The following is a 72,089-nucleotide window of genomic DNA, read 5'->3' as shown; positions in this document are numbered from 1 at the left end:
GTATGGGTTGAAGGATGCTGAGTCCAGGTACTCAGTAATTGAGAGGGATGCCTTGGTGGTGTTTTGGGCTGTGAGAAAATTGAAGACATTTCTGTGGGAATCAAACTTTGTTGTGCGGACTGACTATAAGCCACTCATTGAGGTGTTCACAAAGAAAGGTGTGGATCTACTGTCTTGCAGAATACCCAAGTGAGTTATTGCGCTGCAAGAATTCAATTAGACCCTATCTTCCTTAGAGTGGATAGTACGTAACGATTTTGACGATGAAGTTAGACTTAATTACAGTCCAACTATGTTTGGAATAGGAGATTCATGGAGAGGGGTTTATACTATAATCTTTAATGAGGGGTAAGATTCAGATTGATTGATTAATTTATTTATTCAATATTGTTTTAAAGTGCAACTGAACCATAGCAGGTATTTGTAGTCATAAGCATGGTTGCCAATACAAACAAAAAAAACATTTCTTTTGGAAGCAATATTAGAAAAAGAGGGATGATGGAAACGCTATGTAGTTGTATTATGCAGGGATGGATATTTTTCTAGAATTAGACAAAAAATATATGTTTAACCACTTCTGTGAAGGAGACACATTTTAGGAATCTTTCGAGGAAGGGAGTTTTGCAGCACTAGAGAAAAAAAAGCTTAATGGCTAGTGCTATTTTAAATGTACTGGTTTCCATATACAGTGACTCTTTGTTCCTTATGTTCAACTCACTCACAGAGAGGAGCTTTGGCTGATAAAGTGGATTTTCCAATTGTAGACCCTTGTGGATGATGAAGTTGGTTTTAAATTCTATTCTGCCCTCTTTAAGTAGCCATGGTAATTCTCTCACGAATGATGTGATACTTTCAAATTTCCTCTAGCAAGTGATGAGCCCATCAGTGGAGGAAAGACCATCCTTGAATGAGGAAATCCATGACTGAGGAAGGCCAGCTAGGAGGGAATTGGTTAGGTTGATGTGATTGTTTTATGAATCGAGCGTGGGCTGTGTTTTTCAGTTGATTTAGGACAAGAGGTTTTTTGACTTTGTTTTACCAAGTAAGAAGAGGCAAAAGTTGGCAGATAGGGCTACTTTATTGGTGTTAAGTGTTAGGGAGAAGAGTGTATTCAATTGTAAGTAATCACATAGGTTTCACTGTTGTTGAGATGGATTGGAAAAGATTCAGAATGATTTAACTGAGAAGTGCTTCGCCAAATGTGTTCTTGCTTGGATAAGATGATAATGGAAGTTCAGCAAGAGGAAGCAGGATTGGAGACTGCTCTATAGTAGCATCTGAGCCAGTGGCATAGCAAGGGGGGAGTGGTCTGCCCCAGGCGGCATGAGTTTTGGGAGCCGCCCCCCACTCTTACGCGCAGGGCGGCAAACGCAGGATTCGTTCACCAGCACCCCCCCTTACGGCCGACAGTGAGGCAAAAGGCCTAGCTATGCCACTGAGTTGTTCTTTCTAATAAAAACCATAATGGCTCGAGGTACAGATTAAATTATGTTGGTGATAATATAGCACCTTAGGGGTCCCATATTTAACTCATAAGCTGCTACTGTTTAATCAGTAACACCACTGGATCCTCAAGAAGTGCTGGTGCACAGCATATGATTTGAGTAATTTGTGAATTTGTTTTCTCAGTTGTCATGGAGAGAGTCTACGGCAACAGGAGAGGAGACTTTCAGGTACAGCACGGTGCCACGAGCATACTTTTGGTGGTACCATGGATTATGTCATCAAAGTCACAAGGTAAAAACGGAAGAGCGTGTTGGGCAGAAATGTGGCTTTATTGTATGCCATGTCTTTTTAATAATAATTTTTATTACCATTACCGAATATGACATTGTACAATAAATGTACGAGAATTTTATGACCACACAGAGTTTGCAACAGCGTATTACAGAGTAATTTCATGGGACTATACAATTTACAGCAGCTACGGTAAAGTTGGTTCATCATGGGCAGGTGGATCAGGAAGGGTACAGATGTTTCCTCGGAATGTATTCCATTTGTCCCAAATCGCAGTCCATTTTGTTGGGCAACCCCGTGCTATATATATAGTTTTTTCTCTCATCATGCACCAGTCCATGTCTGTTTTCCAAGCCACTAGCTTGGGAGACAGTTCCGCCCCCATAACTGTGCAATATTTCTTTTTGCTACCATTATTCCCAGAGTGACCCATAGTTTCTCCTTACTGGTGAGGTCTGTGGGTTTCCATACATTTAGAAGACATGTTTTTGCTTCAGGTCTCATCACAGTATCCAACACTTCACTCATGCAGTCATGTATCTTCTTCCAGTATTGCTGTATATACCCACATTTCCATATGATGTGCATGAATGTGCCTACCTGGCCAAATTGTCTTCTACAGTCACCATTATTCAACCTTCCAATCTACACTAGCATGGGGCCAGAGACATACACTCGGTGCAAAATGTTTAGTTGAACCAGCCATAGTCTGGATAATATTGCCATTCCTCATTGTCCAGCTCCAACCCATCTCCCTCCCAATGCTCTTGTATCGGTCCCAGAGTGTAAGTTGTGTTATTAACTAACTTTTTATATGTCAAGGATATTGCTTTGTCAGGCAAGTAACCGTAACCGTCTAGTAGTCTGTCCTCTAATGGAGAGGATTCTGGAGGGGAAGTCCCTTCTGGTAGGTTTGTCTGGAGGGCATGTCTGACCTGTACATATTCAAAAAATTCTGTGTCGGCTTGTTCATGTTCCTGTTGAAGCGATGTGAATGGGACCACCTTTCCCTTTTCCTATAGGTCCCCAACCTTTGAGATCCCGATGAGGTCCCATTTATCAAATCCTTTACAGGTGCCTAACATTCCCAATCGCTCCGAGACCCATATGGGAGTGGCTAGTGTGAGTTTTTGGCTCCACCCCAGGCTTCTGTTTGCATTGTGCCATACCTGAACCGATTGTTTGGTTGGTCCCGTGAGATGATAACATTGGCCCTGTTGTGGTTTCCACAGGATGTAGCCATCTCTCCATTCTATATCCTGGGTCATCCCCAGGACGATATGTGCAGTGGTTTATAGCAGCCAGATGTGCTGCCCAGTCATATTTTTTGATGTCTGGAAGTCCTATTCCTCCATCATACCTCCCGAGTACTAGTTTGTGTAATGCTATTCTGGGTCTACTATCCCACAGCAATTCTCTCAGCAGGCCCTCTATCTCCTTGAAATACCTCGCCGGGACCAAGTTTGGCGAGTTCTGCAAGATACATAGAAAGCGCGGCAACAACATCATTTTGAAGAGCACTGCCCGTCCCAGCAACAAGAGTGGCAGTGTCTTCTAATTTGCGACATCTCGCTTCAGTCTCTGCAATGGGGGGAGTAGGTTGCGTTCATATCAGAGTTTGGGGTCTCATGTAATGAAGACGCCCAGATATTGGAAGCTCACTTTTGTTGTTTGTATGTGGCAGCCCCTGGGTTGGGAGGGTGGGTCGCCATGAAGTACATATATTAGGGACTTGTTCCAATTGATCGTGTATCCTGAGTTTTTCCCAAAGTTTCTGAAGATATTGAGCACACTATGGAGCGACTTTGTCGGATGGGCTAAGTATAGTAAAATATCATCTGCATATAGCGAAATGCGATCTTCCCAACCCTCCGTCCACTTCAGCCCCCTGATCATTGGATCTCTCCGAATCCATGTCGCTAGTGGCTCCAAAGAGAGGGCGAAAGTGGACAGTCCTGACGGGTCCCACAGCCCAAAGCAAATACCTCTGATTTCTTGTTATTGACCACAACCTGTGCCAGTGGGTCAGAATAAAGAAGCCGCACCCACCTGATGAAGCCGGTTCCGAACCCCATTTTGACTAGGGCTACAAAGAGATATGGCCATTCGATGGTCTTGAATGCCATTTTGGTGTCGAGAGAGATCACTGCTGCATCTTCCTGGATAGTATCCAGTCTTCCCAGCACGCCATGCAGCCTTCGCAGATTTAGTGCATTATTACGGTGTGGCATAAAGCCTGATTGGTCGAGGTGTACCAGTTTGCAAACCACCTGGACTAAACGGCTGGCCAGCAATTTCGCAAGTATTTTGGGCTCCGCATTCAGGAGGGAGATGGGCCTGTAGGATGAGCATTGTCTCTTCGGTTTCCCTTCTTTATAGATAGTGACAAGTGTCGCCACCCTCTGGTCCTCAGGGAGTTGACCCTTCTCCTTGCTCTCCTCAAACATGGCCCTTAGTTGCTTGGCTATCGCGTCCGGTTTAAGCTTGTATAGCTCGATGGGGAGGCCATTGGGGCCCAAAGCTTTGCCCGATTGAAGCATTCTTATTGCCTGCGCATTTTCATCATTGGTAAGGGCACTATCTAATGTGTTTCTTTCCTCATACAATAGAACGGGCAGGTTAAAGTCTGACAATAGAGCTCATGAGTCTTCTTCTGGTGGGTCTGAACTTCTTTGGTATACCCCCTCATAGTAATCAGCAAACTTATTAACAATGGACTAAGGTTCCGTTATTGTTTCTCCTGCATCACCTATCAATTCAGGTACCAATCTACTCGCCATCTCCTTCTTGTCCAGCCAGGAAATTAATTTCCTGCCTTGTCCCCCTGATCATAGAGTCTTCCATCCCTATCCCTGCCTGGTATTTTAGCCATGTCTGTTGCAATGGCTTATAACTCGTCTCTGTAGAGGGATAGAGCTAGTCCTAATATTTCTGGGAATAGACAAGTCACAGTCTTGAGAGAAGAAGAGATGAATGAGGAAAGTATATAATGTAATCAGCGGGTGGTGTTGAGAGCAAGGGGGTGGGGAAGAGATGGGATAGAGGAGGAGGGAGAACTATAAATAATAGAAGTTCTAGTAGAACTGTAAAGGATGAGGTCATGGAGAAGTAAGGACATTTTCATAGGAGAATTGACTGGGGGTTGACAACTTTGTTCTCATTAGCATAGCAGGAAACAGTGAACATAGTGTGTTCAGGATATCATCTGAAACATCAATCACTATTTTCTCATTATCAAAAAAATGAGATGACACATCAAAATGGGAGAGAGAAGGAGCAGAAATTGTATGTGTGTGGTCTTAATGGATTTTATAGAATTGTGGTAGATATACCGCATGGGAGAAAGTGGCTGACCTTTGCAGTTTTGTTGTATAGGAAGACTGTCATTAATGATGGCCTTGAGTGATGTCTGAGATATTAATGTTTTCAATGTGGTAGGTTATTTTGAGAGTATATGAGTATTTTCTAGAGGTGGTTAGTGTTGTAGGAGAGATTCTAAGGGGTAGTCACATGGTAGCCACATAATTGATGTACAAAGAAATTGTTGTAGGAACCCGAACTGGTAAGCAAGACTACACAATGTTGAATGTTTTCAGCCACAATGAATCACATAAAAATAAAATGCATTAATAATAGCTAGAATTTGAGAGGTAGATTTTGAGAAATTATAACACGGGCAATTATCAGTTTGAGAAATTACACAACCTATGAGTAAAGAGTTAACATTGGGTTCATGCAGTCGAAACATGTTAAGTGTATGGAAACAGGAATAGACCTAGACCCTGACATAGCCTTAACATGTCCTAACAGAGTGGTCCTACACAAATTGTCATTGATGAAAGCTGTCCATAGATGGTAGTCGCTAACTTGGAACACCCTGGAAGACCAGGAGAAATAAATGAGCAGTACAGCATGTCATCAATGATTCAAACTGCAAGCAAGTGAGAATTAAAAAAAAATGTCTGCCTGATACAGTAGTAGAGAAGATGAGTCTTTAATCACAATTCAAAGATGAAAAGTCTTTCAACCCACCTCAGACCTGTACCAGATTATCAATCTCCATAGTGTCAGTTAGGACATTCAATGCCCCTTCAGAAGAAATGCAAAGGTGTTCCTAACCTCAATCAAGAGGCTTTTCAATCCAACTAGGATCTTCAGCTATATGCACTGTCATAATTGATCAGTCAAAGCAGTCCACCAACATGTTTTACTGTTCCTCATTTAGTATAGGTGTTTTGCACTGTGATCATAGTGGTAAGATTTGCCTGAGAGAAACCACCATGCCTCCTCCTTCTTAAAGAGTGTCCATTAAAATGACAGGCAGGTCACTTTAGATCACCTGTCACAGCTGATGGTTTAAGTGTAGCACATATCTACGAGCCATCAATTACCTTCCCATGTGATCAAAAGTGTAAGTGGAAACCAGTAATATGCCTTCAATAATCCCTAAACCCGAACGAAGGGATGGATAATAAAGTAAAAACCCTGTCAATAGCTCAGTGGTTGGTTTAACCATTGTAAACTTTCTATGAAGAATTATGACTTGATGCAGTATAAAAAGAGTTCACAATGTAGACTTTTCAGATAGATCAGAGTTTGTCACAACGGATGAATAATTTGCACTGACTTTAAAATATTGTTTTATGGGTTATTTTATAAGCATCAAGCTTAAAAGTACTACTTGATGTTCTATTCTAATATGTAAAAAAATCACATAAGTACATCGCACAGGTTATTGCTATAGTACTGGTTATATAAGTAAATCATGTCATTGGAAATTATTATAAATAAACTGAGTCTGAACAACAACATCTACTTGGTTAATGGAAAATGTGCTCTTCAACAATGTTCCACACTAGCATAAACTGCATGCATATAGCTTCCATTTCACCAGAGGGATCCTGGCACCAATGGGTTTAGCTTTCATAGTGTTGATAGTATACAGTTTCCAAGGACGAGCCTTGTCACAGCGCTTTATGAGTAGGCGTCCACCTTAGTATGCTCTGCATTCTTTTTCTTCAACAACCAGAGAAATAAATGTCCTTCAGCAGGCCTACTAAAGAGTTGGAACTGACAAAAGTGGCTTTTGGGCTTACTGAACCCATCGAAGTGCTAACGTTTGACAGTTTAAATTTTCTGAAAATGGTACAACAGCACATAAGAAATATCCATTGCCTAATTTGAACATACCAGGACTCATTTTTGGGGCCCGTCACATATTTTTTATCACCAGACTTTGACCCACGGCAAGAGAGAAAAAAACACAAAAGGTACAAAGGAAGAGGAAGACGGAAAGAAAGCAACAAGATAGCAACAAATGCAGAGATCAGGGATGGTAAAGAAAATTCAACAGTGAATTAAGGGGACAGGGAGTGTATGATGGTGGAATAAAGAGGCATGAGACTACAGAACAATAATGTTCGACGATCTCAACATTTGTCAGCACTATCTGGCAGCTTCTGAGAAACACTTTGGACATCGGCAATTAATATTTTACAAATTAAGCACTGAAAATGTATAATAGTTTTTTCTATTTTGACTTTATCTCAACTGCACTTAGACAATCTATTGCTCCACTTTGCCTGTCAAGAGAGGATTACAACCATGTTGTGTTGAGTTAGTATAGTTTGCTTTGACTCATATGGCTTTGCACTATTTTTCTAACAGAAAAGATTGAACAGATTTTTTTTAAATTTAGTTTGATGCATGTTCTCAATTTGGTTGTGCCTCCATATCAGTTCTGAAGTCTTACAGTACATTAGTTTCATTGTTTGGGTCCATTTGTCTCTCTCTGTCTCCTGAGCATAATAAATGTTCTTGATGCGAGATATGATTTGTCACCTATTTACTGATTATGCCTCTGACTGAGGCTCAAAATCATTTGCAGCTAAAACTTACATTCCTGTAGTTTGGGATACATTGTGTCATACATTACAATGAATATTGAATTGCACTTATTTTGACTCTGTTCATTGACCCCAGTAATATCAAACGGAATTCATCCTCTGCCTTAAAATGGCATCAATAGATTCCATTGTGAATATTCCTATGAGCCCTAATTAAAAATGCAATGTAGACATGAAAGAACCCATTAAATGTGCTGTCAGTGCATCAAAGAGACAATTCTTGATCATTGCAAACCTCAGAAGACATTTTGACTGGGTAAGAATCGACTGGTAAGATGCCTAGTGCTATTAATTATTTGAGTTTAGGTATGATAATAATTAGGCCATGTCTGATGCCTTTTCCCATCTGCAATCTTGAATTCTACACCAGTTGTTCTGTTATGGTCCATGTTTAACTTACATTTGAGCTCTTCCATCTTGGATTTACCTTGTCTCTTTTCACTAGTTATCCCTTCATTGCTGAAGAAGGGCTGTGTTACCAATATTCTAGAGCTTGGAGATATTGGTGGAGAAATGGTTGGTGGTCGAGTGCCACTGTCAGAGAGTGCATACCAAGCAAGAAAGCCATATTATTATCCAACAGAGGAAGTTTCAATGTCTTGACTCATATCTCCATGCAATAGGTCTGCTGATCTTGGCATGTTGATAATGTCAATGACACAGAATTGTGATGTATACTTTTGATGATACGTCTAAAGATGTTGTGAATAATCTATTGAACAAATCTTTGTTGTTTTTTTAGCTCCATTCTAGGTTCAGAATGAAGTTGCAGGATCAGCTGGATAAAGACATACCATACAAGGCAAGCTCAAATAATTTGTATCTCTTAGAGGTTTGAGAGTCAGTATAACTCCTATTGAGAATTTCTGCTCAGCCCATAGGATTTCAAGGGGCAATGCTCAATTTCCCATTTGAGACAACTACCAACTGATCTGGCCTAGCGTTTTTGTCGTGGATATTCAAGAACTGACTTGAAAAAATTACCTCAGTGTTTCATTAACCTATAATCAATTATCTGCTATGATGGGCCCCCGACTTTTTCATGCTAAAGTACAGATAACCTATCCAATGCACAATTCCCAAAAATATCAGATTCCACTCAAACCACACTTACAATCTGATGCTGTTTCATATTTTGTACCACTTGTAGGATGAAAGCTTAAATCAACTTTCTCTACACCCATAACATACTTGGGCCATTCTAATCTGGATCCTGGAAATTACACTTCACGGAAACAGTTTTTTCTCACAATTACCTGTATAATCTCTGATCACCATAACCACCTGTCTTCTATTGTCATGCTACTGTACAGCTCAGCTGCAATATATTCTGTTAATCATCCTACTTACCACCAATCTTTAGATCAGGGAATCAGCTCTGAACTAGTAATCATCCTATAGGTTGCACAACACTGCTACAATGTCATTACCACACATGATTTTACCATGCATGTAATGCCATGCATTGACCATTTCAAAGTGTTGATTCCCATAGGCGCTTTAGACTCGCCTGTAGCCCATACTGCTGGATGGAAAACAAAAATATATATATATATATATAAACTGAGAAAGGCTGCTGAGCCAGCCGAAACGTGTCTCTCCTGTGCGAATATTAATGTTTTGAACTAAAAAAACAGAGAAATTAACCAGTTATAGTTATCAACTTTAACGATAACTTGCTCCCCCACAATGCACTGCTTATGACCTTACGTATTTCATCACTTATGACATGTTCTATGGCATCATTCATGACATCACTGACAACATCTCAAATTAGATCATTTGTGACATTACTGATGACATCATCCAAACTTCACTTTCAAACATGTTGCTCTATAAATTAGTATAACATTAGAGGCCTGACAGAAAGTACAAAATAGCTCAGGAGAAAGTCACCCATTACTACTGCCAACACACAAACAACTTACTTAGTAGTTGAAAACAAGTTTTATATGCAACATTGAGCCTATATCATACACTTTGGTGATAGCATAGATCAAATTAACAATCAACAACAGATATACGAGAAAACTCATTGACTGCAGTGTTCAATATCTATACAATTGTTGACAGAAAGCCAAAATAGTGAATGCCAGATAAAAAATGAATGCCCTACCATGGACAGCTTTTATCTGTATAAACCCTTGGCACTCACCAAACCTACATTGAGAAATGAAGTTGATATGAGCTGAAAAGTCGTACGGAAACTGTTAGACCTGGCACCATTGGCGTGGGTCTCCCTTCCATTTTTTGCCTTTACCTCCTGTGTTTTGCTGTATGTTGGACTCCATTTTTGCTGGTCTACATGCTTTTGGCACTTTGCCACTGCTGTTTAGTGCCAAAGTGCAAGTGCTCCCTTTGTAAAGTGTTGTTATGGATTAGTGATTCCATGATTGGCTCATTTGATTTACTTGTCAGACCTTAGTACATTGCACTATGTGTGCCCAGGGCCTGTAAATCAAATGCTGCTGGTGGAATGGCAGCACTGATCGTGCCACCCACAAAATCAGATTATAAAATGTGACTCAGGCCTGCCATTTCAGCGCCTGTGTGCAGTCTGGGACTGCCATGTCGACTTTGCAAGTGCACACACTTACCAGTCCCTAAAACATCCCTTTTCTACATATTAGTCACCCCTAAGGAAGGCCCAAGATACCCCTGTGGGCAGGGTGTGTTGAATGTGAAAGGTAGTACACGACCTGATGTGTGTGGCATATCCTGATAGTGAAATACTGCCAATTTTGTTTTTCACTATTGCAAGACTGTTTGTTCCCATAGGCCAGAATGGGGAGTTTGTTTATAACATCTTATAAACATAACTGACCCTGAGAAAACAATTGGAAAATAAAGTTTAGTATGCCTGAACTCAGAATGATAAAGTGCATCTTTTAGTGAGGGTGATTTTAACATCCTGTGTTCGAAAATACCACTTTTAGAAAGTAGGTATTTTGTTGCCTAACCATACAGTGTGCCTCTGCTAGGTTTGTGTATTGCATGTCTGGCTTTTGGATGACAGGGGCTGGAGAAGGGCAGCGGTTCCAGTAGTCTGATGTGTCAGGGCTGGGCTGAATAGGCTTCGTCTGCATTGGGAGTGGTGGGAGGAGTAGCACCTTCACCTGAATAGGGCTGTGTCTGCCTTCCAAGATGACGGCTCCACCCCCCTGTGATGTGTCTGGAGCCAGGACTCATACTGACAAAGGAGGTTCTTGTGCACTTGCAAAGTGCCCCACAGAACTGGTTTTGGCTGTGTACAGACACTCTCTACATTCAGAGAACAAAGGATTTTGGTGTATAAAAAGAGGAGCTCAGACCCCAGAGTTTTAGATCACTCCCGGGAAATCAAGAGGAACCTTTGCCAAGGAGAAGAGCCAGATAAGCTGAGGAGGGATACTGCCCCTGTGCTGGTTGCTGTCTGGGGTTGGCCTGCAGTGGCTGCTTGCTGCCAAGGAAAGGAGAAAAGGACTTTGCTGTTTGCTTTGTCATCTTAAGGAAGATCTCCAACGACTTGAAACTGAGCTTGCCTCCTCTTCTGAAGTCTCAGAGACACAAAGCCTTCACCACCAGCTCCCCTGAATTTCCCTGCTGGGAATTCAAACCTGCAAAGACGTGCCCGCTGCTGTTTAGGGACTCTGGAGACTGTTTGTCGCTGGGAGCTGGAAAATCGCCGCAACATTAAAGAAGCATGTCGCATCCGCACTTGTGTTCTGACGCATCACCGAAGAAACCGTCACAGTGCCTGCCACAGCTTGAGAAATTGCCGCATAGCGCATCGTATGTAGCGATCTCCGAAATCCGAGATCGCGGTACCGATTCCAAAGCAAGTCTGCTGTGAAGCTGCATGAAACCACGCATCATACCGGATCGACACATCGCATTGAGGTAACAAGACTGTCGCATCATAGGGGGCTGCAGGAAGAAACAGATGCATCAACTCCCCACGCAGTAAGGAATCGACACATCACCTCCCCTGCGCTGAAGTAAGGAACAGACGCATCTCCTCTCCTGAGTGTAAGGAACAGACGCATCACCTTCCCTGTGGTCATTTTGTTTGCTTTGCGTGACACATCTAAGGTACTTTTGAGAAAAATGTTGCATTTACAACTTGCATTGAACTTAACTATTTCTACCATTTAAAAGCCTTATTTTTAATACCGTATTGTGGATTTTTGTAATTTGGTCTTGTTTTGGTTTAGATAAAGATTACTTATTTTTCTAATCTGGTGTGGTGTTCATTTGCAGCACTTTCACTGTGTTACTGTATGTGTTCACAAATGATTTACACACTGCCTCTGAGATAAGCCTGTCTGCTCGTGCCAAGCCAGCAAGCAGGTGAGCAGGGGTTATTTTGGGAGCTTATCCCCCTTACCCTGACTAGAAGCAAGGGTCCCTATTTGGACAAAGGTACCTACCCCTGCCAACTAGAGACACCCATTTTTAACAGAAACACTGTGTATCTCTCTGAGACTGAGTGAGCATGAGTGACTGAGCGAAAAGTAGTACACTGTTTCCACGGTCCTAAGGAATCAGGGTTGTCATGTTCGATAGTTGCCAAGAACTATTCTCTCCTTAGTAAGAGGAGTTTTTAGTGGCACTGTAAGCTAGCTGGTATACAGGCCAACATAACCGGTGGGGGTGTCTGGAATCATTCTGGACACCAAGGCCACAGTATATGTTGTCCAAACATGCAGATCCTGTATAGGTTTTATAGGAATTACAAGACAGAGACCGAAACTTCAACTATTGAATAAATGGCTAATACTCTGAATTATGTTTTCTGGCAGTCTCAATACCTGTGTAATCTATCCATTTCCCCCCAGGCAACAGGACCCCTGCAGCCTCTGCAAGAAACCTATTGGCACATTTCAGATCAGTTAGAACTGGGATTCCTGGTAGGCTGAATTGTGCACCCAGACCAGACAGGAACCATCACTCGAGTCACAGTAATCTACGCACACGCTACAAGATAGCCTGTGCTCACCCTCTGGTAGCTTGGCACAGACCAATCAGGCTTATCTAAAGAGGCAATGTGTAAAGTATTTGTGTCACACACACCCACCCACACACACACAAACACATATACACACAAAGTAACACAATGAATAGACTACAAAGAGACTCCACACAGGTTTAGAAAAATAGATTGTCATATTCTGAATGAAACAAGAACTAGATGGCAAAAATCGAATGTATACAAGTAGAGATATTTAATTTCAAAAGAATAAGCGAAAAATAGCACTTAGAAGCAACCAGCGCTTTAGTGGTTACTTGAGGTCGGCTGGACCGGGGCAAAGTCACAATTTGAGCAGACCTTGAGGAAACACGGGCCTGCTACAGGGCTCACGCAGGTCCCGCTGAACAAGGTATATTTTCTGGTCGCAACATTGAGATGCGTTGTGGGATGTGTTGATGCAGGTCCTGCAAATGGAGGATGTATTGATGTCCTCCACACGCTGATGGTGATATGTCGGTTACGTAGACGGGTGCCAGAGTCGAGAGGCGTTCAGCGATGCGCCCGGTTTCTCCATGCCATCAAAGGGATGCGTCAATCTCTCCAAGCTGCAGAGGTGGCAATACGCTGTCCGATTCATCATCCTTGAATGGCAAAGCTCTGGTTCCGATGAAATGTGCCAATTTGACTTCCGCAACCAGGTTGAAGCACTAATTTTGCTATGCGCAGACAGAAGATGCATTGAAGTCCATGTTACAAGTATTTGGGGCACTTCCAGTGAGCCAGACACAGGGGTAGAGACTAAGATATCCCTGAGTCTGAAGCAATAGGAGGCAAGCCAACAAGCCCTTGAAGCACAATTAGAGAGAAGGCATAGCACAGCAGAAAAGCAGGCCTTTCAGATCAGCAGTCCAGTTGAGTCCTTTGAGCAGCACAGCAGATCTTCTGGCAGAACTTCAGTTACAAGTCCAGTAGTGTCTGATTTCACGAGGTCAGAGACCCAGTGCTTTCAACAGTGCTTTTGATGTAAGGGTGACTTTAAAGCAGCTCCTTAAAGTGCACTGGTCCTCCTTTAAATCCAGCCCTGTCTGCCAGGCTATCTAAGGGAGATAATCAGCCCTTTTTGTGGATACGGGACACCACTTATTCAGTGCAGTGTGAGCCCCACCCTTCCATCCTGCCCTGGCTGGGCCATTAGAACGCAGATGTATGTAGATGGGTACTCAGACACACTTATCCTTCCTGTATTTGTGACTGTCTTGAGGGACTGCACGTAGTGTAGCTGTCACCCACCCCAGACATGTATTGGAGACACACTGCAAGGCACACAGAGCAGTACGTGCAGAGAAATGTCCACTTTATAAAAGAGGATTTTCTAAAACAGTAAGGTGAAATCCAACTCCACCAGTAAGGAGGATTTATCATTGTCATTTCATAGATATAAAACATGAAGTTACTAGTCATTTCTGATCAGGAAATGCCACTTAAAAGTGTATAAGGGAATTCCCAATGCTAACCTATGATAGGAGTGGGCCTCAAAGTAGTGAAAATAAATGTAGCTGTTTGTCACTACCAGGACATGCAGATTTTAAATGTGCATGTCCTACCTTTTAATTAGATAGCACCCTGCCCTTAGGACTATCTTGGGCCTACCATAGGGGAGACATATATGTTGTACAAGGGGAGTTTAAGGCTTGTCAAGTAGTTTTAAATGACAAGTCAAAGTAGCAGTAATCTGCACACACAGGCCCAGCAATGGCAGGCCTGAGACACTTTTGAAGATTTACTTGTGTGGAAGGCACAATTAGTTCTGCTTGCCCACTAGTATTATTTCGCTGGCAGGACCTGGGTATATGATAAACCTCTTCACAAGGGACTTACAGGTGAATTAAATATGGCAATCATATATACACCAATTATGCTCATGTTTAGGAATGAAGCACATGCTCTTTGGCACTGGTCAGCAGTGGTTAAGTGCTCAGAGTCCAAAGGCCAACAAAGAAATTCAGCAAAATGTGGAGGCAAAAAACAAAACATTTGGGGGAAGACCACCCTAGGGATGACAGGTCTAACAAGCCCTTCATTGAATACCAGCCAGATTACATTTTTTGAATATATAAAAATCAGCTAACACTTTCCCTCCCATACAGCCGAGACCCTAATCTTCTCATTTGCCCTTAAAACATCCAGCTTTTGTACTACCTTACTATTTGATTTCCACCGACCTTTCACTGCACTTGATAATGGTTTGCATTTCAATGCAAGGAACTCTGTTAAGTCTATGCACACACACTTCTACCCTCATGTCACCACAATGCTAGCTTGCTGACTGCCAAACCAGAAATCTAAAGCTATTGATCCTGGTTTTCAAAGCCACAAATGAATTCTCTTTGTAATCCTGTGTGGATATATGTCAAAGTCCCAATAAGGTAAAAAAATCTATCTAGCTACAACCAAACATCCACCCAATACAATGCTGTAATACCACCCTGGCTGAAATTCAATCATGTCCCACTGCTAGCACAATTCCAAACTACCTTGAAGACACACCTGTTCTGATACGAATGACCTTAACTACTTCTCCATTTAAATCTGTAATTATAACTCTAAATATGTATATTTGATAATACATATATATATCAGTAAATGTAAGCTGTGATAAACGATAAATGTAATACTGTCTTGTTTGTACTGACCTTCAAATATGTATATATGATGATAAATGTTGGTAATGATAAGCTTTAGCTATGTCATGAGAAATAATCGTATGTCACGTTGGCTTTTCATCCAGCATCCATCATCAACTACTACATGAATAAGTAGTCACCCAAAATCACTTGATGTACCATGTACTGACCAACTACTGCAATGTGCAGTATTTATTGTTGAGGTGGCTTGAGTGTTCTGTCACTGTGTATAAATATGCAAATAAGATACATCTTATTTCCACTTATCTTGCCTTAAACATTTATGGTCACCAAATACTTCCATATCAGCAAAGATTCCCTTTGATTTTGATGTGGAACAATTGTCAAACACTATTTAAGTTATGTCCATTCCTGAGGCCATCATTACAGGTGGGAAGAATTGGCAAACCTTGAGCAAAGTAGTATTTGTATAGGGTTTACAATTCTTAGTTTTAATTTGTGTCTGGTGGATGTCACTTTGCAAATGTCTCTGAATGTTAGTACACTCTTTTCTTTTTAGGAATCATCTAATTAACTTAAGAATAAGTGTGCAGCAGAGTAGGTGTAACCATGAAATAGAATCAGCACTGTCCCTGAGCTGGGACAGTGTCTAACCACTGCACTACGAATTGTTGCCAGTGGGATTCCTCTTTGTGTAAATCCTCTGTCTGCAAAATTTTAATTTGTTTTCTTGAAAATCTTTAACATTCACACTCAGTAGTGAATATTTATACTCAAGAAGGATTCTTGCAATGATTTTTTATTATTGTCCAAATATTTTAGCTCATAATAAAGAACATACATATTTCAGGTCGTATCTGTTCCTTTTGACTGTAATGCATTTCCAACCCTGTTTAGTCCTTCGTCAGGTGGATTATTTCTGAAAATAAATTCAATGAATATGCTTAACTATCAATAATAGAAACAATGGGCCCGATTCACAGAACTAATTTAACACAAAATCCTAAACTTATGACCATTTTGGTATTCACAGAAGGCACTTACTCATTTTGGCATTCATAGAAGGCACTCACTCATTTCGGTATTCACAGAAGTTAGGAGTCCTAACTTTAGGACTCCAAAATGCCTTCTGTGAATACCGAAAGTCTTAAAGTTAGGATTTTTCTCAGTTTAGGAGCAGTAAAGTTAGGACTCCTAATTTTAGGACTCCTTAACTGAGAAAAATCCTAACTTTAAGACTTTCGGTATTCACAGAAGGCATTTAGGAGTCCTAAAGTTAGGAGTCCTAACTTTACTACTCCTAAACTGAGAAAAATCGTAACTTTAAGACTTTTGGTATTCACAGAAGGCATTTAGGAGTCCAAAAGTTAGGAGTCCTAACTTTACTACTCCTAAAATGAGAAAAATCCTAACTTTAAGACTTTTGGCATTCACAGAAGGCATTTAGGAGTCCTAAAGTTAGGACTCCTAACTTCTGTGAATACCGAAATGAGTAAGTGCCTTCTGTGAATACCAAAATGAGTAAGTGCCTTCTGTGAATACCAAAATGGTAGTAAGTTTAGGGTTTTGTCTTAAGCTAGTTCTGTGAATCGGGCCCATAGTAACTGGTAGAAAGCATATGTTCTACAAAGTTCAAATTGATACAACTAAACAATGGTTTCTTAACCAAATAAACTTCTTAATTAGTGAAAACGTGAGATCAAAGATAGAAGGTAATGTCCCATACAGTTCACCTTATATAATTTGGATAGGTGTCTATAAATACACTCTTTGAAGCATTAAGATAATCAGTCATCATGAGCATACTGAATCAGTCTGATACATTCCACACTCATAAGCTAAATTGAATCTTAGCTTAGCGATGTATATTATTGTGGAAATAACACCATACCTTTGAACACCTACTGTTATGTGGTCACAATAAGCCCGGACGCGATCACCACCATTTTAAATGCTTATGTTTAAAGTTGACATCTTTTCTTGAATGTTGATACTTGAGACACATTTGCTTGTGTGACTGTATGTCATAATTGTTGGACTGGGTACATATAATGTCAATGAATACCATGATATGTGCCGGCCTGAAAATCGCGATACCAATAAATCCAACATCAATGTATACCGTAATCTGTGCCTGTACAACAGCGATGATACTGAGAGTAGCAATGTCAGTGTATGCCACAATCTATGGACAAATGACCATGTTGTTACCAGTAAAGACATAGTTATGCATACTATAATTTAGGTATGGGTAACTATGTCACTATTAGGAAAGACAATATCAATGTCTGCTATGACAACTGTACACACAATGTTGAGAATGTCAATAAGAATGATACCAGTGACTGACATATTATTTTTAGGAGTTCAAGTGAACTTGCCTCTTTGCTATCAGATTTGACCAATGTGACCTCTCCATCAACCCGAGCCAGAGATATGTGGTCAGGCAGGTCTTACAACTCACTCCCACACCAATGGAATACCAGATCACAGGTGGGGGTCTCTCTTAACCTAAAGACAAATGCACTCCGAGGGAAAATCCTGATCAATCCCACAGACAGAAAGTTGCACCACAAAAATTTCTGAGGCAAAGAGCTCCAGTAAAACACGTTTGATCAAAAGCTTGCATTCCCCAAAAACACCACAAAGCTAGCTAACACATGTAGATAGAAACACTCAGCCAATCAGAACACAACATGCACACCAAACTTAGTGATCCAGCGCTCCTCATGCCGGACATCTGGACACATACACACTGGCCCACACCAGGTCTCCACTAGGTAGAGAGCCATCTGTGTCCATATCAGATGCCTGAGCTTGTTAATATAATTTATAACTGAGATGCTTTTCAGGAATGCAGAAATTGTTTTATTGTACCTCATAAAATGTATATAATACCAGATAAAACTTATACACTGAGAGACCTTCCTCAGGCGCATTCTGTTTAGACTCTCCTGGCCACTGTGTTCAATTAAACCAACTTGTTCCTGTTTATCCAAATGCCTCTTGCCATTTCATTTCTTTAAGGTAAATTCATATCTGAGCGACATTTCCGTGAGCCATATAGGAGAAATTGGTTTATTAAGCTCGACTGCTGTCGAAGGAAGGACCCAGTCCCAAAAGCATTCACATCTGCGCAAAAAGATCAGTGAGCAGATGCCATAATTGATTTAAAGTTCTGCTGAATCCACTGGGAGGAAGTGTGTCCAGAGACAGCTGTCACAGGGTAAGAGACTGTATCTGTTCCTTAGTCGCAGCATGTGGTATATGGCAAACTAGGTCAACCACATAGATCACGTTTGTTTTTCCCCTAGTCAGGGTGATTGATGAAGGCGAAGTTAGTTACAGTTTTTGGTATTTGACTCTGGACATGGAGCACAGGGTATGTCCCATCCCTGGGTGTCAGTGAGGGATCGCTTGGACCAATGGGCATGGAACAGGGTTCGCCTCATCCCTCGGTGTTAGTAAGAGATCGCTTGGACCGCTGGGCATGGAAGCAGTTGGTATGCACAGGTTTTGGGTGTGATATGGAGATAATATTTAAATCTTATTTTTTATGCAAAAAAAGATTTTCTTAGAGCTATCGGTCTCAAAGCTGGCAGTATGTAAAAGAAGTAAGAGATGTTCCCCTTTTTCTCTCCTCTTGGACTGCTGGGATTAAGGCAGTCGTTGCTCACAACCCCTGGTATAATTCAGAAGTTATGGAGAATTTGGACCTTGGTAAATCAGGTGTACCTTGTGTCTGGCCACGGAAGGCTGATTGTTATCAGTTTATTCCTTTTTCTCTGCACAAATTGCTGCTATTTTTGTCTGCCGAGCAGATATTGACGACCATCATGCTCGCACTGCTCTGCATACCACACAGATTATATCCTCTTCTCAGGCTATAGTCACTAATTGGGAGCCAAGTGGACAAAATAATTTTTTTTACTGTTAAACCTTTTTTCTTTTTGTCTCTTCTAGATTTGTCCATTTCTGCATTTATAGATGTTCTGGTACTGGTGAAATTTTGTAAATCATGATGTATGTTTAAATATGATGTCATGTTAGTGAATTTATGCTTTATGAATTAACAACAATTTTTTCGAAATCAGAAGTTCATGTTTGCTAGTTTACTGCTCCAAATCAACTTATACTGCTCTGAACTAACAATTGTGTTCTGTTTCACGTGTTACTATTTCATTGCATTCAACTTTTGTTTAGTATTAAATATCCATTTTTCAATGCATTGATTTCTTTTTTAGAAAAGCCTGAAACCAGTTTTTGGTATCACCTTGTGGCGGCGGATTGCTGAGCTCCGCTCGACCGCGGAGGTCTTTTGTTATTTTCAGCCTCTTTTTCCCGTCATGGACACTGCTTGCAGCTGGCTTGTGGGGGATGAAGGGTCGGTGCGATGATTTCGCCCGTTCCGACCGTATAATTTCCTCTCGCGGACCCGATGGCTGTAGCGGTACTATTTCCTCAGCGCTGGGACTGTAGCGGCCGCCATTTTGAGATGGCTCTTACGGCGTTGCTGCATAATGTGAGGTAATCCGGCGCTTTGATGCTTCAGCGCGCGGCAACGTTTTTTCATCGTTTTTATTCCTCTGCTCTTTGTTTATTTTTTGGCCACACTGCCTCATAAACTGTTTCTTCACTTTCTACCATGTTTTCCCATGGTTAAGTTTATGCTCCTCAAATATCGCAGGCCTCACGCGCAGCATACTATTCCCAGTTGAATTCTCTTGGATGGCTGTGACAGATGTGCTCACCTCATCGCTGTCCTTTTCCTGGCCCCGTGGTGACTTATTTGGTTTATTTGCGAGACTGCTCTGCACATAAGTGTTAATTGCCTCTAGTGTGCTGACAGAAGGTGACGTCTTCTTCTTGGTGTATTTTTTTGAAGGATGGGCAGACAGAAGTCGTTGTTGAAGATCACCTGTCGTCCACCTTATCGTCTCATGATGGCCAGTGAGGCCATCTACTTCGGCCAGAGCAGTATCTTCGGGTACTAAGCCCAAAAGAGCCAAGAATGACCCTCCATCTCCCATTTTCTCCTCTCAACATCCTGTCCTGGATACTATTTTAGATGAGGTGAGGGGTCTTAAATCTTTTATGGCCACTACTAATGAGAAGCTACAATTAATTGAAGACAGATGGATTTCTATGGAAGCTAAGGTGTTTGATATGGAGCAACGAATTAGTGATATACAGGATATCTCTACTAAAATTCCAAGTTTGGAACAAGACATTCAACGTCTTAAGCTTCACACCGAGGACCTTGAAAATCGTAATCGGCGTAACAACCTACGCCTTTATGGCTTACCAGAAAATTTGGAAGGTCCTGACTTACTTCTCTTCCTGAGGAAATTTCTGTCTGAACTTTTAAATATTTCCCCGGAGCCTGCTTTGAATATTCAACGTACGCACAGACTTGGTCGTTTTCAACCTAACGCTTCTAAGCCTAGAGGCATCATCATGCTGTTTTTGGAATTTACGGACCTAATGCGTGTTCTCTCAGCTGCCAGATTGAAGCGTCATCTCACTTGGTCCGGTCATAACATCTTTATTTCACAAGATATCTCAAATGCTACGAATGCGAGAAGGAAGGAATTTCTGGCACTTCGTCCTCTCATGAGACAGTTGAATATTCGCTATGGATTTCTTCATCCTTGTCTGTGTAAAATCACTCATGATGGCTCTTCCCGGTCTTTCGATGATCCTCTTAAACTGAAGTCTTTTCTTCAAACTCTGTCTTCACGTTCTGCATCTGACTTTTCATCTTCTACTTAATGTTTTTGTGTCACTTTATTCTACTTTTTAATGCGGCTGTTTCTTGGTGTTCTATTCTTATCTTTTTTTTTTCTGCCGCTCCGTCTCTTGTTGGTGCTATTATGCCCCATGCATCTGTCTTTATTGTTGTTTCTCTTTAGATCTGGATATCTTTCCTTGATCTATCTTCTTATTCTCCTTTTTCTCTCCCTTATTTTTTTCTTTGTCTTTCTACTCTTTTCCTCAGTTTGTCCTATTAGTATGTTGACAATGTTTTGTTTATTGCGTATGTTTTTTGGAATTATGTGCTATCCTATTGTATATTTTTGTTCTCAATCCTATTTTGGTTCATTTTGGTGTCTCTTTTTTTTTAGATGTCTCCCTGAAGTGTATCATCTCATTTCGCATTGTTCCCCTCCGATCCCTCACTATGTGTAATTTTGTTACTTGGAATGTTCGTGGTCTGGGCAACCCCGTCAAAAGACAAAAGGTACTTTCCCACCTATCTAAATTAAATTCTCAGGTAGCTTTCATTCAAGAAACACATTGTAATAAAGCGGAATCACTTAAGCTAAAGCGACAATGGGTTGGTCAAGTTGTGTACTCCCCTGCTTCCAGTAAAAAAGGGGGTGTTGCTATATTGTTTCATAAATCTTTATCTGTGCAAATTGTTTCTACACAAAATGACACTGAGGGACGATGGGTAATGGCCAGGACAGTTATACAAGGCAAGGATTTGATTCTATTGAAAATTTATGGCCCGGTCAAGCCTGACCCCAAATTCTGGCAAGATATCAAGGTTCTACTCTCCTCCATTGATTGCCCAAATATTGTTATTGCTGGTGATTTTAACCAATGGTTAGAACCATTTTCAGATAGACAATCTCAATCTAAGTTTCATCCTGACAAATCCCATAAAGCCTTCCAATCGGCCATTGCCTCTCGTCCTCTATTTGATGTTTGGAAGACATGTAATCCAGATTCCCTTGAATTTACGTTTTTTTCCAATGTTCATCATACACGTTCTAGGATTGATTATATTTTGGTTAGTAAATGCATACTCCCATCAATTCAATCTGCGGAGATTGGGTCAATTTTTATTTCAGACCATGCACCAGTCCTTTCTGTTTTAGATTTGTCATTAACCTCCCAAAAATGTTGTTGTTGGAAACCTAATAATGTTTTATTATCCGATTCTACTTTCATAAAAGAAGTTAATTCCTTTGTTAAATATTTTTTTAGCTTTAATGACCCTCTAGTAACCTCTGTCTCCAATAATTGGGATGCTTTTAAAGCTTCACTTCGAGCTTTTATTATTTCTTATGTCTCCAACAAAAAGAAAATTGCTCGTAATAAATATTTAGCTTTGCTACAGCAGCTTAAGATACTGGAGCATAACCATTTTACTTCTAAATCGCCTTTGGTACTTCACGACCTCATTAAGGCCAAGTCTGAGCTTAATAAACTTGCGACCGTGGAAGCATGTCATATCCTCCTCAAAATTAAATCCAAATACCATGGTGGCCAAAATAAAGCTGGCAAGATGTTAGCTACTTATTTAAAAATCAAATCTGAACGTAAAAATATTGGCCCAATTTTAAATGAATCCACTAAACGCCTAGTCTCCTTAGACGATGATATCGCTACTATCTTTCATAACTATTATGAGGCCCTTTACTCTGATGATACAAACCCCTCCACTCAAAATTTTGATATCTTTTTTTCGGGCCTTCCCTCTCCCCCATCTTTGCCATCTGAATTCGAAGCCTTGGAGGGTGCTATTACCGTTCAAGAAATTAATAATGCCATTAACTCCCTAAAAAAATCAAAGGCTCCAGGACCGGATGGCTTTCGGTCGAATTTTATTCCACCTTTGCATCGATTTGTGTCCCTAAACTTCTGACACTGTTTAATTCCTTCATTAGTGAGGCTAGGGCCTCTGGTTCCTTTATGGATGCCTTAATAATTATTATCCCTAAACCTGACAAGGATCATTCATTATGTAAAAATTACCGCCCTATTTCTTTGATTAATTATGATTGTAAAATATTCGCAAAGATTCTTGCTACCCATCTTGAGAGTCTGCCACTATTGGTTGAGACTGATCAGGTTGGTTTTATTAAGGGTAGATTAGCAGCAGATAATGCTCGAATGTTTGTGAATATTATTTCACATGCACAGAAATTTAAATCTCCTCTTGCAGCGTTATCTTTAGATGCCAAAAAGGCTTTTGACCGTATTAATTGGCAATTTATGTTTAGGACCCTTGAGTGGTTTGGCTTTGGTCCAACTTTTATTTCTTACATTATATTATTATACTCCTGTCCCCGGGCTAGTATTTTTGTAAATAACCACTTTTCTAAGCCTTTTCCGTTATCTCGTGGGACTCCTCAAGGCTGCCCTCTCTCCCCTTTGTTATTTGTTCTTTGTCTCGAACCCTTCCTTGAGCGTATCCGGGTTAATACTCACATTTCTGGTTTTACATTTAACTCGGTAGAAATTAAATTATCAGCTTACGCTAATGATATATTGATTTATATGTCTAACACTCTCTCATCCCTTCCTTCCTTCATGGATGAGGTTCGACTATACTCCAGCATTTCTGGGTATAAGCTAAACCTTTCTAAAACAGAAGTTCTACCCCTGAACCCATTATGCTCTCATTATATGTTTCAGGATACTAATTTCACCTGGTGCCCCACAAAAATTAAATACCTTGGTGTTTGGTTTTCTGCGTCCTTACCTGCCACAATAAAATTTACTTTTGCAGCATTAATTCTTAAAATTCAGTCGCTGTTACTCTCATGGTCCCCGTTGTTCCTTTCTTGGTGGGGCAGGTTAGATACTATAAAAATGATGATTGTCCCTCATGTCCTCTATATATTGTCTATGTTACCTATTCGTATCCCCCTTAGGTATTTTTCGCAAGTCAATTCTATTTGTGTAAAATTTTTATGGAATAAGAAACACCCACGTATTGTCCTTACAAAACTCCAACACCCAAAATCTGAAGGTGGAGTACGTTTCCCTAATTTCAAGGCCTATCACTCAGCCTTTCTCATCAAACAATCCTTTGCTTTATCCTTTAATTTCGCTCATACTCCTATCCCAAAATGGATTGTTTTTGAACGATCCTCTTTAAAGGATTTTTCTTTTCAAAATGTGATTTACATGTCCAATTGCACTTTTATTTCTAACAACCGATAATAAAATACTCCCAAAATGTATTATATAATACGTTTACAAAAGGTTTAACTCCATTTCAATGTTTTCTCTCCTCCTCGTTATGGTATAATACATTTCTTCGATACAAGGGCAAATCATTCTATTACAAACATTGGAAGGAAAAGGGTATTATTTTCGTACACCAATTGATCCTGCAGCATTCTGTTATTCCCTTCATTGATTTGCAAACGCGATATCAATTACCTGACACATACTGTGCTGAATATCTTTTAATTTCAGCCGCTTTACAATCACAATTATCTTCCTTTGACGTGCCTATATCAATTCCTTCCCTTACGCCTCCCACACCCCTATATAGTATATTTTCTTTACATATACCTAAATCAGCCCTTGTCTATAAATTATTGTTATCACATTCAACAAAGAGACCCAAATCCCCCAATGAACTCGCTTGGGAATTAGATTTATCCCTTTCATTTTCTATCGATGTATGGGACAAACTTTGGTCTAAGTTATTTAAAGTCTCTGCCACTGCTCGTATAACTCAATCCCTGTACTTTATTTACAATAGAGCGGTTATTACTCCTGTGTGTATATCCAAGTTTTCCCCCACCTCGTCTCCACTATGCTGGTCTTGTTCTAATTATACTGGCACTTTGAGTCATCTCCTTTATGATTGTTCCAATGTTATGAAGTTTTGGAAGTTGGTTTGGGCGAAATGCATGAGTATCTTTAATTGTAATTTGAATTTATCATATCATAATGTTATGCTTGGTTCCTCATCACCTGAACTGGATGATTCCACTCCTATTTCTTTATTGTTTGATCTTTTTATTGCACTGGCATTCAAAGTTATTTTATCTTCATGGAAAGATAATTCGAAAATTTCGTTACTAACGTGGTGGAATTTCATATGTGATGAACATCGTATTGCCTCTGTCTCCTCTTCTCTCCTTTCACAAAAAATCAAATCTGATCTTCTCTGGTTACCATTTACTTCCTATCTTTCATCATGCGCTCGTTTATTCTAACTTTGATCTTTCTTCTCCTATTTGCTTGCATACTTAGTTTTAGGATATTTCTATTCTTTCCTATTCCTTATTTTTGCTTTTCATTTCTTTCCTCCCTCCCTTTTACTCCTTTTCTTTTCTCGTCTTTTCTTTTCTCTTCCTTACTGTTTGAATTTTTGCTTCCATTACTTGTTTTTTTATACTATGTAGGTATAATTTTGAAATCCTGATTGATTGTATTATTATGTATTTTTGTGTTCTGTTTCTTTCTGAAAATTTAATAAAAATTCTTAAACAAAAAAAAGAATTTGTAATTATTTAAATAATCTCAAGACAATCCAAATTTGCAAAATCCTAAAAACAAGTTCACCAATCCGTCATGGAAACTCCATTTAGCCACATGCAAGTGAATTTCCCATCCAGGCTAGGAAACTAGAGAAACACTGCCATGAGTGGGATGTCTATACCAAATCCTACATATCTCCCTGGCCTAAGGGGGGAGTGTTCTGCACCAACACCATAGACCATACAACTTACATACAGACTAGGACATAAAAGGCTAAGTGGGATGCCCTTCTAGAACTTTGGGCCTTCTCTGAGGTGGCCCCAGCCTATAAAACTATCCCCGAATCTGCAAGTAAGGCATCTCTACCTCCCCCACCATACACCGGAAGGGATGTGCTTTCATTGATGCTGGCCATCCCAGTTGCTGATGTGCTGGGTTACACCAATCCACTGGTTGAAGAACCTGCTGGGCCTCCCCAGGGGCAGCAAGCTACCAGATAGGGAAGAGGATCACAGGTCCCACCAGCCTGGGTGCATTTAGCCCTGGCTCAGTCAGATACCATGCCTCCTCGGGGCTCGACCCCTCACCCATCGGTTGCAACCCATCAGGTCTGAACTAAACAGGGAGCACATATTCCTGAACACCCCACCAGGTGTCATTAGGTCAGAGGAAGGTTGGTGGCCCTACTAGAAGATGATTCAACAGTGGAGGGGAAGAAAGGAGTGCCAGTCCCACAATGTTCCACTCGAAAGGGACAGTCCAGGCTACACTCAACACAGGCACGCCCATGGCATGGAGTAAACATCAGGGAGTGAGGTTGAGGTGAAGACATTGCCTAGAAGAACAGCACATAGCACTGAGAGAAGTAGGCAACCCAGGTGGGAGTTTGAGGAAAGGCAAAAGTTAAGGATGGAGAGAGATAGAACTCTTGTATGGAAATCCCAGCAGGGATGGGAAACAACTCCACCTGCAACAGGGGGAGCAGGAGCTTGGGCTCGGGCCGTGCATAGAGATGAGCCAGGAGGAATGGCCTTCATTCCGTCAAACACATGCCCTGGCCTTCATCGTAGGAGAGGGGCTGACCAGAATATAAGTACTCAAGAAAGGCTGACTGGGACACAATTGAGACACGCATAAGGAGAGGCATGGAACTCTTATGAGTGCATGAGAAAATTGACAACAATTACGTCTGCTGCTCCCCCAAACTTGCTGGGCAGACAGACCAAGCCCCCTAGAAATAGTATTCAGAGATGAGGGTGGGGCCTTTGTCCCACCTTTGTGTCATCTACTGGCCTCCTGGACCAAAAGGAAGGGCCACCAGTATGATCATCCATGGCCTGAGGAGGGATACTTCAAACTCAAATGCATGGCCATTGCAGAGGACTGCATTCAGCATGGAGGGGCAGATCCGAAATGGAACTAACCCTATATGCAGTAGTGCTTGAAACAATGGGAGCTACATCGAAGAGAAACCGACAGAGCTGCCCGAGCCAGGATTTTCCCACTACTGTAGAAAGGTCTAGAAGGAGCCATCTACATGCCTTTGGCCACATAGGGACAAGGAAGGACTCAGGACTAAACTCCACCCCATTGGGGATGGTGCAGGAAAATGGATCTCATGCTTTGAAAAGACCACCGTGGGCATAAACTTGGCTTTAGGTGACATCAAAAATCTGATCAGCAGCCTCATTGGGGAGTAGACTGACACGGTTTTCTCCCGTGCCCGCATTCCCCTCAGTTATGCTTATCAAAACCAAGCATGGTGGGATGCATTTAACTCATTAAGACTCCAGATCTGGATGCCCAAGGGGAAATATTCCTTAGCCATTCAGGCGGTGGAGGACTGATGTTAGAGAGTATGAAGCCTGGGGCGACCCTGACTGAATTCCTATACAGGATGAGAGAACAATGGGGGCAGGAGAAAGGACAATCCTGGACTGACACGAGTCCCCAGGTTGCATTCTCCTACAACATCCTCAAGAGTAGCCTACCCACTGAGATCCAGACTGGATTATATAGTGTAGTAGGGCTAGACACCAAACCTTGGTGGGAAATTCAGGCCAACATACTACACTATTACTGGAACTAAAAGAAGGCATCCATTTGGCGGTAAACTCTGAGGCTGTTGAGATGTGCACTGCCCACCCACAATTGGACTTGGGTGAGCGGTCCTGGGTGCCTGTGTTTCTGAGGTAGACATGATGCGCAGAAGGGACACCATAGAGAAGGACTTTTTGGCCCAAGGACTTCATAGAAAAAAGGTTCCTGGAAGTTTAAGACCACCACTGCACAAATACATTTGCTCCCCCTTCCATCTGTGGTCGCAGGGTTGCTCTTAACATCTTTGGGGCCATGTTCCTTAATTACAAATGAACCCCAGATATGCAAATCCAGTATAGGGCCACTTATCTCAATCACGAGGAGTGGAAATGTGTCCCAAGGGAGGGAGTCCAAGTGTAGCATAGACATCACGTGCAAGGAAATCTGGTATACTGAGATTACTAGATACACATAGTTGGAGGGGAAAGGGTAACTCCTAAATGTATGGAAACTTACACTGCACTCCTTATGTTTCAGAGACAATGGAACCAGACGGTTTGGCAGTAATAAGAACTCTGGCATGATAATATACACCGGACCTGCAATGGGGCACCACCACGATGATGGATTTCTACTGGCAATGTGTCACCATGCCTACGCTCAACTTGTCCCCAGATGGCGGGGCCTCTGCACCCTCATGACTATACATGCCTCCACCCTGGCCATCCCTGGAGAAGATCTGTCCCTTTTGGGTGTCCAAACTTTTCACATCACCAATGCTGGTTCTCATTATTGTACTTCTGTTATGTGGTTTCCTACAAGTGGGAGCGTCCTGCTGTAAAAACACAGTCCTCAACGGAGGTAGTATGAACACAGCTAGGGAACAAGTTACAGACTCTACAGACACACCCACACTTTCAAATAATATAAGTGTCATGACTTAAGAGGAGGATAGAGTAGTTGGAGAATGAACTAGAGGGGTGAATGTTGGAATTGGTAAATAAATAAATACCATTGATTTGTGCAGGTCCAACAACGGCAATATCAATGTCAATATTAGGAAAGACAATATCGATGTACGTTTTGACAACTTCAGCTGTGCACATAATTTTGAGAATGTCGATAAAAATGATAACAGTGTCTAAAATATTATTTTGGGAGTTTCAGTGAACTCGCCTCATTGCTATCAGATTTACCCAAGGTGACCTCCCCATCAACCCCGAGAAATAGATCCATAGTCAGGCAGGTCCTACAACCCACATCCACGCCTATCAAATTCCAGGTCACAGGTAGAGTCTCTCTTAACCCAAAGACAAGTGTGTGGCCAGGGAAAACACTGATCGATCCCACAGATAGACAGTTGCACCACAAACAGGTCCCACAGATAGACAGTTGCACCACAAACAGGTCCGAGGCAAATAGCCCCAATAAAATACATGTGGCCAAAGGCTCGCTCTCCCCACAAATACCACAAAGCTAGATACCACATGTAGATAAGGAACACTCAGCCAACCAGAACATGGCATACACACCACACATGCTGATCACACGTTCCTCATGCCAGACATCTACACACAAGCACACTGGCCTACACTTGCTCTCCATGAGGTTGTGAGCCATCTGTGTCCTTATCAGGTGCCCAAGTCTGTTAATTTATGACGGTGATGCTTTTGAGGAATGCAGAAATTGTTTTATTGTACCTCACGGAATGTATATAATCCCAGTCAAAACTTGGAGACCGAGAGACTCTCCTCTGGTGTATTCTGGGAAGACTCTCCCGGCTGCTGTGTTTAATTAAACCAATTTTTTCCTGTTTTACCAAACACCTCATGTCTTTTCATTTCTTTAAGGTACATTCATATCCGTACAACATAACGTTCGATGAAATAACTTTGTTTACATTTACACATATTTGTAGGCATGTTATCAGAGCATTGAACATTCTATACGACAGATAAAGTTCACTGCACAAAACGTTGTTTTTTGTTATTGCTCTCTCAGCAACAACTTTATCAGGATAGGTTAAATAATTACAACCTGACTGGGACTTTGGCATGGCAACATGGATAAAGTTTATTATATCAACAACATCACTGCTTTGTTTAGTTAGAGGAGCATTTTGCTGACGCTGTCGAGGTCGCCCCATGTCGGAATCTCAGCCACCCTGAATCCGGTTTACCTCCTGAAAAGGATGGTGCCCAGCTCTACATCAAAATGAGCTACCTGAAGAAACATACCCATAGTTAATTGGGTAGTTAGATCACCTGCAGGGATTTTGGCAGATTCACCCACCTTAGGGACACAAGGATTGGGAGAGTTAGGTAAGAGCATAACTATAACTGTAGTTATATCCAAGCATGTATTGTATATAGCAGCACAACGGTCGAACTGTTCATTTTCTTTACCATTCTTATGATGCTGATTACTCTGTTTTGTTTCCTTCTATTGCTAATTGCAGCTCACTACTTTCCACAAGAATCATATTAATTTACTAAATATTTAAAATCCCAATTCAAGTATTTCTTGTTTTTTCCTTTGGACATGCATGGGTTACCAAACTAAAGGGTGCACGATCTGTTTCCATAATTTCCTTTGGGAGTCAGGGTTGTCATTTTTCGAGGTCGCACATACCACCTGTTACCTTGCTAGTTTAAGGGTACTGATGGTGCAGTGTGAGCTAGCCAGGACTCACTACACATATCCTGATGATGTGATTGGACTCAGTCTCGCACAGTTTTGACGTTTATGTTGCTCATCAAACACACAATTTTACTGAGAAAGTATGAACCGTACAAAATGGCATCAGCAACATTCTAGCTAGGGTACTTATTTAATGGGTCACCCGAGTAGTTTTTCTTTTGTGTGCCCAAAGCCACCAACTAACTGGAGATGACTGCGGTGTTAGGAAAATAATCCTCCTAAGCTAAGTAGAGAACTCCTATTTCTGGCTTCAGGTTGTTTAAGCTTGAATCTTTAAAAGGATCACCCCACAGAGGTACCCTCTCTGAATTCCGTATATTCCAAATATTTTAATGGCTAATCGCGCACAGGTGGTTTTACCACTCAATTGCAGACATGCACTAACACGAATGTTACTACAACATTGGCTCCCGCAAATGGGAGGGAATGTTTCCGTCATCGTAGAGGCCCACAAAGTGTACAATACAGAGGTATTCTATTCATGGGTCATATTACCAGCACCAAATGCCAGTTCAGGGAATTTTCACAGAAACACTGAAGAAGCTGTACCAAATCAATACAGAGCATAGGAGGATTTAAAAAAACCTGCTCAATTATCAGGAAGACATGAACTGGTTCCTAGGCACCGACCACATACATTGGAAAATGTCAGCCCAGGTCCCCTCAGTAATGAGAGAGCAACATGATCAGTCTTACCCAGTTATATACCGCATCCAGATATAGTGAATAATACAGACTTAGTGTGGATTTCACCAAGTGATTCTGCAGGAGCAAGGTGGAAGAACTAATGCTAGGTTCCAACTTACCTCACGCACCAGATCAGCCCAACAAACGTCAAAGCCAATGAAATGAATGTGCGGTAGAGGGGAAACAAAACAACGATAGGGAGAAGCAGTCGATCATGGCTGGCACCTCAAGCAACCTGTTCTTAGGAGATTGATTGCATGCTCTTCTTGACGGAATACTCATACTATAAGTATTCGTCATATAGATATAAGGTAAGAGTTAACAATAACTAAACACACTTTTATAATTAGTGTACCTGAGAAACATCCCTCTTCCAATACAACGAAAGGTATAAAGATGCAGAAAATCAACTGAGAATGTTTGCGTCTATAAAGAGAGATAATACTATGCATTAGGGAAACCAGATACATAATGCAAAAGGAGAGAGTGATACCAACCTTAATGAATGCCACTGTAATATCCACAACACCCTAATATCATTTATATATATATCCCGAAATACTAGGAAAAAAACTAAAAGCATATTTCACTAGACAGGATAATATTAAGTAGAAAAATCTACACAAAAAGGTGCTGGGCCAAATTTAGAAAATAGATTATTCCAAAATACCTGGGAAATAATCTATACAATTTCTATGTGTTCCAGCGCAAGAAACAAATGCAGTAATAACCAAAATGAGGAAACAAAACCCTCTCTGTGTGGACTCCAAGAGATTAGATAAGTATCATGCTCACAATCCTATAAATCACGGTACTACCGTATATCTATGGAAAACATAGGTTCAATAAAATTTCTCTTTTTCTCGTTTATCCCTTTTTTGCAGCTTGAACTGGGCTCAGACTGGACAGAAACTTCCAGGAACCAGTGCAGCTGATTAGGGAGCAGCCGTCAAGGGAATGCCAGGGAAATAACAACCCGGGAGCAGAAGTGATGACTCAGAAAGAGGAAAACTCCTCCCATCATCGTAGACCGCGTCAGAGGTGTCTCCGTGACCCGATGGCTACAGGACTCAACACAGCAGGTAAGCAAAGTACAGGCAAGCAGGAAGGAGGCTCCACTGCATCTGTGGTGGAACGTGAAGCGTGTTCCATTCACAGATTGCCTCTTTTATATACGATAGGGCATGCCAACCGCGGTCAGCGAACGGGGCATTCCCGACTCCTTGAGCTTGGAGTGCTATACACAGATTTAGTTACACACTACAGATGTTTAGTACAATACATTATGTGAACCATAACAGCTATCCCACAAAGGTTTGCTTAATCTGCACATCTACTGTTGGCTACGCCTGGAATCAGTCCAGTAACCATTCATGCAATAATGGGTAAAGAACCCAGCAGTTTGGATGAGATTACATTCTGGATTGCACAAAAAACTAATCAGCTTGAAGGAGTGTTTCCCCATATGGAGCCCAAAGAAAAACATAGAATTCTTACAATATGCCTGGCAATGGGGATGGTTTTTAGGGTGGATGACTTGAACTGGTTTGCTGTCGTCTATACCAGAACATGGTACACAATCATTAGCTGTTTTACTTGGGGTGCCCAAACAGATTCAAAATGAGTACTGGGCAGCCCCTGCCCTGCATTTGGAGATTAAATTAATGGGAAATGTTGCCGCAGGATCCTGAATTGTACTAAGCAATACAAACGAGAAGCAGCAGCGTTGGCTATACACCCGCGATTTACACAGGCAGCTCCAGTAGATGAGGGATGCAGACTGCCTAAAATTATCAAAGAGGCTTATACATCCATATCTAGAGATAATTTAGGAGCCAGACTTAATAAACCACAAATTAAGGGAATTCTGATAAGAATAGCTTGAAGCAGGCTCCTGAATCTTCTAAAAACAGACACAGGTGCTCTGTAAGATGGTCCAAAATCCTTCTTGTTGATTATGTTCTCCCACACAAGAGCCCCAATTTTTGAAATCCAGTCAGGTGTTGCCGGTACTTCCTTCCCTTCACTAGTGGTGGAACGTTTGTGTTGGACATTGCTCAGATCATCTCTGAATTTGTTAAGGTCCTGTAAAACATCCAACATTCACTGATTTCAGAAACAGTTTCCACCGCCTCTGTACTGTGACTGTCAAGATCCGGGACCCACATTTTAACCCCAAACAGAACTTCATAGGGAGCCCGACCACCCAAGGATCTTCTAGGCAGATTATTTAAGACTATCTGTAACCCATACAGGTGGTGGACCCAACTGCAGCATGAACCTAATACTCTAGTTGTTGAAGACGGATTTTAGTATTGGTTCTTCCTCTCCACAACCCCGTTTCGCTCATTATGGTGTGGTGAGGAATAATGCACAGTCACACCCAATGTTCCAATGGTGTCTCTGTAAGCTCTATAGGCAAACACCAGACCTTGGTCCGAAAGGAATGTCGCATCTGCATATGTGCAAATAAAGACTTGCAAGCCTTTGTAACAGTATCAGCTTCAGCCGATCGCTGTGGCCATGCTGATAGAAATAGAGAGCAGTAATTGCCTACTAACATGATGTATTTGTAAGCTAAAGTTTGCACAAAATGTTATTGTTTGTTATTGTTTGCTCGATGAGAGCCTTGTCCGATTTGAACCAACAATGACAGCCTGACTGGGCCTTTGGCATGGCAACATGGGTAAAGTTTAATATATACACAACCTCACTCCTTTGTTTGGTTAGAGGAGCATTTCGCTGACACTGTTGAGGTCGCACCATACTGGAATTCCAGCCCTGCTGAATACTGTTTACCCCCAGAGAAGTATGGTGCCCAACTCTACACCAGTACTGGCTCCCAGATGAAACATACCCACAGGTAACTGGCAAGGTACATCACCCACAGGGATTCTGGTAGATTTACCCACCCTATGCACACTAGGATAGGGAGCATTAGGTAGGAACATAACTCTAACCATACTTATTTGCAAGCATATATTCCATCTAACAGCACAATGGTTGAAATGTTCATTTCCTTTACTATTATTGTAATGATGATTACTCTGTTTTGTTTTCTTTAATTAATAATTACAGCACATGCATTTTACACAAGAATGTTAGTGCTTCAAAAATATTTTAACTGCCAATTCAAGAATTTCTCGAGCTTTTTGGGCATACATGAGTTACCAAATGAAAGGGATCTTGATCAGTTTCCACAATTTACTTTGGGAGTCAGGGTTGTCAAGTTCTGAGGTTGCACATACCACCTGTTACCTTGCTAGGTTGGGGGCACAGATGGTGCACTGTGAGCAAGCCAGGTCTCAGGCCAGCATGTCCTGATGATGTGTGTGGACTCAGTTTTACACAGTTTTGACGTTTCTGTTGTCCAACGAATGCACGGTTTAACTGAAAAAGTATGATGTGTACAACAATACATTAACATTGCTGATTCTACTTTACAAATTTTGTCATCTGGGCTGCATACAATTTAATTGCAGTGCAACTGTGCAGACTGATTTTTGCAGCCCTTAGCTCCTGTGCTGATGTAGAACCTTGAGCTCAGTCTGTACTATTCTTGGTGAGTCCAAATTCTCTTCAAGGAGTCCGTCTGACTTTCTTTGGTTTCAGGTGTCATCTGAAGCATGACAATCCACCGTTCCTGTTGTGAAAGCCAGTTACTTGCTTACAGACTCTACTGTAGTAAGAACTATCTAAGTCAAGTCAAGTCAAAGAAGGCTTTATTCGATTGATTAAGCAAGCAATCATAAAAGCACAGAATCACAAAATACATTCAAACATTTCGTGCAGTAAAATTATCATATACAAATTACATAAACTTCTATTCAAAGTTAAAACAGTTTTAAACTTACAAAAGCCCTCATTATGTTAAAAAGACAACTAAATGAGCATAAGTTTCCTTTGACTTAACATTTTTTTCAAGAAAGTTATTATCCTGAAAACACTGTGCTCATTATCTAGATATTGTAATGCCAAAAAAGCAGGACAGCATTGATGGAGCCCGAGCTGTTTTAAGATAGGAACTAAGAACAGGATCCTTACAGGAGAGTAAAATCTACAAAAGAGAGTGACATGAATCATGGATTGTGGAGGAGTAATCTCTCAAGGGCATACCTGGAGGTTTTGAGACCAGTCATTCATTATGGGGAAAGTAACTAATCTATAAAAGATCCCCAGCCTAAATTGGGTTAATAGAAACCTATCATAAGCACCAGGTATAAAAGTTAAATAGGGTTGGATGTTAAAAGTAGGCAAAACCATCTGGTTTTGCAGGACTGTGGGTTTTAAAATCTCAGATGTCATTCTATTTGCATCCAAGAGCAGAATCCCTTCTTTTCTTAATTCCTTCCTTGATATTCCCCTGATAGTAGTAGGATCAATAAAATACTCTAAATGGCCAAGATCTTTCAAGAACTTATGGACATACCTTAGCCATGGAATCCTCATTACACCTTCCAATTTCAGGATGTTTGTAAGGATAACTCTGTTCAATTTGGCCTCTTCTTTAGTCCAGAGCCTGTGCCATTATAGCACAGACTCGAGCCTAATTGGATCAGAGATAAAAGAAAGTCCTAACTCTGCATGACAGATGAAAGCAGGGTTACTACCTGGCATGTATCTTAAGAAGGAATTTTCTACTCTCTGAATTGGGAGCAAGTCAGCAAACCCCCAGACCCCGCTCCTGTATATTGCCGCTGAGACGCACTTTGCCTTATAAATTTTAATAAGCTCCTCAGGGGGTCTTTTTCCCAATTTCCTGGCAAAAGCAGTTAGAGCAGATGTAGAGTGCAGAAGTGCCAATTATTTTGCTGCCAGAGCTTGTGCCCAGGTGTCATTATGGGCAAAAAGAATGCCTACGTATGAGAGGTTTTTTGTGGCCCCAATCTTTTGTCCTGCAACAAACATAGACTTGTGTTTTTTAATCCCATTACCACAGCACATAATGAAAGTTTTGGAGGAGTTTACCCTTAAACCTAGAAATCTCATAAAAAGGGAAAAACTGTCCATAACACGCTCAAGGCCTACTTGTGTATGAGACATCAACACCGCATCGTCTGCGTACAGGAGAGCTGGGATTGGGCAGCCGCCAACCTGGGGGAAGTCTTGATTATCTTTGAGAAAGGCCTCTCCCAGTCCATTTATATATAAATTAAAAAGGAACAGGGCCAGGACACAACCCTGCCTAACTCCGCTCCTAATTGGAAAGGCCCCCTAACACTCGCCCTTCAGACCAGAGCGCACACGCGCCTTGGTATCACTATAAAATCGTTTAAGAAAATAAATAATATTTACATCCACACCCATAGCTTCTAGTATTGACCAGAGTTTAGTGTGGAAGATACAGTCAAAAGCGGCGGTGAGATCCACAAATGCTAAAAATACATTCCCTGTCTTAGCCCTCGTATGTTTCCCCATCAGGGTGGACAGATTTAAGCCCTGCTCTACGGTTCCCAGACCGGCCCGGTAGCCATATTGTAAGTCGGATGGGACGGAATTCTCGTCTGTCCAGTCCTGAAGGTGTTCTAGAATAGTTCTGCCCACTACCTTCGTTATGGCATCCAACAGGGAAATTGGCCTATAGCATCCCGGATCATGTCTGTCCCCTTTTTTAAAAATGGGCACAATGGTGGATTCTAACCAAGTAGGTAAGAAATCAGTGGTGCAACTGGAATTAAGCACCTGTGTCAGAAGGGGCCCCCACAAAGAAATACTTGATTTAAACATATCTATGGGGACCCCATCAGGTCCGGGAGCCTTGCCACCCTGGCTTGCGTGAAGGGCCCACTCCACTTCCTCTAAAATGAAAAATAATTCCTTAGAATTTGAAGGATGATTTAAGCCATAGACCTCCTGGGCTTTGTTATCCATGGTATCAGAATTTCCCACGCTGTTATATACTTGGACAAAGTGCTTGATCCACTGTTCCTCAGTTATAGATATCTCAATTGATGGGCCGCCCTCTTTAGATAGGAATGGTGCTCTGATTGCCTTCCACAATGCCACACTACCTTTGGCTACTGAAGCCGAATGTAATGCCTCCCATGCCTCCTTCTTCAATAAAGCTTTTCTGTCCCTTAGTGCTTGTTGGTATGCCCCTCTAGCCGATCTTATCTTAAGCACATTTCTCGGGGTTTTATGCAGTTCCTTCTTTAACTGGGAATATGCTTGAGTACACCTTGTATCAAACCACCCTTTCTGGGATCCGCTACTCTTTTTACGCCTAATAAGGGACTCTCTTATTACTTTATTTATTACCGAAAAGGAAGCTAACATTTTATCGGGGGAAACCTTTTCGCTCAAACATGTCTCTATGTCTAGTGTACATTTACCCACCACTGTTTTGATCAGTGCTACCTGATCTACCATAGCCCAACGAAGGGTATACCTATTAGTACTCCCAATGGCTATATTTTCTAACAACTGATGAGTTTTGCTATTAGGACTAGGGGGCAGATTTATGTTCCCTGGCGCATCCCTGCAAATCAGCATGGTTGCGCCAGGGAAGATGCGTCACAAAAGTTTACCCTTGCGCCACAATAGATGCGCCGCATTTACAATGCAGCGCATCGTGGCGCAAGGATAAACAGATGCGTGACGCATCTGATGGCGGAAGGTTGGCGCATTGCTGGAGTTCCATCACAAGCGCGACGCAGCTCCAGCAAGGCTCGGGTGTGCCCTATCGTTACAATGCTGCGTCAATCCTTACGCCTGCTTCAAGCAGGCGCAGGGTTTTGACGCAGCATGGCCGGAAAAGTGACTGAGTGAAATCTTGTAGATTTCACTAAGCCACTTTTCGGAGGCGTTCCTGCCGGAACGCCCCCCCCCCCCTGTGCAGGTACGCCCGCATGTGGCGCAGGCTTTACAACGTGACGCATCTCCCTAGATGCGTCACGTTGTAAATGGGGCGCAACATGGCGCAGTGTTTACGCCGCCGCTGCGTCACAACAGTGACGCAACGGCGGCGTAAAAGTGGCGCAAGTCCGTTATAAATCTGCCCCTAGGTGTTTTACTGGAGGGTGATGTGATAGCCAGACAGAGGGGAAAATGATCACTAAGTGAATTCTCTGAGACATAAAAAGAATGCAGACGATGTGCATAATTACTTGATATTAGGAAATAGTCAATTGTGGAACCAAGTCCCCTACCATTAAAAGTCCAAGGCAAAGGGGCAGGTGTTGGGCATGATTCATTCACAAAGCCCAGGTCAAAACTAAAAATAAGTTCATTTAGCTGCTCCCCCAGGGCAGTATGCCTAAAGTGAGATGAGTATGCACCGCATAAATTGTCCCCAGTGTTCTCACACAACATACAATTAAAATCCCCTGCCAGTATTAACATTATATATTTGTCTTGCTTTTAAATGATAGTTTCAGTAATTGCGAGATACTTTTTAGAACAGAACCCACTTTTCCAGGGGGGATATTGTTGACCAAAACTATGGAGCAGGTTATGTTTAGATCCAATCTAACTAGTTGATAATAGTCATCACTGGTGAGCATCGTTATCTTCTTAGTGTTCATGCTACTCGATATGTACATGCACAAACCACCCTTAGCCCTGCCGCTCCGACCCTCAACTGCTGGGGTGTAATAGGTCCTATACCCATTCAGATGAATCGCCTCCTTAGACCAAGTCTCCTGAAAACACAGGACCTCAAATTGTAAAATAAAGTCCCCCCACAGCTGGATATTTAGCATAGAGCGGGTCCCAGCAATATTCCATGAAACAATATTACAAAGGCGGGATTTAACATCAACAGAGCCATTTTGAGGGTGAGTTGTGATCCCCGGTAAATCCACATTAATGTGTCTGGGTGGGGAAAAAGCACTTTAAATCCCATGGGGGTCAGCCTGAACCTCCGTCTTCATGTTTGTAAACCCTCGAGCCTCATCTCCGTCACTTCCAACACAATGTTCAGGGACAGCGTCATCATTGCCTATCGGGGTCGGCCCAGAATTACCCCCATAATCATGACTATAGATTACACGCTTTTGGTAGGTAAATGTCCCAAAATCCAGTCAATCAATGTCCTCCAAAGAATTCAAAGCGTCAAAACGGTTGTTAACTGGAATGGAATATCTAGACTGCCTAGTTCCCACACAGTTGTCTCCTTCAGACATAAAACCTTGGCATTTTAAAAGGTTAGGCGGTCGGTAAAAGTATCCCAATGGTAAGATGTTTATATTATTAGAATTGATATACCCATTGTTACCCCTCTCAAGGATTGTGTGCACCAAAAGGGGTGACTTAAAGGTTAGTACAACAGAGTCTCCACATAGTGATTTGGCAGAGGGACCAACCCACCCAATCCTTCATACCATTTTAAAATCTGAAGAGAGGCAGGTTTTAAGACCAGTCCTCGTATTTAAAAAATGGAAGGACCTATTCCTTAGGGTTGACCAGTGTTCAAAACCATTGTGAGGTAAGGGAGGAACATTAGCCAAGACTATCATATACGGAGTTGCTTCTGGGGGCAAGTTTAAATTTTGTGAGGGAGCGTTAGGCTTGTCTAGTTGTTCCTGTAGATTTATACCTCTCCCTATTTCTTTATTTCCACCGTTAGCCCTAGTGGTCTGAGCTCCTCTTTCTGTGCACATAACGTTTTTAGGAGCTGCTATAAGGGGGTCATCCTTAGGGGGGTATTGCCCAGTACAAACAGGTACATTGACTGTGTTAGGAGTAGTAATGTCGACTTAATTACTCCGATGTTTTGTTTTGTTAGTGGCATTGGAGCTGGAGGATGATCCGGCTCCCATAAGTGCCCCCTACTAAGCAAGAACTATGTAAGTCAGATTGACTGGGATCGAGCTGTTTATTTGACTTCACAGCAGCTCCCCCCACAGACTCTCAGAAAAGTCTAAATGTTGCACCTAGTCACACATACACATTTACAAGGGCCCTATGTATTGCTCCATTTGTGATGGTCAACTATCTTCACCAGCCAAAGATACCTTCCTAGGATAATTTGGATTGTAGACTAGGTAGCTCTTTGAGGTGCAATGTGCCTTTTGCACAATGTATCAGCATCAAAAAAGGCAAATGTTATTTTTATAAAAGCACTAGTTTACCATGCGGTTGTGCATTTCTGGTATTAGAGAATTGTACACAAATGACGCCTTATGCAAAAAAAAAAAACGCTCATAGTACAAACGTCAGAAATAAAAAAAAAAATGATGCCCCTTGTATACCTCGGCACTTATTTTGTTTTGGAATTGGGCGTTAATGATCCAAAACGTTCCTTGTGAAAGGAATGCATTTCAGCTGATCTGAATGTATATTGACTTTTTACAACTCACCTTGTAATGTTTTATGTAGCCCCAGTTGGGTTGGAGTTTGAATTAAAAGAATAAGGCTCGATTCCTCTGTGCAGTCTCAGAAGCCCAAATAAATTATTTAGAGCCAATGCTAGACGCTTGCTGTTTAATTTATGTACTCGTAAAAAAGCAATCCCGGATGACTTTGGACAGATTTTGCAAAACATGATAAAGGTACTTCTAGATACTTCTGTTTATTGTAAACCACTAAACCTGCTTCAGGAAATTGTGTGCAAAATATGGACCAGGCTATCATATTGTATGGTGCCTATTTAAGTTGTATTTTCTGTTTTTTATTAGTCTATCGTAAAAAAAACACGCCACGGTTCAGAACATACCACCTAGAATAATAGATGTGATTTCATCTTTGAATTGTGTTTTAATGCTCTGTTTTCCATATTATGAGATTACTTTCTGCCAAATAGTGCTTTGCTATCACATGTCAAAGTACAACATGCTGTCCAACACTTTAAACAATCTGCAACTAAAATAAAGCCAATCTATTTTACTGGCATGATGTAATGTTTTATACTGTGAAAATGTATGTAATAGTGACTGAGATATACTGTTGCAAAACTCAAACTAGATCTTTAGTTCTTCTGAGCATTTAAAGATTCTCGAATGACTAGATGTCACACTTTCCTTCCACAGAGGATGAAAGCTTAATTGGGAAGTGCGTTATTTGTGTAATTTGCTTTTTCATAATTAGCCCGAAGATTGCAAAACTTCTCCAAAATTACATCTGTTGCAAAACCGGCACTTAGTGCAAAATGTGACCTCACGTCCATTTCCGTCCATTTTCGCTGTGAGAAAGCGTTTCAGGTTAAAAACATGCAAAAAAAAACCCACAATTATCACAAACAATGGCTGCTTGTATTCTGGTTATTTCCATTGTTCCTGTACTTACATTCTGCACAAAAACGGCATAATTACTCCATGAGACATAATAGCATAACGTCATTAATTTCACATAACAGTCGGAAAGAACATTACGCAATATCACTCAGCCTAAATGAATTCTAAGTAGTATTGGAAGCCTTTTTTCATATTAATACAGAAATGAAAAGATATCTAAACACTTGGGTATCACCCAACTTTAACACCAAATGTGCCCTCTGTATTTATCCATTGAAATGAACACACAAGGAAGTTCTGATGAAAGAATAATGCTTTTGTTTGACGGTGTGCATTTATTAAAGCGGACGTGAGCTCAGTTTTGAGAGCCATGATTGCCTTTTTATTTAAATCATATGTACCGAAGGGCCTCATTTATGAGACTCCTTGCGCCTCGGGAATGTCACTTTTTTGTGACGTTCCGTGGCGCAGAAGCCTACGTGATATTTATCAGGCAGCACTAAGCCACTTTTTGTTGGCTTAACGCTGCCTGATAAATATCAGTCCCTTTAACACAGTGTTCTGCGTTAAAATGGCGTGCAATGATTGTTGCTGGGGGTGTTCCCAGCATCATCCATGGCCTTTTGACACTGCGCCAGATTTAAGAGAAATCGTAAATCTGAGGCGGCGCCAATAGCTTACGGGAGGCACAATAAGGAGAAATATCTTTATTTCTCCTCGTTTTTTCTTTATCTATGTGTGCTGCAGCACACATAGAAAGAGGAAAAAGCCTCTTGGGATTATTTTTGTACAAAAAAGGTTTCCCTTCCTGTACAAAAATAATCATCCCCGCAATGCAGGCACCCTTGCAGCATGGTGCAGAGGTGCCTGCATTGGCGTACAGCAGCCCATTTTGCGCCGGCGCAGGGGAAGAGGACAGGAATGCGCCGTATCTTATAGATGCAAAAACAATCAAGGGTTTTGTTGGTATCTTATAGATGCAGCGCATGCCTGCCCTTTTCTTTTGCCGTAGGGAAGCGCAGCAGGGGGTCCTGCTGAGCTTCCCTATGGCAAAACCTCATAAATGAGGCCCTCACTTTTTTGTTATCGCGGTTCACCGAGTACTAAATAGAGGAAAGAAACTCATTGTGAAAAGTGTGAATGGGTTTTGATGCTCCAAGTGTCAAGCTGCTAGGATATCATAAAAAAGAGAATAAAACTGAGCATTGTGATCTAATATATATCAGTAACAAGAAAGCTGCATTTTCTGAATGTAATGCTTTCCCATTTTTCTCTTCATTCATAGACATATTGAATACATTCCGCCAGATTCTACATTCTGAGCCTATACGCATCACATTTCCAATGGCATTTGCCATTCACGCCATGACTAACACATTCTACCCGTATAATCCACTTTGCATGGCCTTCGAAAGTGCACTACAGGAGTTGGATGTAGGACCTAGTTTTGGAGTTTTGTGCAGGAAAGTAAATATAAAAAATGTTCTTGCTGTAGTTTGTGTCACTTTTCTGATGCAGTTTCAGTGCAAAATGTTTGTAAATCTGGGAATTATTCTGTTGGTATTTCTCAGTAAGGGATGGCACAAGGCAAGTAAACAACATCTCAGTGGGGTATCCAACAATGAGTCACATGCAGTCAATTTCAATTATAAAATTCGCAACGGTTAGCAAAGATGGAGCATATTTATGAGTGGGGCACGTAACGCGGTACATGCACGACGCAAGTCCAAAATGCAATTTATGAAGCCAATCAAGTCCACCTTACATCACACTGATTGACTTCATAAATCCAGAGTGACGGAGCGAATTGAAAATCACTGCGTTGTGTTACTCTGCACCAGGGAGGCATTCCATCAATGTTAAATGGGTGTTCCCATGCAACATCCATGGATTTTGACGTATTCCCACATTTACCAAAATGGTAGACCTAGGAATGCATCAAAATGGTACATCTTCCCAGGCGAAGCGTAATGAGGAGAAAAATAGATTTTGCCTTGTTACTTCCTCTTTCTATGTGTGGTGCATTCTGCAGCAAACAGAGGAAAGTGGCTCAGGGGATTATTTTTGTGCAGACAAGTGCCCCTTCCTGCACAAAAACAATCCTCCTTACAACGCAGGTACCCTTGCAGCCAAAATGGCACCGGCCCATAAACAAAGGCAGGAATATGCCGTATTCTTTTAAATACAGCGCATTTCCTTCCTTTCCCTGTCACGCAGCGCAGCAAGGTGACTTGCAGCTCTGTGTCACTTTGCCATAAATTGGCCCCTAGTTTATACTTGAGGCTCCCAGTTTTCTGTTTTTACTGAATTTTACAGATAAATACAGACAGAAAAAATTGTGTTTCTTGTCTCTATTTATTTATAAAAGCTGAAAAATACTGAAAATTGCGGTTCTTGTGAGGGAATCTCCATGCTGTCTTTAATGAACTCCAGGTCAAAGCTGAGCAGATAGACAGCATGGGGAGTTAAAAACAGGATGAGATTTCCCTAAATACTGGCCTTTGCTCACATATATTTTTAGTATAACGCTAATATGTACCTATGCATGTAATGTTTTGTTATATGGGTCTGCTTAATTTGCTAAAACGCGTCAGGCATCCACCTATTTAGTGCACGTCTAAGAGTTAAATAAATGTTGAAGTACACCATTTTAAAACTCCATTGATTCTCAAACCACAAAATAAGTATGGATAAATACCAGAAAGGTGGCCAAAAAATAAATATGGATAAATACAGACAGTAATGTTAAAGACATAAATGCCATAAAACCGGGAGGCCTATTTATAATTAAGCCTGGGCAAAGCACTATGCTACGCTCGCGTAGTTTGCGAAGTTCGCGCTACTTCGCACTACGCACTGTTGCGTAGTGCTGCGGTCATTTTTTGCTTGCTCGCTGTCCTCAATGTCAAGTTGGCGACCGCGAGCAAGCAAAATGACATCCCGGCGAGACTTTTTCCTTGTTCGCGATCAGCAACATCAAGTTGGCGATCGCGGGCATGGAAAATAAACCTCCCGGCGAGATTCCCAACACGAAGAGGTCAGGTTTCTCATTGCGAGTGGTCGCGTATGCACGCGGCCGCTCGCGATGAGAAACTACCAGTTTGCGTTGAGAAAGCTGCCGCTCGAGTAAAAATCTACTCGAGCAGCAGAAAACTACAGCTCGCACTGTGCAAGATGCCATTTTCAATGATTGCACAGTGCCGGTTGCGTGTTCGCACTGTGCAATCATTGAAAACGACATCTGGCACAGTGCGAACACAGTTCGCGAAGTGCTATGCGTAGCTCGCGTAGTGCGAACTGCACTTTGCGTAGCTTCGCGAAGTGCTACTTCGCGAACTACGCCCAGGGTTATTTATAAAGAATGAGAACGGGTATGAATTATATGTGTGGAGGAAGCATATCATACAGGTTAATAACTGTGTTATTTTATGTTTTCAAGTACATAATTCTTTCAGGGGAGACTGATTCAGAGATGACGAATGGAGGGGTGAACAAATGTACTGTGTACAAGTTGTAAATTAAAAAAAAAAAAAAAAAATGACTGTAATTCACTGAGTAAGAGTTGAGAATACCAAGATATGATTTTGGGTTAAGGCAAGAACAGTTGATCTCTGTTATGGCTGAATTCCAATAAATATGACAATGGTATAGAAGGAGAAGGAAGACAAATAATAACACTTTTTTAGTCATTTTCAAGATTAAAAGTAGTTATTTTAGGAGAAGTGAATGAGAAACTGCCACATTTTCTAGAGAAGAAAGTACGAATACAGTTGTGCATACAATGTTCTCAATACAGACGGGTTAATTCACAAGGTCAACGTACACTTTTGTATAAGTTTATGATTATTTACTATTCACAAATACACTTCACGAGTAGTATCTTAATGACTGCGGAGTCTCCGCACTTGTAGAGGAGACACCGCACATAAAACGATTGAACTGCCCTATCTTTTCATGTGCAGAATCCCAGCCATGAGTGTGGGGACTCTGCAGTCGTAAAGATACTACTCATAAAATCATAAACTTCCACAAAAGTATGAGTTTCTCTTTGTGAATCAGCCCAAGTGTAATCAGTAATATCTAAAGCATTTTACTATTTCCGGTTCATTAATCACATAAATACAAACTGCCAACTGGAACACTGTTAAAGAAGTTTAACCTTCTAGGCTGTGAGCCCCTCAACCCTTTACCATCAACACCCCCTCCAATGTTCACTCCTGAAACTGTTAATCATTAAATTATTACAGTCTATCAGTCAGCCTTTTGCATAGTGTGATTTACGGCTAATTCTTGGAGACACAAGTAGCTATAGTCCAGGTTTTTCTTTACCATTGATGTAGCAACTAACACCATAAAGTAACATATACAAGGATTACCATCAGAGCATTCGGGTCTTCTCCCAGCTAACTTGTGCTAAATTGTTTTATGGTTTTGACTGCTATCCATTTACACTTTCCAAAATGCTGCATGACCATCTTAGAGCTTATTACTTCCAAACCACAAGAATAAGATCCTAATTAGAGCCTGGTGGATGGTACTCAGTCACAAATGTGACAGGCATAATGTATGCCCTTTTGCAGATGTTATAACATATAATGCACTTGAAATAAGGCATATTGGATATCTGTCATGTTTGTGATGGAGTAACCCATCCAATGAACTCTAATTCAGGCCTTAAGTTGCTTTCAGCTTTATGAACTCCTGGCCCCCAAAAACTAGAATGAACTTCCAATCCTAAGGGAATACGTCTGGGCTATTCAACTCAGCTGAACATGGAACTGCATCTATTTTCATGCTAATTTAGCTTGACAATGTAATTCACCTTTATGGAAATACTTGGCAGTAGGGGCGTTTCTGGAAATGTAGAAACCAACAGGTTGAAAAGGCATAGCAGTTACTATCTGGAACATTTAACCAGAAGAAGTGCATTTCATTGCCATTCTAAAATAACTCTTACATGTAGATAAAGAATCCAACTAACTTGATGTGAGAAATAGAATTCTTTAGTTTCGGCCTACACAAAACAATCCTACAAATACCTAAGGCCTTATTTAGAGTTTGGCAGACAGGGGATTTCGGCACAAACATGGCGGAGTACTTACTCAAACTCTCTGTCTGCCCTCTCTGTTTAGAGCTTCTCAGGCATCATGTTTACCCCAGCTGAGCCTCCTGTGTCTTGGACAGTAGAAACAGCGGATCAACTGCAGCTCAGGCATCACTCCATCTATTTAAGTACTCCAGACTGTTGGCCCTTCTTAAGGCAGATGTCTTGTTGTAATTTGTTTCCTACTTGTGGCCACCAGGAACAGCCTGATGGTACCGAACAGAGGAACCACCATGGTGGCGACTCCTCTTAAGGCACAGAGGTATTCGGCAGACATGTGACAGGAAGAAGATGGACTGCCCACTATCCCCTACATCAGCTGGTTAATGGCATAATATGTTGCAGAAATCTGGGCTGGGTTCTTGTGTGTATAGCAGCTTTTAACATTGCCTAATACATTATTCTTCATTTAACTCCAGAAAGATTAAATACGTTGTCATTATTTAAACTAGCTCTGTTTTACAAAAGAAATCTGCAGCAGGTTGGTTACCAACTGAGCTATTTTAAAAGGATTGTTGTTTGGACATTCGTGTTGCACATATGTCTCCGATTAAGGCCTATAGTGATGTGTCCTATCTTATTCAAATCAAAATGTACGCCTTTGGATTACACACATGTCTCTACAACTGGTGCTTTAAACCACCAGTCTATCCTAATGAACAGTACAATCTGTCTTTTGCAGGTTACACACAGACCTCTGCAACGTGCACCTTTATTTGCTGACCTGGCTTATTGGCATTGTAAATGAATAGCTGCAGGTTGCAAACATTCAAACTGTCCCACGCAAAGTTTCATTTTATATCCTCTACCGACAATACACAACACCCTGAAAAGCAGGGACTTTCACATGGACTCTTAAAATGGCTGGAGCTTATCCACATATAGACAACAATATCCCTACTAAGCAGCGATGTAATATGATGTGCAAAAGCATAATTGAAACCCACTTTGGGGTACTTGTCTTTTCTATCTGGGATGTGAGAAATCACAGTGGACCATTCTGCCTACTTCTAAGGTCTCAATACCTTTATAAAAATGGATGAGTCTGTTTAAGTTTGTCATTTTTTAATTTTGTCTGTATTCTGTCCCTAAATATTTTGGTTGTGATACGCAAAGATTTTGATGTGAGTATATGTGACTTCTTCTTAAAGCACCTTCAGCTTTTACCTGGTTTGCCAGAATTACTCCAATCATGGTTCTGGGACTCAGGAGTAACTCAGAAGTACTTAAAGAGTAAGTCACATTCCTGGTATGCTTTTAAAGTGCTCATTTCTGCTGAATAATGTATTAATAGAACTTACTACTTTATTTCACCCAACATGGATCAATACTTTTATTGGTATTACAGAAAACAAGAAGAAACATACTAAGTACAAAGGTCTGTTACCTACAACCCGAGGCCGGAAGTGCAAAAGATTGGTGGGATAAACAAACCTAAACCCAGCAAGCTCATGCCCATCCCCCCACCCCCTCACTCTTAAGCTTTCTGAAAATAAGTAGCAGCTACCACTTTATTGCTGGTTGGGCTCCAGTCATGCATCCCCTGGGTTTGTACCTCAATCCTCACTAATTAATTCATTATTATTAAAATACTTTATTGTATTAATCATTTGATTACAATAAAAATACAAAAAATAAAAATAAAAATGAAAGCATTTAGAAGATAATCTAGTTCCAGTGATTAAAACTTCATATAAAAGGACATACACATTTCACAATACTGCGTTACACATATACATATATATCTATGGAGGAAGACTGTCTTTTGCATATATATCTATATCTATATATTATTTTTAAAAAGTCTAAACAATTAAAGCTTTATAGGCATGCTCTAACAACAGTACTGTCCTTATAATTACACTGTCCTCTTCGAACCTGAAACAGTATTGTATTGCCTCTGCAGTTGTTCTTATTTTAGCATTATTAAACAAGGGACGTAAATATGTCCTCCGTATGGGCAGCCGCTTCGGGCAGATGCATATTAAATGTTCAAGAGTTTCCTTACCAGTTCCACAAAGCCGACATGCTTGTATACCTTGAAGTGCCTGGTTCCAAGTCCCTTCAAACTCCCCCATCGGTATGTAAAAGTGTCTAAACCTTAAGTGTTTCCATTTTATGTAACTGGGTAGATTCCATGCCAAGTATTCTTGAGCCTGTATGGTATATGTCTCGATTACTAGGTCCATATGTTTATGTTTCCCAGCTTGTTGAAGATCTAAATTCCACTGCTTGTAGTTAGTGTATTACGTATTAGATTTTTCCGCACATCTCTGGTCATTCACCCCAAGTCCTGTATATCAGGCAGATCATAAGATCCAATTTCCATCATTATACTATATAGTTGTAAATCACTGACTTTTTTGCTCCGGAGTTCTTCAAATATTAGATGTTTCAATGTACATGGATCAGCCTTGACACAATCAATAATGTAGTTCACGCAACAGTTCTAAACATTTTAGACCGAATTCCAATCTTATGATACAATGTGGAGTTGCCTGTCGTAGATTAAGTATGGTGCGTGCACGTTTCATAAAGCATTTCTCAAGTTCAAGAATGACTTTCTTATTCATTACTGGAGATGCATATAATAAGTATGGAATCATTTTCATTTGTAATGCTTTAAGTAATGGATTAATAGCATTTCCTCCAAACATTTTCATGAATTTCAAAATTGATTTAGAAATAGCAGTTGATTTTGCATTTTTAGGGACCTTATGGCTTGACCATGATAACTTATTGTCAAAGATTACTCCGAGATAGTTGTATTGTTCCACTACCTCAATTACATTTTCTCCTAGTGTCCACTTTTTAGGTTTTATAGACTGTCCAAACATTTTGACAAATTGGCTATCAAACTGTATTATAGGTATATAGTTGTTCCAGTTGGTACTGGAGCCCTTTCGGAGTTATGGACAAGATTACTATGTCATCCGCATATGCTAGGTATGGTATCTTTTTGCCTCCTAGTTTAGGTGCCACACCCATATCAGAACTTAGTGCCAAATCTATGTCTGCAATATTATGAGAAAATAACAGCGGTGCAAGCAGACAACTTGCTTAGGACCATTTGTGGTATCCATTTTTGTCGATAGTGCATGGTCATGAGCCAATTTCAACTGAAGCCATGTTTCCGAATGCAGGCCGATAATAAAATTCAAAAGATTTGGATCAATTTCTCATGCTGTTAATTTACTCCACAGCCTTTGTTGGTTAACCTTATCAAACGCTGTGGAATAGTCCACAAAACAGGTGTATAGCGTTATTTTCTGAATGCCTGCTTTTTTTCCTAGCTTAGCCAATGAAGTGATATTATCGAGTGACGAACACCCTGAGCGAAATCCGGTTTAAGTTATTGGTTTTAATGACGTTTCCCCTGCCCATGACCTTAATTTATTTTGAAGGTGTTTTGCAAACAATTTCCCTTCAAAGTCCAACAATACTATTCATCTGTAGCTGGACGGATCATCTTTTGGGCAACGTTTATGAATTGGTTGGACGATCGCTCCTTTACAGGAAGATAGTATCCTTCCATATTTGATTACCTACAAAAACAGCCGTTTCAACATCGCACTCCAAAAGGTTATATTTACCTTTATCAGGTCTATATGGATACCATTTGGTTCTGCCACCTTTGATGAGCGTGCGCTCATTATTAGTTCAACTATTTCTTCTTCTGTTATAGCTGCAAATGTTCCATCAACTTTTGATAACCTATAATTACAGGTTACAATTGATTTATATAGAACTTTGATGTAATATTCCCACTTATTGCTTGGGATAAATAGGTTGTCTGGCTGTTTATATGAATTTGTGCCATGTCCCTCCAGGGACCAGTAGGCTAGTTTACTACTAGTTGATATAGCATGATATAATTTTGCATAGGCATTATTCACGCTATCTCGCTTTATCTGTAAATTCCTATTCTTGAATTCTGTCTTTATGTCTTGTATTCTCAAGTTACGCTCATTAGATATCAGGAGTTTTAAGACATGTTGCATCTTCTTGCGACAAATTCTCTTGGATTCAAATAATTCAGAAGTTTTTGGTGCGTTAATGTTTGGTTGCGACTCCTGTATACTTGCCACAAGATTAAATAATATATTTTTTAGTATAGATTGCCAGGCATCTAACCAACCATCCCCAGTCTTTAGTAGTACAATATCTTTTTCTGTACTAGATGTCATGATTTCTTCAAGATCGGATGCCTTCACTTTTAGCATATTGTTCCAAATAGGTATTTTCCCATTCACAGCGGTCAATCTGCCACTATTGGCCGTTGCATGGGTTTCCCAATAATCATGCTTAAAGTTGATGACTAGCCTATGAGGATCGCGATCACTCTCAGATCTTGGTATAACAGTATAATTTTTACACAGATGAAAATAAGAGTAATGCACAAATGTAAATATATGGTGGAAGACCCTGTCGGCCCGCAAAAGGTTAAAGAGGCTGGTTGATCTTCTTTTAGTCTTCCATTAAGAATTCTGTATCCTGAATCAGTCAATAAATCATATGTGCACTTAGTTGAGGTACTGATCTTTTAGGCTAATTCTGTGAAGGAAATATAACTTGTGGGATATTATAACCTATGTCTGGTTCATCACTACTTGAAGGGTTAGACGCCGAAGGCAGTAAAGTTTGACTAAAATTTCTTGTTATTTTGACCAACATTTGTTTATTCACTGCCATTCTTTGCTCCAATTTGTCTAATGTTGTCCGATACATGTCTATTGGCTGTTCTCAAAATACGTGGGTATTTACAATTCTCCGGCTGTCTGATTGTAATTCCCCAATCGGTTAATAATTCTTTTATTTCCAGGATTCTTGAAGCCACATTCTGGGATTGCCCATGTTGTTCTAGTGATTTCGTAGGCAGAATTAACTTTATAATCCAAGATAATGTGGGTATTAATCCTTGTCTCTCATGGTGCCTGGGAGATCAGGAAACAGGAGAAGCAAATGGAGATATTTGGCCAGGTCAATTGGTTAAATTCTGCTGGTAAGAGGTTTATGAAGGGCTCACAGTTCTCAATAGATGTCTGCTTAAGCTCATTTGCCAGCATCATATTCTCCATGCCTAGTATGAACCAGGCAACCATGTTCTGTGTTCACGATCCTTGTCTGAGCCCCAGAGAGAGAGAATGGCCTTATGATCTGCTCCTAGGGTGAAAGTCTTCAGTCAACCTCGTGCAGATTTCAATAGATATGTCAAAGGGTTTGGTAGACCTACTAAGGTGTACATGGGAAATCACAGGATTTGTCTGTTAAAGTATTGTAGATATCAGCCAACACTTGTCCCCAGTACCGGGCCAACTTTGGGCAGTCCCATAGTAGGTGTGATAGGTTGCTTGTATTCCCGGATCCCCTTCAGCATCCATTGGTCTACTCCAGGTTGCAATTCTTTACCAGGGTAGGCATCAGAGACCAATATGAAGCCATTTTAAAGGCAGTCTCTGTGCTAGATGTACTGTGTCAGTTTGTTTTGCCCAGTAGTAGATGTCTTCTTAGTCCTTGGGTTTAAATGAGCTTCTGAGTTTCTTTTTTCAACTCTTCTGTCCTTCGTTCTTGTCATTTGGTGCGGGGAGTGGGGTGCCAAGAGTGTTATTGCTCTGTGATAAGGTGCCTATCTCCGCGTTTGAGGAGGATCCACTTCTCAAAGGATGTCAATTGCCTATGGTCCTGTGTTCCGACTGAAGTGTTTCTCACCCAGTGCCTGCCTTGTAAATGGTGGATACATTCTGCTTCAGAGAGATAAAAGTCTTTCTTCAGGCTGACAAAGGGGTGATTCCATTAGTGTTGAATAAGCAGTTGTAGTAATGTGTGCTCATGCATTGTTTGCTTTCAACTGTTAGAATGTTTTATCTCACTCATTCTGATGGAATGGTTGAGCTGTATGGATTCTGTCCTTGTCAGTTGCTCGGTGTCTGGCGCATAGAGGGTCACACTGTACCTGGTTTAGTTCATTAAATGTTTCCTCACCTTTCTAAGTGGTCTGGTGTTTCCATCACGACAGATACGGTCTGCTTCATAGAGATATTAGTCTTTCTTCAGGCTGTCAGAAGGGATGATTCCATTAATGTTGAATAAGCAGCCTATGCACTTGCAGCCTATGTCATTCCATCGGGAGCAGCGTTCTGCTTGTGGACAAGAAATGAAGTCCATGTTGGTGAGAATGGGTGTAATGGGGGAGGGAAACATGGTTAAGACCCTTTGTGTCACAATCTTATCCCACACCCTAAGGGACAGAAGAGGAATACAAGCCCCATATCCTATGTTTTTGTAGCAGCCAGGGGATTTGCCATACATGTGTATCGGCTACTGTGAGGTCCATAAACCTCCAGTTTTTGTCCCAAAAATGCTCCACCCTACTCTAACATGAATAGCAGTTACGCGGCTTGGAAGTATTGTGTAATGTGAGGGATCCCTATCCCTCCCCAGGTCTATAGGTTAGCTAAGTCTGCATGCGTATCCTCTTCCCATCCCAGATATATTTGATGATTTCAAGCTCCAGGAACTGAAAGGAGATATTGGGGGTGTCAGCTGAAGGCTTGGAAAATGAACATGATCTTATGTAATACAGTTATTTCTATTGCCGTTACCCTGCCCAGCCAGGAGATGCAGTGCTGATGCCATTTCATGAGTTTGTAAATTACATGGGTAAGGAGAGTATGGTAGTTGATCTCAACAGTCCGGGATGCAGTGGAGGTTAGGTGCACCCGATGTAGGGGATGTGCGTGTCCGTGCATGTCCTTCCACTCTATAGGATATTTGGCAATTATCAAATCTGTTGTATCGCCGCTAATAGTTACCTCGATCATGCAAGTTACATGCACATGCATGACACGGTCCAAGGCTACACAGTTGAATACACCGGTACCTGGCAGTGACTGGCAGTACAAAAGAGAACACACAGACTGCATGATCTATCTGGGGACTCAGAAAAACCGCATGTGACATCCATCAGAGAGCTGCGTGAATAATTACCTGGTAATCCCCTCAGCACAATGCAAACATGCACATACATGACACTGTTCAGGGATCCATCATCTACAGCTAGCATTAAATGACCATTCATCATGGTCCCCCCATTAAAGCAGTGCACTTTGTGATCTGCATGGTACATGTTCTTTGCAGCAGGCACATTAACCCTCTGTGCTACCTTTCCAGGAGTCAACCCTTCCACTAGACAAAAACTCTGATCTCTCTCTAGGAAGAACATTAATCACCAAAGTTATCATGACATTTTTATTGTTTCTGAAAATTGCTGGAGGCCAGGAAGGAGGCAGCAAGTTATCTTTAAACAATAATATACTTGCAAACACTACGCACCCACCCGAAATAGGTACCCAGTGCGGTCACACCGTTCGCATCGCCCTAACCTGCTCAAGGTTCATGTGACCTCAGTGACAGAGTCACAGCGACTGGATCACTGTTGCGCTCGGGTGTGCTGCTTCATAGGCCTGCCCGCAAGACTGGAGATGAACTTCAGTATGGATTGTGGTGGACAAGCCTTTATGGTTAACCCACAATTGACACCACTAGGGTACACCTGCTTGTGCTAGGACATCAAACCTTCTAAGGTCTAGTGGGGCCTTCTAAGGTGTAGCATGGGCTCCCTCAGTAGAGTGGTCTGGTGGACTGGTCATGAAGGCTGAACCCGGTTCCCCAGTTCCAAATTCAACAGCTCTGGCCATAGTGCCACATCCTCTCCCCCACTGAACACCATACTTTCCCACTGAGAGAAACTCGCACTGCCTTCAGCTATAACCTAATTGTGCCCGCTATAAACACTTGGATGTGGCTCGATTCAAGTTATGCACTTGATAAGAGTAATATGCTGCCTAAAAAAAAAAGTAAAAGCAACCACTCATAGGGAATGCAAGATTAAGTAAAGCATGTGAAATGTAAGCAGAAACAACATGGTTAACTTAACGATCTCTCGCTTCACTATTCAGAAATCAGCGAGTGTTTTTACCTGAAAAGTTAAGGACATGACTAGAGGGCCCTGAGTGAACCGTTTCAATGTCCATTGCTTATATCCTTATAAAACGTAAACAGTATGGTTTAAAAAGACCACATCGATAAACACAGAGCCATGGTACACATTTTGTTTTCCAATCCACCCATCAACCAGGTATTGCAGGACCTCCAGGAATGGTACACTTTCCCAGGGAACAACAATGCTGTTCAAAGAAAGACGAGAAAACAAAAGTAGCGCTTCACTGGCATACTCTGTAAAGTGATGCTGATGTATTTGGATGTAAATAAAATGAATCTGGCCACTTTGCAACCACTCTGTCTTGCTTTATTCAGTTATGTATTTATTTTTCATATTTAAAACCTTCTATTTCTCTCCATCCAGCTGCACTTTGGAATAGAAAAATGTCAGAAAAAGGGCATTTCTCGCAAGAGTGTTTTTCTTTTTTGGATCCATGTCACAGGGAAGCAACTAAATGAAAGAAGGAAAGAGAGGTTGTGAACCGTTTCTTCAAGTCACAGTTTTCAGTAAGTGAGGAGCAAGACAGGAAGAGAGGGAATAATAGGAAGAGAGGGGGGGACAGCTGCCAGCACAAAAAAGAAGAGGACATTGCCCGAGTCCTATTCCTTCTCTGACCGTCCCTGAACTTCCACAAAAGCAAGCCGAGCCTTATCTGAATGCCTTTGTCCTCCCCCAAAATAGTGCCGCCTGGGGCGGACCGCCCCCACCACCCCACCCTAGCTACGCCACTGCAATCAGTTTCTTGCCAGCCAAGTATGATGCGTACTTCCTACGTGCCGAACAGGTCTCCACCTCCAGCACATCAGCGCATCCATAAGAGCAGTATTCCAGCTCCGATTCGCACCACAACATGATTCCTGCGAATGAGACGGAGCAGTCATGTATCCAATTGTGATTGTCACCCCTATACTGTATGCGTACGATCGATTCTACTACCCTAACCGACGCATTCGTCACAGACGGTAAGTCAGACACCTACAACACAAAAAACCATCACTACCCCCCGAAAGGTACAATAATACACAGTTTGTGAGAAACCACTGTCAATTCTGGGGTGGGGGGAATTCTTGCAGCAGTGTAGAGGCAAGGGGGGTGATGGATGGCAAACCCTTCCACAATTGTCCACCCCATAGGGTGGTGGATGCCTAATACTCCCTGTGTTGTCCACCCCATAGGGGGGTGAATGCCCAACATTCTCCTTACATTGTCTGCCCCACAGGGTGTTGGATGCCTAACATTCCCCTTGCATTGTCCACCCCATATGGTGGTGGATGCCTAACACTCCCTGCGTAGTCCACCCCATAGGGCAGTGAATGCCTAACACTCCACTTACATTGTCCACCCCATTGGAGGTAAATGACTAACACGGCCCCTTCGTTGTCCACCCCAGTGGAGGATGGATGCCTAGCACTCCCTGCATTGTCCACCCCATAGGGGGGTGGATACCTAACACTTTCCCTGTGTTGTCCACCCCAAGGGAGGGTGGATGTCTAGGACTCCCCTTGCCTTGTCTGCCCCATAGGGAGGTGGATACCTAACACTTCCCTAGCATTGTCCAGCCCATATAGAGGTGGATGCCTAACACTCCCTCCTGTGTCCACCCCGTGGGATGGTGGATGCATAACACTCCCTGCCTTGTCAACCCCATTAGGAGGTGGATGCGAACACTCCCCCTGCGTTGGCCACCCCATAGGGGGGTGTATGGCTAACACTCCCCCTGTGTTGTCCTACCCATATGGGGGGTGGATGCCTAACACTCCCTGCCTTGTCCATCCCATAGGGAGGTGGATGCCTAACACTCCACTTGTGTTGTCCACCCCATAGGAGGTGGATGCCTAAAACTCCCCTTGCGTTGTCCACCCCATGGAGGGTTGAATGCCTAACACCCCTGTGCCTTGTCCACCCCAGGGGGGCTGGATGCCTAACACTCCCTCCTTTGTCCACCCCATGGGATGGTGGATGTGTAACACTCCCTGACTTGTCAACCCCATAAGGGGTGGATGCCATCACTCCCCCTGCATTGGCCACCCCATAGGGGGGTGGATACTTAACACTCCCCCTGTGTTGTCCTGCCCATAGGGGGGTGGATGCCTAACACTCCCTGCCTTGTCCATCCCATAGGGGGGTGGATGCCTAACCCTTCACCTGTTTTGTTCACCCCATAGGAGGTGGATGCCTAAAACTCCCCTTGTGTTGTCCTCCCCAAGGATGGGTGGATGCCTAACACCCCTGTGCCTTGTCCACCCCAGGGGGGATGGATGCCTAACACTCCCCTTGAGTTGTCCACCCCATGGAGGGGTGGATGCTGACCAATCCCTGCATTGTACACCCCATGGGGGGGTGGATGCCTAACACTCCCTGCCTAGTCCACCCCTTAGGGAGGTGGATGCCTAACATTACTCCTGTGTTGTCCACCCCATAGGGGGTAGATGCCTAACACTCCTTGCATTATCCACCCCATGGGGGGTGGATGCCTAACAGTCCCTGCCTTGTCCACCCCATAGGGGGTGGATGCCTAACACTCCCCCTGAATTGTCCACCCATAGGGTGGTGGATGCCTAGAACTCCCCTTGCATTGTCCACCCCAAGAGGGGGGGTGGATGCCTAACTCTCCCCCTGCATTGTCCACACCATAGGGTGATGGATGCCTAACACTCCCTGCCTTGTCCACCCCATAGGGAGTAGATGCCTAACACTCCCCCTACGTTGTCCACTCAATAGGGGAGTGGATGCCTAACACTCCCCCTGCATTGTCCAGCCAATAGGAAAGTGGATGCCAAACACTATCTGCCTTCTCCACCCCATAGAGGGGTGGATGCCTAACACTCTCTGCTCCCTGCCTTGTCCATCCCATAGGGGAATGGATGCCAAACACTCCCTACATTGTCATGCCAAATAAGGCTTTTGTGTGCAAACAGACAGCAATGTTTACCCAAAATGTGGTATTGGGGACCCCCCCAGCATTTTACTTACTAAAATGTGAATTTGGGGCTCAACCCCCAGCATAGTCCTGCAACTAGGGTTTTGGGGGGTTAACCCTTCCAGCATTTTAGTGTCAAAAAGGAAATTTTAGGGCTCAACCCCTCAGCATAGTCCTGCAATTAGGGTTTGGGGGCTAAGCCCCCCAGCACTTTAGTGACAAAAAGGTCATTTTGTGGCTCAACAACCCTGCATGGTCCTGCCATTAGGGTTTGGGGGGCTAGGCCCCCAGCACTTTAGTGACAAAAAGGTCATTTTGGGGCTCAACCACCCTGCACGGTCCTGCATTAGGGTTTGGGGGGATTAAGCCCCCCAGCATTTTAGTATCAAAAAGGTCATTTTGGGGCTCAACCATCCTGCATGTTCCTGCAATTAGGGTTTTGGGGGATAACATCAACAGCAATGTGGTGACAAAGTGGCGTATGTAGTGCAAACAGCCACAACACTGTTGAGGCAAAGATTGTTGTGGGGTGTCACATACCCTCAGCCATGTGCAGCCAATCTGTACTTTTGTGGGCTAACACTGCCAACACATTTTAATTGGACAATGTGACATAGGACCATCCAAAAATCATCAACACACATGTCTGCTACCAGCAGTGGCAAAAACAAATGATTTGATCACAAAGCCCTGTTTTGATGACATCAAGTTCCACACTGTGGCAGCAACGTTTACTGAGAAACCTAAGGAATGTGCCGAGTTGAGATGTAGAAGGCCCATGGCCAGTAGAGAAAGAAACAAAACAGAGCATCCACTCATTGGCCTTCAAAGACAGATAAAATACATGGGGGAGATGCATAAAGACAACCGACCAGCCACACACTGCTGAGCAAACACAACATGTGCATGAATATGGAATTTGGCTTAGCTTGCGATGACACACACAATGGGGGGCTGAATACCACTGAGCCATATGCGTATTGAGTCCAATCAGGAAGCATTTCATATAGAACTTTGATCGGCAATGTGTGCAATCAGGCATTTGTTGATGAATGGGTGCACCAGAGGCACATGCGGGCCAAGCATGGGGGAATAACAAAAACCACATCAAAAGTCTGACTCACTTCCACAGTTCTCAAAAAGCCACAGCACTATTCTACCAGTATCCTGTCGGCTGAGTCGCTGTAATGCAAATTATGGATGGGGGCCAGACTTTTCAGCAGATTCACTGTTGCGCACTGTGTCATGTGCCTTGCAAGAATCACTGCCATCTCACATACACAAACATGACTCATAAGGCATAGCTGGTGCAGGGGGGCTGTTTTGTAGGTTGGGGCCTTAGCAGGGACCAAGGCACATTTTGCCAGTCCAAACACCACCCACCTTGCTCAGCAGCATCGTCCCTCATCAAAACCTCCCTTGACAGGTGACATTGCAGAGGCCATCATAACAGCTTTGATCACTGGTAGTATGACAATGAATCCACTATTGACCAGCCATCATTGTGATCACTATACAAACATGGGTCCATGTACTGGTGTGTCTGGCCAATGGTGGAATATCAGCATCATGTAGGTACACACAACACGCCACATCCTAGGACAAACACACATTTGTTGGTGGAACAAGAGGTGACAGACACACATATGTATGTGACGCAAAGTCACAGCATCTGACCACCACAACACATACTTAAACCCTGCATGGCAACAGGAGTACACCTACTCACAGAAGGATGTCATTGTGATGAGTCAGTGTACAATGAAGCACAGAGGAGACTGGCCCTGAACACAGACAAGTTCACAGACATACCAAATTGAAACATTAGCCTCCCACTACAACAAACCAGAAATGGTTGTGTCACAGCTACATATCTAGACCACATTCCTACTTGCTGTGTAGAAAAGCATGGACCAATAACAATGTAGGAGACACTCACCATGGGTGGCATGGGGGCGTTGCACACAACTACAGTTCAAAACATTTACACTGTCAACTTGTTTGCATGTCAATCACAGCCGCTCTGCATCTACCTACAAAAGCTGCATTATGTGCAGCTCATCACTAATGCTATTTTAACAATGTAGAGTGTGTACTGCAGACGACTTGGAAGACACATGGATCAGCAGATAGAGGAAACAGCAACAGGGTTTGTAGGCACCAATGCACACCCAAATGTGTAAGATAATTAAGATAATATGCCTACACTGGTGACACCGCCGGGGGGTGTAAATCTGTGGCTCACTAACAAAATACTGTTAGAAATGGGGGTCTCTAGTTAGTGTGAGCAGACTACACCCTTTGACAACCCCTGCTCAACCCTGTGGTAACGTAGCACGAGCAGCTAGGCTTATCTCAGAGGCAGTGTGTGAAACATTTATGACCATACACAGTAATACAATGAGGAGCACTACAAATGGACACCACTCAAGTAGTTATAAAAAATAGGTATATTTATATAGACTTAATCACAAGACCAATAACAGTAATAATCCACAATACTAGTAAAATAGTTCAAGGTGCACAAAATGAAGTTCAGTTCAATGCAGTGGTCTCTGCGACCCTTTTACTCACAGGGTTTCTGGATTCTGTAGCAAAGCAACGAAAATGTCGCTAAGGAGTTGTAGCGATAAATTTCCTCACGCTAACCAGCGATGCGTTGAATCCTTACCGCAAGGGAGGATGATGCGCTGGGTTGCGGGCAGGAGAAAGCGACAAACTTCTTCACGCTAAGCCGGTGATGCGATAAAATCCTTGCCGCTAAGAGGGAGGATGATGCACCGAGCCTGTTGCATGTGCGATCTTGCTGCGATGAAAGAAAATGGTGCCCCGCGAGGGAGCGACGATCCTGATGCGATGCGGGGAAAATGGCGAACGCTCGGCGTCCACGCTGCGATGAGCTTGATGCGATGATTTGGGGTTAGCGAGCACTTTGGGGCACGCTAACAAGCAATGCAACAATCCTTGGGTTAGCGAGCGTTTTCAGACCCGCTGACAGGCTCTGCGACGATCTTTGGGATAGCGGGCGTTTTCAGGCCCGCAGACAGGTGATGCGACGATCTTCGGGATAGTGGGCGTTTCCAGCACTCTTTTCTCAGCAGTAGAACTAGAGGCCCTGGAACTCACAGGAGCCTCACCTGCAGATATCAATCCTCGCTGGGAGGAAACAGGAGGCTGGTGGTGGAGTCTGATGTGCCTGAGACTCCTGCAGGAGGCTAGCTCTCTTCTAGCCCTTGGGTGATTGCTGTAGCCAAAAATAAAAGTTCCTTCAAAGTCCTTTTCCTCTTCTTTCAAGTCCAGTAGTAACCACTGCAGGCCAGTCCAAGAAACAGCACACAAGCACAAGGACAGTCCTTCTGCAGATTCCTGTAGTTACACGGACAGAGGTTCTTCTTGTTATCCAGGACCAATACAAATTGTAGGGGTTTGGGCACAAATATTTATACCCCAAAGTCTTTGTTCTTAGGGGTCACAAGTCTCTGAACCCAGCCAGAACCAGTTCTGCCCAGCCCTGGAGCACTTTGTTCACCAGGCTGCATCCTTCCTTTCAGAAAGAGGGGGTCTGCCTTCAGACGCACAGCGGGAGGTGGAGCCAGCATTCACCTTGCCAGGCACAGCCCTATTCAAGTGCAGGAGCCACCCCTTCCCTCACTCCAAGGCAGATTTCTCTATTCAACCCAGGTGTGACATAGCCTGCCCTGTCCCTCCAAAACCAGACAGCCAATACACATAATAGCAGAGCAAACTGGAAGGCTTAGGCAAGAAAGTACCTATACTCTAAAAGTGGTAATTTCAAACACAGAATATAAAAATAACCTTTACTAAAAGATGTATTTTAATATTCTGAGCTCAGGCATACTAAATTCGTTTTTCTACCATGTTCTGTGGGTCAGTTAGGACTATAGAATGTAATAGCCCAGACCTCCCATTCTGGCCTATGGAGAACAGGTAGCCTTACAATAGTGAAAAACGAAATTGGGTGTAATTCACTACTAGGACATGCTACACACGTCAGGGCATGTCCTACCTTACACATACAAAGCACCCTATCATAAGGGTGGCTTACAAGATGCCAAGGGAAGGTTCAGGGGCTGGGAAGTGGGAGCACTTCACAGCCAAGATGGCAGTTCTGAACTGCACGCAGACACTGCAGTGGCAGGTCTGAGACACACTTTACAAGCTGCTTCTGTGGGTGGCACAAACCAGTACTGCAGGCCCACCAGCAGCATTCGGTTTACCAGCCCTGGGCTCACATGGGCCACGCTACTAGGGACTAACAGGTAAACCAAATAAGCCAATCATGGATGTACCAATTCACATGTCATCTTTACAAAGGGAGCATTCGCGCTGTGGCACTGAATGGCAGTGGCACAGCGCCCAGAGCATCTATAACCAGCAAAAACAGAGGAGACACAGCGAAAAATGGAAGGGAGACTCATGTCAATGGTGCCAGGTCTAACAAATACACATGGCTAGATACAAGCCATGAGAAATGTGTACATCTGGTGAGGAGGGTGTATGTGTGCATAATGGAATATGCATTGGCTATATTTGTCAGTTGAACACTGTCCCTCAACCCTGAAATCAATCAAGGAGTCTTATAAATAAGACATGTTGCCCGCAGGCTACAGGGCACAATGTGCTGATTGGGAGCACTCTTTGACAAATACAAGGCCCACACTTGCAAAACCAGATGACAGAATCAAAACATGCTGATGATGCTAACACAAATGGAACTGGGTGAAATGTTCATGTCTCACATATGAGTTCGCTCACAGTGCAGGCTCTTGGCTTTCCACAACCAGGGATCTTATCACAATTACTCCACTCTCCTGGTCCCTCCACACCTTGGCCAGTCATACTCACAATGCCTTTATTACACATGCGTGTTGTCTACTGTAAAGTGCATGGATGCATATCTGGTCTTGTTGGAGCACAGGTGGCATTTCAACACACCTACATGCATATGCACTTGAGGGGACAATCCCCCCTAAGCAATGTGCTGCCAGCCAATGTTTCTATATCAGGAGTTTTTACAGCATAATCAACCACCACCTCCATTGAAGGCCAAGATCCCAGGGCGTTAAGGAACACACATTGGCCAACACTGACTACAAAGTGCTACTTTGCACTTATTCCCCCACACGGCTTGCACAGGCCAAAGCTTGGTGGAGGCTTCACCTCCTGTGATGCAAATCGGTACTGCAAACACCAGTGTACTGACAGTGACCATCACAAAAAGCAGACATGAACATACATTGGCAGACAGCAAGCTTCATCAGATACCTGACACAACCACAGATTAACTGTGGTAATTCTCACTGCCCACACACATGCACATGATCTACACATATGCACACATAAACTTCAACACAAGTTTTGAATTAAATCCACACATGGAGGAATGTTCCCTACAACACAACTGTCACACTGCATGTCCATCTTTCATAACTTACAAACACAAAAGCACGTCATAAAACACATCTGGTGCATCTAGATGGAGTAGCATGTCTGCACCATGAGCCCCAGCCCAGTACACATACCATTACAAGGCAAGATATACAAACACATGTGTGCGGCCCTCATCACATCCACACATACACTTGCAGCACCAATCTCCATCACCATGTACACAATATCTCTCTGAGACATGCTATGCACACAATGTAGATTGCACATTCCCTCATCAGCAGATGACAAACGTTACATGTCAGATGGACCACTCTCATTACTAGCCGCACACTCAGTAATGCCTTGGACTGCACTCATGCCACACTTTATAGCATCACAGCACACCCGCACATGCACACTTCACACACAACCACATCTCACATGACACATATATTGTGCGATGGCTGGCTGGGTACTCTGTCATTTGCATATCACCACGTAATCCACCAAAACAGCACATGTCCAAAGGATTGTCACTTGCGAAAACTATGCATGCACACATTCAAACACAACATACTACAAATGGATAACACCTCACATGTCACTATCTAGCACACATTATCACATCACTGGAGTACATACCTTCACATGCAAAAAATCCACTCTGACCCATATGACTAGTCAGACCTTGTCTCAATGTTACCCTGTCACAGCTACATATGACTTCCATAATAAATATCCCCATGGACTCATGCACAGAATCAACAAACATCACTCATCCAGAATTGCACTATTACAGTGAAATCGCACATTACTGTAACAGACCACATCTCTGATCACATTCCACAATACAACATTCTCTGGTGGGATATCGCACCCTCACATCCACATATTTCTACTACACCTTGTGCAGGGTGGAAGCACTAAATCAAGCTCACAAAATTAGATTTCCCCCCCTTCCTGACAATCACACTCATAGGGACAATATACACATTCCATGACCCCAAACACAACAAATATGGTTCCATGTTTAAATATCGATGTTAAAAATATCAATGGAAAAAATATTGATGTAAAAATATCGATGTTAACCCTTTCAGTGCTCATGACGGAATGGTTCCATCATGCGCACAAGTACTGCTGTGCTCATGACGGAACCATTCCGTCATGAGCGCATGCTCAGAGAATCCCTCTGGATTTCCCTTCTTTTTTGCCTGGGGAGGTGGGGAAGAGCTCCCCCAACCTCCCCAGGCCTATGTTTAGATATTGTTGCAATGACAATTGCGCGCATGATCGTCATTGAAACAAAAACAAAACTGAGACTCAGTTTCAGTTTCAGTGTTTCAGTGCTCATGGGGCTATCTCAGCCCCCGGAGCACCGAAACACTTGGGAGAGGTATCATTGGAAAAGGGAAAAGCTCCCCTTTCCAGTGGTACCCTTCCCAAGTGGATCCCTGCTTGGGGATCACCCCAAGAGGGCGATCCCCAAGCAGGGATCAACCCACTGGTACCAGGGAGGGGGGAGCGGTACCTTGGGCCAGGGCCTTTGCTTCCTCCATGTTTTTTTTGCCACATTCAGTCTTTCTGCCCCCCTGGGTGGCAGATGGGGCGGTAGCCCTCAATCTGCCCCCGGGGGGCAGAAAGCCCACTAGCCACCAGGGATTTTTCTTTTTTATTGATGTTGGTGTGGGGGCTGCCCAAAAAAGAGCATGGCAATGCCCCCCGAGGGAAATGTCAGTCTTTCTGCCCCCCCAGGGGGCAGATAGGGGCAGTATCTCCCAATCTGCCCCCCCGGGAGGTCAAGAAGCCCACTAGACGCCAGGGATTTTCTTTGCACCATTTTTTTTAGGGTGGGGCTGCCCGAAAAAGGGCATGCCAATGCCCCCAACCCCACCACCATTACAGCCTTTCTGCCCCCCCTGGGGGGAAGATGGGGGCAGTAGCCCCCATCTGCCTCCTGGGGGGGCAGAAAGCCCACTTGACAGCAGGGATATCTTTTTCCGCAATCCTTTTTAGGGTGGGGCTGCCCAAAACAGGCACGCCAATGCCCCCACCCCCACCACCATTACTGTCTTTCTGCCCCCCCGGGGGGAAAAAAACCCAGTAGATACCAGGTATTTTTTGGGCAAATTTTAATTAGGGTGGGGGAATTGGCATGCTCCTTTTGGGCAGCCCCCACCCTGATTAAAATTTGCCCAAAAAACTCCCTGGTGTCTTGCGGACTTTTAGCCCCTTCCTGTGAGGCAGATGGGGGCATTAGCCCCCAATCTGCCCCCCGGGGGGCAAAAAAGCCCACTAGATGCCAGGGATTTTTTTGGGCAAATTTTTATTAGGGTGGGGCATTGACATGCCAGTTTTTGGCAACCCCCACCCAAATTAAAATTTGCTCAAAAAATCCCTGGCGTCTAGTTGGCTTTTTGCCCCCCCTGGGGGCAGCTGGGGGCATTAGCCCCCAATCTGCATGCCGAGGGTAGCAAAAGCACATTAGTCGCCAGGGATTTTTTTAGGCAAATTTGAATTAGGGTGGGGGCTGCCCAAAACAGGCATGCCCATGCCACCACTCCCTCCCCCGCAATAATGACAGCTTTCCTGCCCCCCTATGGGGGCAGATGGGGGCATTAGCCTTCAATCTGGCCCCGGGGGGGCAAAATGCCCAGTAGACGCCAGGGATTTTTTAGGAAAATGTTAATTAGGGTGGGGGCATTGGCATGCCTGTTTTTGGTAGCCCCCACCCTAAGTAAAATTTGACCCAAAAACTCCCTGGCGTCTAGTGGACTTTCAGCCCTCCCTGGGGGGCTGAAGGGGGCATTAGCCCCCATCTGCCCCGCCAGGGGGGGGCAAAAAGCCGACTAGACACCAGGGTCTTTTTGGGGGCAAATTTGAATTAGAGTAGGGCAGTCCAAAACGGGCATGCCCAAGCCCCCACCCCCTCCCCCACAAAAATTACAGCCTTCCTGCCCCCCGGGGGAAGATTGTGGGCAAAAAGCCCACTAGACGCCAACGATTACACCTGCAAAGTGCCTAGCTGTAGTTTTTGAACACTAGCTATGCTGGCACCTAGGGAAACCTACCAAACCCATACATTTCTGAAAACTAAACACCCAGGGGATTCCAGGGAGGTATGATTTGCGTGGATCACCGAACATTTCCTTACCCAGAATCCCCTGCAAACCTCAATTTTAGCTTAAAAAATCGCTTTTTTCTCACCTTTTTGTGTGGGAAAGTTGTGGCATCACCGGGCTGACAGAAATTTCCTACCACCCAGCACTCCCCCTGGTCTCCCGATAAAAATGGTGCCTCACTCGTGTCTGAGGCCCAAGTACCCCCGACAGGCAGGGGCCCAAAACGTATTGAGGCGACATCAAAATTGCCTACCACCAAACATCCTGGTTTTGCAAGGGGGGTCACCTGGGTTTTTGGCCCCTTGCTCGGCGGCCATCTAGGGAAACCTACTAAACCCACACATTCCTGAAAACTAGACACCTGAGGGATTCCAGGGAGGTATGGCTTGCGTGGGTCTCCCAACGTTTCCTTACCCAGAATCCCCTGCAAACCTCAATTTTAGTTGAAAAAATCACTTTTTTTACACATTTCTGTGTGGGAAAGTTGTGGCATCACTGGGCTGACACACATTTCCTACCACCCAGCATTCCCCCGGGTCTCCTGATAGAAATGGTGCCTCACTCATGTGGGAGGCCCAAGTACCCACGACAGGCAGGGGCCCAAAACGTATTGAGGCGACATCAAAATTGCCTATCACCAAACATCCTGGTTTGCAAAGGGGGGGGGGTCACCTGGGTTTTTGGCCTCGTGCTCGGCGGCCATCTAGGGAAACCTACCAAGCCCACACATTGCTGAAAACTAGACACCCAGGGGATTCCAGGGAGGTATGGCTTGCGTGGATCCCCTAACGTTTCCTTACCCAGAATCCCCTGCAAACCTCAATTTTAGTTGAAAAAATCACTTTTTTCACACATTTTCTGTGTGGGAAAGGTGTGGCATCACCGGGCTGACACAAATTTCCTTCCACCTGGGTCTCCCGATAAAAATGGTGCCTCACTCGTGTGGGAGGCCCAAGTACCCGCGACAGGCAGGGGCCCAAAACATATTAAGGCGACATTAGATGACATTTTAGGTTTGCAAGGGATTCTGGGTAACAGAACCTGGTGAGAGGCAGTCAAGTCACCCCATCCTGGATTCCCCTGGGTGTCTAGTTTTAAAAAATGTATAGGTTTGCTAGGTTTCTCTAGGTGCCAGCAGAGCTATGGTTAAAAAACTACAGCGAGGCACTATGCCAAAAAAGGATCATTTTTCACTGCGAAATTGAAGTTTGTCCACGTTGCCTTTTGCGCCATTTCCTGTTGCGGGCACTAGGCTGACCCACACAAGTGAGTTACCATCTTTCTCGGAAGACTTTGGGGAACGTAGGGTGGGTGGAAATTTGTGGATCCACGCAGATTCCAGAATTTTCCACCACAGAATTGTGAGAAAAATGTGTTTTTTGGACAATTTTTTAGGTTTGCAAGGGGTTCTGGGTAACAGAACCTGGTGGGAGGCAGTCAAGTCACCCCAACCTGGATTCCCCTGGGTGTCTAGTTTTCAAAAATTTATATTTTTCCTAGGTTCCCCTAGGTGCCGGCAGAGCTATGGCTCAAAAACTACAGCTAGGCACTGTGACAAAAAAGGGTCATTTTTCACTGCGATATTGAGGTGTGTCCACGTTGCGTTTTGAGCCGTTTCCTGTCGCGGGCACTAGGCCGACCCACACAAGTGAGGTACCATTTTTCTCAAAAGACTTTGGGGAATGCGAGGTGGGTGGAAATTTGTGGATCCACGCAGATTCTAGAACTTTCCACCACAGAAATGTGGGGAAAATGTGTTTTTTTTGACAATTTTTTAGGGTTGCAAGGGATTCTGGGTAACAGAACCTGGTGGGAGGCAGTTAAGTCAACCCATCCTGGATTCCCCTGAGCAACCCTTGACCTTCCTGGTAGGTCGCTCCCCCCGCTGCAGCTCCGCCTGCACCCCTGCTGAAGTGTCCTGATCGCCGCCGAAGTCGAGGCCCTCCACCACCCGCAGGCTTTCACCTGCGCCTCATCCCTGGTGGCCAGTGGTGGCCTTGGTTTGTATCCACTCTACTGTGCCTTCTCTGCCTGTCCGCTCCTCCTCTGTGCCCCCCTGCCCCCCGCTCACCGCTCTGTTCTGTGCCCCACTGCTTGATTCTGTGCCGGTTTTTCTCTGCTGTTGCCCCCTTTTGATTCTGTGGCCCATTTTACTCTGCTGCTGCCGCCTTGATTCTGTGCCCCGTTTTCCTCTGCTGTTGCCCCCTTTGATTCTGTGCCCCATTTTACTCTGCTGCTGCCCCCTTGATTCTGTGCCCAGTTTTCCTCTGCTGTTGCCCTCTTTGATTCTGTGCCCCGTTTTCCTCTGCTGTTGCCCCCTTTGATTCTGTGCCCCGTTTCTACTCTGCTGCTGCCCCCTTGATTCTGTGCCCCGTTTTCCTCTGCTGTTGCCCCCTTTGATTCTGTGCCCGGTTGCTGCCTTCCATGCCCTCCTGATCCCTGCCTCTGCCCGTCTACTTCCCGAGATCGCCCGCTCTGCTTCCCTGCCCCCGCCGCTGCTTCCCCTGTGGCCCAACCCCTCAGCGCCCATTCGCTGCCCCTGCTAACACACCTCCCACTTTCTAGAACATTCTGCGGCACCTGCAGGTTAAAAGTTCATCATTGCTTTGAGTTCAAACAGAGCTTTCCATATACAAGTAGCAGGTGTGTTTGAACTGCGCAAATGTTATACTATCATATGAACTCCAAGTTCAAACTGCTTTTTATTAACCAATGACTAAGATGCTTTTCCACAAACTAATATGCACCCTACTTTTTAGAAAACAATGCTTTGCATCTCCCAATCAATTATCGTTTTGTATGAGAAAAAAAGTAGTTCCCCATCTTTAAACATACCTTCAAAATGCTATTGTGGATTGTAGGACATAGCTATGTTTTCTGGTGAAAGAGGTATGCAGAAGAGAGACCTATTGACTTAACCTAGGTTTACAAAATGTGGACATTAGATGGTTTGCACGGAGAGGATTGAAGCAGCACCAATTGTTAGTTAGTGTGTATCTGGAAGTGGAGGTGCTCGGCGGAGGTGAGGGTGTCCTCGGAGTTGGTTGTGATGCGGATGGTGTTTCTGTGGACGATAGCAATGCCTCCTCCGGTTTGGTTGATGCGGTCCCTCCTGGCGATCTTGTAGCCCTCCGGGATGGCTATGGTGATGTCGGGGGCTGAGGAGGCGTTCATCCAGGTTTCAGTGAGGAAGGCGATGTCTGGCGATGTTGTGTCGAGGAGGTTCCAGAGTTCGACGGTGTGCCTGTGGACGGAGCGGGTGTTGAGCAGGATGCACTTAAGATGGTTGTTGCCGGTGCCTGGCCTGGCGGGTGCGGTGCTGATCAGGAGGCAGGTGAATTTGCGGGCTCGGCAGGTGAAGGGTCCGTGGGTGCGTTTCGGGCTGGCTCGGTGGCAGGTGGGGTTCCAGCCGGTATTGAGTGCGTGGAGGGTGGTGGTGTCGTAGACCAGGCGAGTGGTCTGGTGTCGCAGGGGACCAGGGGTCCTGGCGCTGGGCACGGTCCAGGCACGGACGGGTGCAGAAGGGCTTACCTTTGGCGCGCCCAGGGAGTGCCAGCGGCGCGCCAGCGCAGCGGCCGCGCAGCGGCTGCCATATGAAGGCAGCGGGGTAGGAGGGGTCAGCAGGGAGGCGGGAGGCGGGAGGTGAGGGCAGCCAATGGGATCCGGGGGCGGGGCCACACAGGAGGCAATGTCGGAGCAACGAGCCCGGAGAGCTCGCAAAAGTGTAAAAATTAAATAAAACAATCAGCAGGCACACGGGGAACAGAAAATAAGGGGGAGAGGGCAGGCACACAGCTAGCATAAAAGGAATCTGTTAAGTTGACCAAACTGTCCCAGCTGTTCTCTTTCTATGAATAGGCCCCAACATCTCCTCAGCGAGGCCCAGCACCCCCTCTGCTCTTCTCCTTTTTCAGCAGCTATCTCTCTCTTTTTCTCGGTTTGCATGTAGCGTCTCTCCCTCTCTTACCTGGCTTATGGGCCTTCCTCAGCTCTTCCTCTCACAGTGGCACCACAGGATTTCACTACTGTGTAGCGAGATCTTATATATGGGTGTACTTCTCTCTTATGCACTGCAGTGAGAAGTGATCGGCAGGAACATCTGGGTACGTGCCAAGCACACTGACTTTACCTGAGACAGGTTCAATTTGAGACCACGCAACTGGTTCGCGGTGCGTCCAGTGTTTATTGTGTCTAGCTACCAAGTAGCTGCCTTCAAGAATCTTAATTACGTCTTTTTGAGCACGGTTTTAAATAGGCTCCTCTATTTTAACTCATTACACCCTGAATGTAGTATGTTCAGTTCCTTGACCGTCGCACCTCATGCTTCTACTCTCACCTTTCTGGCGTGCTTGGACGCTTAGTAACGGATCCTCCCACTTGAATACTGAGTCAAGTGGTAGAAAGAGGGGGAGAAAGGTTTTCGCAGGCATTAATTGACCATATCACACAGCAACCTTTTTACGTTTTCTGGTTGCTATTATGCCCTAGACTTGGCCCAGCAGCAAATGATAGGCCAGCCACGCAAAGGAAAAATGACATAATAGGTTGCGCTTAAGGACTGCCATCCCTTACCGCCCAGAGCCCAATCATAGAAGATTTAATACCAGGTAAAATGGAGCTATTCCCTTTGATATTTTTGAATCCTCATTCTATTCAACATGCCCCACAACATCTAGATTATTGACAACAATGGAACAATGAACAAAGATTGTAAAAATGAGTTAAGTGCCTTGCTGGTAACATACAAATATCTCCTTCGTTATTGGAAATAGATATTTACACAATAATGTTCTATGGCCCACAATGTTAGAAGACTAAAAATGCCATCAATATAAGTAATATAGTTTCCTGGCAGAAAAGGAAATACTTTCAGTTTCAAATGCTTAGGAATATCTCTCTATTTAGATGATCAATTATAAGTCATAAAATAATTTTTCATTATAGACCTGATGGATATCTTTAGGCATCCATACTTCAATGAACAAAATGCAGGGGCCTACCTAATCTGGGTCTGGTGGCTCAGTAGACTAATGCGTCTACTGCAGGACCCTGTGTTTGACCTCATGGTCACAGGTTCAAATCCTGGTGGGTCCACTCAGCCTCACATCCATCTGAGGTCGATAAAATGAGTACCATTGAGTTAGGTAACATCAAACATCTGTTATTTAGTGCCAAGATACCCGTACCCGTAGTGGTGAACATGCGCTTTACAAATACACACGTTATGTTACCTGGTCAGCTAGATGCTAGATTTACATAGTAAGATTACACAAAATACTGCAGCCCCAAGATACTAAGTACAGAATAATTTACTCCTACCTGCGTCTAAATTCGGCAGCAGCCAAGGCGGGCACAAGCAATAGCCCGAATGCAAGCACTGATCTGGGAAAGTACCGCAACAGAGCACAAACAGTTGATGTTTGCTATTACAAAATTAGGTTTTGAAATTGTGGCTCATGTTCAAGTTAGTTAGCGCCACTGGCCTTAGTGCAACATACAGGTTGGAGCAGATGGTGACAGTTAAACAGAGGAATGGAATTAGCAAGATAAGACTGTTCTCTCCCGATTTCTTGTGCACAGAATTAGGGAGAGGAGAGGGGAGATAAAATGATGGAATGAAATGCACGCTAGCTACACCCAATTTCCAATATACATTACTATAGGCCCTTAGGAGCAAAAGACTAGACTAGATTAGCAGATACGACGTATTACAGAACGTGCATGACACATAGAAAACGTGAGCCTGTGTTTGACTTCATGGTCACAGGTTCATGTGTTACTAGGTCTACTGAGCATATAACATCTTCACAAGCAGATATATATATATAGAATGGCACTAGGTACATTGTTTTCTTGAAGGATTTTGCCCACTTAAATAGGGCAAGGAGAAGTACTATTTTATATGTCTATTTAAGAGAAATAATGTTTATGTATATTAATGTTTTTCATTTCAAGGTTCTTCACAGTTGAAGAGAATATTGTTGTAACAAATTAGATTGTAAGGTGGAATGTGCTAAAATGCATTCTAATGCAGTGCATTCACCAGGGACTACAAAGGATGGATAATATATCATAAGATTAAATTTATGTATTGAGGTTTAGTAATGAGAATATGAGTATATGCCTATACAGAAAGACAGTGTGCATTGTATACCAGTGCTTCATATTATAATGTTCTAAGGATACAACGTTTACAGATTTAAATATGCCTTTTAGTATACAGGTGCAGTCTTTAAGGGTGTTTGCAATTAGATTTCAAGGTTTAAAGGATTGGCACAGTTTGACAACTATGAGCATTTTGATTCCCAAAGGTGTTACTGTGACAGTGATTTCCAACTATGTTTGCTGTTGGGACAAGCTATAGTACAATGTTTTAATCCTTCATTTGCTTTTGGAGATAATGGATTTCTTTTTAAAGTGTCGTATAGGAATGGCAACATACAGCATGCATCATTAATAGCACAATTATTGCAAGACCT

Source organism: Triturus cristatus, chromosome 8 (genome assembly GCF_964204655.1).
Source record: "Triturus cristatus chromosome 8, aTriCri1.1, whole genome shotgun sequence".
Lineage (NCBI taxonomy): Eukaryota > Metazoa > Chordata > Amphibia > Caudata > Salamandridae > Triturus > Triturus cristatus.
Note: the sequence above shows the minus strand (reverse complement) of the source record.